General features: G+C 37.9%; 2 protein-coding genes across 2 annotated transcripts; one reads left to right on the top strand and one right to left on the bottom strand.

Moving 5' to 3' along the window:
* The first annotated feature begins 447 nt into the window (after positions 1-447).
* On the top strand, positions 448-18,587 carry atp8b3 (ATPase phospholipid transporting 8B3). The gene is made up of 28 exons (XM_067415960.1): positions 448-722; positions 2,365-2,415; positions 2,786-2,877; positions 3,058-3,171; positions 4,713-4,811; positions 4,967-5,028; positions 5,167-5,239; positions 6,612-6,682; positions 7,115-7,206; positions 7,323-7,481; positions 7,768-7,856; positions 10,444-10,637; positions 10,747-10,955; positions 11,034-11,056; positions 11,155-11,311; positions 12,267-12,455; positions 13,148-13,260; positions 13,351-13,515; positions 13,622-13,733; positions 13,814-13,889; positions 14,275-14,395; positions 15,645-15,831; positions 15,951-16,174; positions 16,354-16,437; positions 16,534-16,758; positions 16,862-17,000; positions 18,028-18,158; positions 18,243-18,587. Exons 2-28 carry the CDS (start codon positions 2,391-2,393, stop codon positions 18,474-18,476), a joined length of 3,459 nt encoding a protein of 1,152 aa, XP_067272061.1. The 5' UTR covers positions 448-722; positions 2,365-2,390; the 3' UTR covers positions 18,477-18,587.
* A 3,935-nt stretch (positions 18,588-22,522) lies between these two features.
* Positions 22,523-39,281, bottom strand: onecut3a (one cut homeobox 3a). The gene is made up of 2 exons (XM_067414831.1): positions 38,009-39,281; positions 22,523-25,315 (listed from the first exon to the last, which is right to left on the bottom strand). Exons 1-2 carry the CDS (start codon positions 39,069-39,071, stop codon positions 25,011-25,013), a joined length of 1,368 nt encoding a protein of 455 aa, XP_067270932.1. The 5' UTR covers positions 39,072-39,281; the 3' UTR covers positions 22,523-25,010.
* Between the last annotated feature and the right edge of the window lie 19,289 nt (positions 39,282-58,570).

Raw genomic sequence — 58,570 nt, 5'->3', positions numbered from 1 at the left:
CATAAGTTTAAAATATACAAAAATATATATTTGAAAGTAATGTTTAAATAAGTAGCCTACACTTTACAAAAGTACACTGAACTTTCATTAAAAGTATATTTTCTAAAATATATATTTTTAGAAAATATACTAAAATACAATTATTTTAAAGTGTGTTAAAAGTTGTATTGTGAAAATATGATGCTATATATTTTTTAAATATTTAGATGTGGTAGCCTACAATTTATCGGAAAAGAGAATATATTTGAAATACAATTAATTATAGGCTACTTTTTTCACCAGGGAATGCTTAGATCATTCCCTTTTTAGTCATTTTATGTGGCATTATTCCCGTTTTTTTCTCTCCGCTTGCGTTCCCACCTGTGTTGCTGCATATCGAGTTCCTGCCCCCTCCTTTACCTGCTGGAGCGCATTTGCACAAATTCCCTAGTCGTGCATTTGAAAGGGAGGAGATAGGGAGAGGGAGGAGATAGAGCTGGAGAGAATGAGGCTTGAGAGGAGTTTATTCCTAAATACAACATTAGAGATAAACAGAAGAGCGAAAAAGACATGATTCAACAAATGCGCTAACATATAGGCCGACTACCTAAGACTCGGGGGTTTGTTGGCTCGAGGAACACCTGAAACTGTGATTTAGGCAACCTGGATGAGCGCTGGGGAGAAGAGCACGGAAAGCGAGCCCTTTGGGATCTTTGATCAAGGAACAACAGTAGCCTAAGCAGGTGAGGTGTTTTGTGGGTGAAACTCCCCAGTGTTCACAGTTTAGCACTTAGCTTTATTAATCAGACATCACTGAGTGTTACCGTGTCTCTATTTCTGGGTGGAATGTTAGTTTCCAAAGACAGGAATGGGACAGCTGATGCTTATTTAGATATTCCTCAATGTTCACATTATTCTGTTCATATTTCAGCATGTGTGCATTTATCATATAATCCAGGAAGAAGTTTTGTGGTATTAATTTTATGCAAGTAGCCTACAGTTGGCCTACCTGTCAGATGCTCTTAATTATTGATTCATTATTATTTGATAAAAAATGCAGAAAAACTGTAATATTGTGAAATATTACAATTTAATATAATGGATTTCTATTTTAATATATTTTAACAGAATTTTTTCTGTGACACAAAGCTGAATTTTCTTACAGTCTTCAGTGTCAACATGATCCTTCAGAAATCATTCTAATATGCTGATTTGATGCTCAGTTATCAATGTTGGAAACAGATATTTTTGGAACCTTTTTTCAGGATTCACTGATGAATAAAAAGTGTGAATGTGTGTGTGTGTGTGTGTGTGTGTATATATATATATACACACACACAACATTTATTTAAAATAAATTATAATTTACAATAATAATCTTTAATATCACTTTTCAATTTAACATCCTTGCTGAATAAAAGTATTATTTTTTTAGTTTTTTTTAAAAAGAAAAAAAATTACATTACCCTACCCTTTTAAACAGTACTGAATTACTTTTAAACAGAAAATTCAGCTTTGCATCACAGAAATCAATTCTATTTTAAAGTATTTTAAAATAGAAAATCATTACTTTTAAATTGTAATAACATTTCGCAATATTACAGTTTCTTTCTGTATTTTTGATCACCTAAATGCAGGCTTGATGAGCGACCTCCTTCAAAGAGCATAAACATTAGTAATGTTTCCAAACTTTTGACTGTACAATAAAGTAGGCTATATTACGCATTTCTTTAATTTATTCAATGAATGTAGTGTCATTTGTTTATTTATATAATACATTTTAAATATTTGTATTAATTTATATTCATAAAATACTGTTTTATTAATATTTATATATGTATTATACTTAATTTTTCAAATTACAAATAAATTCTACACTGTAAAATAAAAAAATAAAAAAAATTGCGCCAATTGAACATTTTCTAGTGACAGATCACATCTAAATTTTTCAGTTGGCCTGAATTGATATTCTGTGAATTGATGCAATTTAATTCCAACTGAAAAATTTAGATTTCACTAGAAAATGTTCAGTTGGAGACCAACAATTTTTTTATAGTGTATATTATAGCATTAACAATACATATAAATGTATTCCATAATTTATTTATTAAATCACTATTATAATTATATAATATATAACTATAAATATTTTATTAATTAATAAACTATATATTTTATTAAACAAAATGTACACTTAAAAAAAATACAGCTGAAGTATATTATAACATATAATATATGACATGTTAGTTTTTTGTTGACTCTTAATGTCTATTTGTCCCAGGTGAGCATGGAGACAGTCTAATGAATAACAGATTTCATGTATGTGTCTGGCCACTGTCAACTGACCTCTGTTAATATGGGTTTCATCCTTCTTTTCCACAACAGTCTCTGTCTATGAGTATTACGCCATCATGGCCGGTAGCAAGACTGAGAGAGGTTTGTTATTACTGATATTCTTTAATCTTTCAAACAGCTTTTATAATTATTCAGTTCAGTACTTTAACAAGCCTTAAAGGGTTAGTTCACCCAAAGATGAAAATTCTGTCATTAATTCCTCACCTTCATGTCATTCCAAACCCATAAGACCTTTGTACATCTTTGGAACACAAAGGAAGATATTTTTGATGAAATATAGGCCTGTGAGAGCTAGATGAACTAGATCTGGGTGAAAAAGCACACACTTAAAGCAATGTGTCTTGAAATATCTGAAAAGAAGTGGCCCAGAATTTGCATGCTTGCAGATCGATTCCTTTGTAACACGTTTTGGATGATGTGATGTTCAATTAACTTTACTTGAACCCCTCAGGAGTCAGTTGGGAGGTGCGGGCCAACGGCCATCATTTTCATCAGTCCTGTTGCCGCAAAACTTTCCTATGTTTCCGCTGGGGGCGCTACGCTGTACGTGAGAAACCGTTTTGATTCATATTGGCTAGGGAGGAGTAGTTATGGAAGCATTAAACAAACATTAGATACCTCTGGGCTGCCTTCTGCTTCATATGTTGATGTTTCCAGTTGTTTAAAAGCAAGTACCCAGTTTTATTCATTGTTTGACATGTTCCTAATGGGTTTTGTTGCCAGGACAATGTGGTGCGGAGCTACAAATACACCCCACTGACCTTTTTGCCTCTTAATCTGTATGAACAGTTCCAACGAGCGGCAAATCTTTTCTTCCTACTTATTGTGGTATTGCAGGTTTGTGGAGTTTTTTTTTTTAACCCATCTCTGTGATACATAAACCCATGAGGAATATTTGACTTGCACATTTCCCCCTATGAATACTGAGTTCATGGTGGCCGCTCGAGTTCATGATGAATGACATGCTCTTTTGCAAATAGTGAGTCGAAAACACCTGCTGTTTGAAAATGAGTATTACATAGTCATGGCTTAATATCATCCTTTTTCTACAATAAATTAGACAAATGAAAAATCATAAAAAGATCACTTAATTCGTATAGAGTAAATATTTGAGTTTCAACTCATAAATCTTGGCGTACTTGACAATTGTTATATTGGCTAATATTGTAATAATGATATCTTTTATTATTTCCCCTATTCTGTATTGAAAATATGAGTCTGTATTGGAAATGATGAATTAGCTCCATATTTCACAATATCTGACGTTTTACCCTGCTTAATCTGGCCAAAATATGTAAATCTCATATTTTTGTGTAAAAATATGAACATGCCGGTAAGAGTATATTTAATGAACATTTTTGTAAGCCATGTGTTCCTGTATATATGTATACACTCGTTTGAATTCAGCTTTGCATCACAGGAATAAATTACATATAACAAAATATAACAAATTTATAATGTTTCACAATATTACAGTTTTTTTGTATTTTTAATAACTTAAATGCAGCACTGGTGAGCAGAAGTCTTCTTCAAAAACATAAAGAAATCTTTCCGTTCTCAGACTTTTGACTCGATCAGGCATAACATTATGACCCAACATTGTGTTGTTCCCACTTTTGATGCCAAAACAGTCCTGACCCATCGAGACAGACTCCTCTAGACCCCTGAAGATGTGCTGTGGTATCTGGCACCAAGATGTTAGCAGCGGATCCTTAAAATCCTGTAAGTTGCGAGGTGGGGCCTCCATGGATCGGACTTGTTTGTTCCGCACATCCCACAGATGCTCGATTGGATTGAGATCTGGGGAATTTGGAGGCTAAGTCAAAACCTCAAACTCGTTGTTGTGCTCCTCAAACCATTCCAGAACCATTTTTGGCTTTGTGGCAGGGCTCTTTATCCTGCTGTAAGAGGCCACAGCCACCAGGTAATACGGTTTCCATGAAAGGGTGTGCATGGTCTGCAACAATGCTTAGGTAGGTGGTACGTGTCAAAGGAACATCCACATGGGATGGCAGGACTCAAGGTTTCCCAACAGAACATTGCCCAAAGCATCACACTGCCTCCGCCAGCTTGCATTTTTCCCATAGTGCATCCTGGTGCCATGTGTTCCCCAGGTAAGCGACGCACACGTACCCGGTGACCCAGTCGTCTTGACCATTTTTCCTGCTTCTAACACATTTTTTTTTTTTTTTCACTTGCTGCCTAATATATCCTACCAAATATTATGTGTCGTGATGAAGAAATGATCAGTGTTATTCACTTCATAATGTTTTGCCTGATCGATGGTTATTATATTATATTATATTATATTATATTATATTATATTATATTATATGAAAAATTTTAGCTGTTTTGTACATCTTTGGTTTCATTTACAGTGTGTTCCTATAATTGCGACCATCCCTTGGTACAGTACAATGCTTCCTTTGCTGCTTGTTTTGCTTGTGCGTGGATTTAAAGATCTCGCTACTGACGTGGTAAGTCTATCATTCTTTTCATTCTCTCAACTAATACTTTTAAACTACTTTTACATATATAGAAGTATGAAGACCAGTAGTATATCAGTTTGTAGCCATTTCCCCATCACTCCCACATATATGTATCATTCTCTCATTGTCTCTATGTCTCTCAGGGCCGGCGACGCAGTGATGCGCAAATTAACCAACGCCCATGTGACATTCTCACTCCTGAGGGGTGAGTAATACTGGCCTGGAGATAGTTGAGACCAAAGCTCAGAAGCAAAACAAACACATCATAATCATCATCCGAGTTTAGATGTACAGAGAATATTTGACTTAAAAAGTCTTCCTCTCTTGAATATCACCTTTGCAGCTTCAAAACTGTTAAGTGGAAAGATGTACATGTTGGTGAAATTCTCCGGATTCATAAGGATCAGATTATACCTGTGAGTATGTGTGTGTCTGTGTTTCTAACCCAGCTACAGCGGCCCAGTAAAGTATCTGGACACTTCAGTCACACTTGAATATACATTTTCTGTGTGCCAGATAGAAATACCAAACCATTTTTGGCCTTAAAGGGGGGGTGAAACATTCAGTTTCAGTCAATCTCATGTCAATCTTGAGTACCTATAGAGTAGTATTGCATCCTTCATATCTCCGAAAAGTCTTTAGTTTTATTATATTTATAAAAGAAATATGGGCTGTACCGAGTCTTTCCGGAAAAAAACGAGCAACTGGAGGCGTATAGTGTGGGCGGAGCTAAAGAATGACGAATGCGCAAAGCGGTGACGTCCTCAAGCGTGGAGAAACCCATCACTATCTCAGCTAATAGATATGATCCAGAATCATTCGGAGGCTGAAATAGAAACAGCAACAGCAGGACGTCCGTCTCTGTGGTATGTACTGTATTTAGTGGCCTGTCAAGATTTGTGTGTCTTTACTCGCAGTTTATGAGGACATGATTCGGTTTATGGACTATTGTATGCGACTAAACCTTAGAAGTAGCAAGCAAAACGGTTTTGCACGTCAGACTAGTGTAACGTTATACATAAAACAACAATGGAGTCCGTTAGCACATTTGAATGACGAAACACGCGATCGTGTCTTTTACTGATGTTTACTCACGCGACGATAGCCAACAGCAGAGACATTTGAAGCAGTTTTACTCACCGGCTGCTTCCAAAGCACAGCAGGACCGAACCTTTATCGCTGGGACCGCTGCGTCAAAAACACACTTCTTGGAGTGTGGAGATCCACTTTGCGACGCGACTGAAGCGATGTTGTGAAGCTTCCCGTCATTTCTGCGTTCAAATCGGTTCAAATGCAGCGCTGCCTTCCCGGAATGCTGTGCTGAAGCGTTGAAGTCGCTTAATGTCAAAGTGGAGGAATGAAGTGGAGCGCGGCGCGGACTATAACCGACATAAGTGTACACGGACGACTGGATCTGCAGCTTGAGAGCAGTGTTTATGGGCGTGCATTTCCTGTCTCGCTCTACCGGGAGAAGAGCCCGTACGGCCCATACAAGGACCTTCCGGTCTATCGAAGTCAAGCCGAGCCATACTCGAAAAAAACTCTCCGAAACTTGTGAGAAACCGGAAGGAGTATTTTTAACACAGAAATACTCCATCAAACGTCCAACATTAGTTTTTGAAACTTTGTCTATGTTTAGGATGGGAATCCAAGTCTTTAACAGTGTAAAAAGCTCAGTATGCATGAAACAGCATTTCACCCCCCCTTTAAAGGTATTTTTGACAGATGGTGGACAGATATGTTTAGCTACATTTGACAACTATAGCTACATTTTCTCCTTTATCCCAGGCAGATCTGCTACTCTTGTGCAGCACTGAGCCACACAGTCTTTGCTATGTAGAAACGGCAGATATTGATGGGTAAGAAGCGCATCTCAACCTTGACAGCTGTTTGGGTTAAACTGCTCAAAATCACACACAAAAAAATAGAAATAAATGGTCACTGTGAAATTCAAAGCAGTTCTAAACAGTTGTTTCTTATGAACTTGTATAATATGGTAAAGAACCATCAATATATAAGCCATAAATATACCCTCAAAAATATAATATTGTGGAAAATGAGCTCTAATGCTAATGTAGAACAGTTTCACTATAGTATTCGTCAGTTAGGGCTAAACTACTCAGAATGACATCAAGCACAAAAATGATAAATAAATGTTAACTATGATATTCAAAACAGTTCAATAAAAAAAATGTATGAACTTGTATTACCCCCCCCTCCCCCCAATATACCATGTAGTGGAAAATTAGCTCTAATGTAGCATGTTTTCACTATTATTCGACTGTTTGCAGAGAAACCAACTTGAAGTTTCGCCAAGCTCTGAGTGTAACCCACGCTGAGCTAAATTGTGATTCAGCTAAGCAAAACCTGGCGTCTTTTGATGGTTTGTATGGACTCTTTGGGCACACATTGGAGTCATTCATTCGTAGTGACTAAAGATAAGCTTTCTATTCATTTCTTTTACCTTTGGAGCTTTAGCTCTCTCTCTTTTTACCTTAGGTATTGTGTGGTGTGAGGAACCAAATGGTAACCTGCATTCTTTTAAAGGCGAGTTGCATTGGAAAGGAGAGCGCCACCTTCTGGACACAGACCACCTGCTCCTCAGAGGAACTGTACTGCGAAACACAGACACAGCCTATGGACTAGCTATATACACAGGTAAATCAAATCAAAGACAGCTGGCGGAAATGTACAGAGAAAAAAAAACTGGAGAAGGAAAAATGTGTTATTATGTCAATGCTTTTTTAAATTCTTGCCAATATTTTGCATAGCCCTGAGTAATTATTTCTCGCAAAACTTTTTAGTTCTTTGCGAACTCAGGGGAACGCAACCTTGGTGAGAGAATACAAAAGCATTGAAATATCATCAGCATGTCCCTTAAGGGGTTCAGTAGAAATGGACTGAGACAAATTAAAAATTAAATGGATTTCTTTTACCTCAACAGGCTCGGATAGTAAAATTCTGCAAAACTGTGGCCGTCTGACACTGAAGAAAACTCGGGTGGAAATATTACTTAACAAAACAGTGTTGGTGGTAAGAGATAGGAAAAAACTTTAGAACTCATAGTTGATATAGAAACCATTTCAATGAATATCTAATATTGACCGAGCATGAACAATAGCTTGCTTTAACTGCATCGAATGTGTGTAATCACCCCTTGATCTTCTTGACTATATAGAACAAATAAAATCATATGTAAACATCATATTTTTTCATATGTTCATTTGTTACTCATTCTGGACTATACACTCGCCTAAAGGATTATTAGGAACACCATACTAATACTGTGTTTGACCCCCTTTCGCCTTCAGAACTGCCTTAATTCTACGTGGCATTGATTTAACAAGGTGCTGAAAGCATTCTTCAGAAATGTTGGCCCATATTGATATGATAGCATCTTGCAGTTGATGGAGATTTGTGGGATGCACATCCAGGGCAAGAAGCTCCCGTTCCACCACATCCCAAAGATGCTCTATTGGGTTGAGATCTGGTGACTGTGGGGGCTATTTTAGTACAGTGAACTCATTGTCATGGTCAAGAAACCAATTTAAAATGATTCGAGCTTTGTGACATGGTGCATTATCCTGCTGGAAGTAGCCATCAGAGGATGGGTACATGGTGGTCATAAAGGGATGGACATGGTCAGAAACAATGCTCAGGTAGGCCGTGATTTAAATTAGGCATTTAAATGATGCCCAATTGATACTAAGGGGCCTAAAGTGTGCCAAGAAAACATCCCCCGCACCATTACACCACCATCACCAGCCTGCACAGTGGTAACAAGGCATGATGGATCCATGTTCTCATTCTGTTTACACCAAATTCTGACTCTACTATCTGAATGTCTCAACAGAAATCGAGACTAATCAGACCAGGCAACATTTTTCCAATCTTCAACTGTCCAATTTTGGTGAGCTTGTCTAAATTGTAGCCTCTTTTTCCTATTTGTAGAGGAGATGAGTGGTACCCGGTGGGGTCTTCTGCTGTTGTAGCCCATCCGCCTCAAGGTTGTGCATGTTGTGGCTTCACAAATGCTTTGCTGCATACCTTGGTTTTAACAAGTGTTTTTTTTCAGTCATGAAATAGGGTTTAGCATGAAAATCCCAGTAACTGAGCAGATTGTGAAATACTCAGACCGGCCCGTCTGGCACCAACAACCATGCCACGATCAAAATTGCTTAAATCATCTTTCTTTCCCATTCTGACATTCAATTTGGAGTTCAGGAGATTGTCTTGACCAGGACCACACCCCTAAATGCATTGAAGCAACTGCCATGTGATTGGTTGATTAGATAACTGCATTAATGAAACATTTAACAGGTGTTCCTAATAATCCTTTAGGTGAGTGCATACACCGATCAGGCATAACATTATGAGGTAAAGTGAATAACACTGATTATTTCATCACAGCACCGGTTAGTGGGACATAATAAGCAGCAAGATTTTGTCCTCAGAGTTAATGTGGTAGAAGCAGGAAAAATGGGGAAGTGTAAGTATTTTAATGAGTTTGACAAGGGCCAAATTGTTATGGCTAGACGACTGCGGCAGAGCATCTCCAAAACTGCAGCTCTTGTGGGGTGTTCCCGGTCTGCAGTGGTCAGTATTTATCAAAAGGTGTTCAAGGAAGGAACAGTAGTAAACCAGTGACAGGGTCATGGGCGGCCAAGACCCATTGATGCACGTGGGGAGTGAAGGCTACCCCATGTGGTCCAATCAAACAGACAAGCTACCTTAGCTCAGATTGCTCAAAAAGTCAGGGTGCCCATGCTGACCCCTGTCCACCGCCGAAAGTGCCAACAGTGGGCATGTGAGTATCAGAATTGGACAATGGAGCAATGAAAGATGGTGGCCTGGTTTGATGAATTGCGCTTTCTTTTTCATCATATGGATGCCACATATGGGCGTGTGTCACTTATCTGGGGAACACATGGCACCATGAAACCTTGGGTCCTGCAATCCATGTTATGGATGTTACTTTGACACGTACCCCCTACCTAAGCATTGTTGCAGACCATGTATACCCTTTCATGGAAACGGTATTCCCTGGTGGCTGTGGCCTCTTTCAGCAAAATAATGTGCCCTACAATAAAGCCAAAATGGTTCAGGAATGGTTTGAATGTGTTTGAGGTTTTGACTTGGCCTCCAAATTCCCCAGATCTCAATCCAATCGAGCATCTGTAGGTTGTGCTGAACAAATAAGTCCGATCCATGAAGGTACCACCTCGCTACTTACAGGACTTAAAGGACTTGCTGCTAACATCTTGTTGCCTGAAACCCCAGCACACCTTCAGGGGTCTAGTGGAGTCCATGTCACGATGGGTCAGGGCTGTTTTGGCAGCAAAAGGGGTTAGGAAGTAAAATATTTAGGAAGGTGGTCATAATGTCATGACTGAATGGTGTAAAGTATAAATATGAAATATTTATTTCTAGAAAGCAATGAAAAACACAAGGGGTTACACACATCTTGATAAGAATGCAAATATATATATATATATATATATATATATATATATATATAGGATTACAAAACAATATTATATTATTTATAACTTATAAATGTTTCTTATTGTGGATTTGTCTCAATGTTCCCTGTGTAAATCACTATTTATCATGTTTTTAGATGCTGCTCTTCATGCTGACAGCTGCTCTCCTCCTCGCTGTTGGCACGGGTTTTTTTGAGTTTATGGTTACCCCTCAGTACGACGTTGTCTCTGTCTTGCAGCGTGACTCCTCTCCTGCTTACCTGGGCTTCCTCACCTTCTGGGGCTACATCATTTTGCTTAGTCCTTCTATGCCCATGTCTCTCTATATAACGTAACAGCGGCTTTCTATATTTTCCATATTATGATGCCTTGCTTTGAGATGTAGATCCTTTTTAGATCATTTAGATCCCGAATCTCACTGATTCATTCTCCCAACCAAGATTTGAAGTGATCCACATGGTGCACTGTCTCCTGATTGGCTGGGATGTTGAGATGTATTGGGAGGATAATAACAGTCCCGCTCAGGCCCGTACAACCACCCTGAATGAGGAATTGGGTCAGGTGGGTCACCTGCTCAGCGACAAGACCGGCACTCTCACGCAAAACCGTCTGCTTTTTCGTCAGTGCTTCATCGCCGGACACATTTACGGTCTGTCAATTTCTTTGACAGTCTTTTCAGCCTTCTGTGTTTTAAAATGTCAGTAATTACATCTGTCTGTTTGTTCAGGTGACATGGGAGGGGAATTCAAGGTAGGGTTTAAGAGATAAATGTATTCCTGTTTTAATCTACTAACCCAGCCTAAAAAAAATCACACTTTTAACTAAAGCTAATTTATTTCTACATCAAGCCACTAGACTTAAGCTGGAACCGGTTTTCCTGTGGCGGACTGAAGTTTTCTGACCAGCGATTGGTGGACAAGCTGCGTGAACGAAGGAGCCCTGAGTGCCAAGAGTTCTTCACTGCTCTGGCCCTTTGCCATACTGTCATGAGCGAGTGGAGGGATGGTTGGTAGAAATGCAATTTATTCTGCCATTTATCACCATTTATCACAACATTGTATTTGCTAGAGATAAGGAAGGTGAAATGATGAAAATATAGCTGCAAGATGTAATTACAGGGGCAGCAATAAAATAGATTTTATTAGAATATACAATTTTTGGCCACCAGGGGGCCCAAAGTTTACATTGATCATAAGGACGTTGGTCCCAATGCAAAAGCATCACACATACAGCTTAATTTCCTGTTTGGTTTAAATAATTGGTTATTGACCATGCAGATTTAGAAGATATCAGCAAAAACATAATCACTGTTCGAAAGTTTGCGGTACCATTTCTTAAATGTTTTTAAAGGAAGTCTTATAAGATGGGTCTTATACCCATCAGGACTGCATTAAAAATACAGTAAAATTGTGCAATATTATTACAATTTAAAATAACTATTTGAATATACTTTAAAATTTAATTTATTCCTGTGATGCGAAGCTGAATTTTCAGTCATTACTCCAGTCTTCAGTGTCAAGTTTAATATTTCTGTGGAAACCGTGATGCAGTTTTTCCCCAGGATTCTTTGATGAATAGAATAGAATATAAAATGTACATCTTTTGTAACATTAAAAATGTATTTACTGTCAGTTTTAATCAACTTAATGTGTCCTTGTTGAATAAAAGTATTAATTTCTTCAAAAAGAAATCTTACTAACCCCAAACTTTTGTAAACTTTTGCAAATTTTGCAAAGCAAGCATTTTTGCAAAGCTAAGTTGTTGTGGTGATAGAAGGTTTGAGAGGCAGCAGAAGAAGAATAACATGAACAAATACAATGGGTGCATACACCTTTATGATGCTTTAACCCTAATGAACAGATGGCCAGTAGAATATTGCACTTTATATAATAATTGTAAAATGGAACAACATGACTAAAAAGTAAACTGTGTAAATTAACCCTGAATTTTCTGAATACAGGTTTACCTCATTACCAGGCTGCCTCTCCAGATGAGGAGGCTCTGGTCTGTGCATCACGGGAGCTCGGTTTGGTGTTTCTGTCCCGCACGCGTGAGACTCTCACCATCAGCGAGATGGGCCTCACGCGAAACTATCAGCTCCTGGCCCTCCTGGACTTCACCAGTAAGAGGAGACGCATGTCAGTGCTGGGTGAGTTTCAACAACTGCTCTTAAATTTAGGCTTTTATTCACAGATAAACATTAGCAAACATAAACAAGCTCAACTGAACCTGCTTGATGTGCAAAAACAAACCTCACTGGTTTTTGAGGAAGCTCAAATGTGTATTGTAACACGAGAATTAACCTAAATGGTTCTTGCGGAAGCTCAAACGTGCTGCGTAACATGAGAATGAACCTCATTGGTTCTTGTGGAATCTCAAACGTGCTGCGTAACATGAGAATGAACCTCATTGGTTCTTGTGGAATCTCAAACGTGCTGCGTAACACGAGAATGAACCTCATTGGTTCTTGTGGAATCTCAAACGTGCTGCGTAACATGAGAATGAACCTCATTGGTTCTTGTGGAATCTCAAACGTGCTGCGTAACACGAGAATGAACCTCATTGGTTCTTGAGGAATCTCAAACGTGTTTTATTAAGTTCCACCCCTAAACCAAACTGTCAGTGGGGTGTTAGCCGAACATACCAATGAGATTGTAATGTAATGGTTACTAATTGCCATGAGAGTGTGTGGGACAAACTAATTAGCTACAAAAAAAATACTATCCGCACTTACTATGTGCATTAAAAAATCATTATCAGCACTGTACACATACCCTAGTAAACGCATAAAAATCTAAGTATACTTTGGGCTTAACTATATGGGTGTGTGTGGGTGTGTAGTGCGGGACCCTGGAGGACAGTTGAAGCTGTACTGTAAAGGTGCAGATATGGTCATTTTGGAGAGGCTTCAGAGGGACTGTTCACTTCAGGAGAGTACCGAGAGAGCTCTAGAGGTGAGGCAACTTTAAGAGGAAACATGGCAGAGTAAGAGCTGATCTACGACGCTGTTGTTCATGTGTTTGGATGTGTGTGCGATTTGGCAGCTGTTTGCTCAGAGCTGTCTTAGGACTCTGTGTGTGGCGGTGCGCTCTGTTCCTGAAGCCCTGTGGACGGAGTGGAGCCGCGCCCTCAGTCAGGCGGGCACAGCGGGGGGTAACCAGGAGACTGCGCTCGAAGCCATATATGATCAAATGGAAAAAGACTTAACGGTACTCAAAGGGAGTTATTATGAAACTGATCTATCTCTGGAGTCAGCTTAAGGCAAATTATCAAATGCATGTAGCATTCTGTTATAAAACAATCCTGTTTGTGTAGCTGTTGGGTGTGACTGCCATTGAGGATCGACTCCAGGAAGGTGTACCCGAGACCATCGCCACCCTGCGGAAGGCGGGGGTGAAGGTGTGGGTGCTGACGGGAGACAAAACAGGTGCCGTTTCAGCATATAAGTTAGTTTGAAGAAGCGAAATGAAAAGAAATTTAAGTGGTCTGCTATTTTTTCCCAAACAGAAACGGCTGTGAATGTAGGATATGCGTGCAAACTGATGGATCCAGACACGACCCTGATTCAAGGGGAGGAGCTTAGGTCAGAAAATAGTCATATCATTAACGTTTCTATTATGCTAATCTGATCTTTGTATTAATCAACTTTGACTGTGACAAGCAGTATGCAAACTAGCTGTACTAAATGGAAAGGTAAATTAATATATGTTTGGCCTACTTTATATTTTTTTGAAACATTTTAGTCGCATCACATTAAATAGCCACACACAGTGACATTTATTTGATCCACAATGCTGCCAGTATAGCTGTCTATTAAGCGTTGAATATGTTTTGATTGGCTGTGATTTTGTGAGGACAGAAAAATTATGGAATTTGGGAATTTGTGTCATTCCACCTGGTTAAAACATGCCCAAAGAAACACATACACATGCAATACAACACAACATAACTGTTTTCAAAATCTCCAGGCAGCTTCTAGAGTCTCCTTCTCCAGATGTTCGAGTCATGTCTAAAGAGACAGAGGTTTGGATCACAGACAGGAGAGCAGTGAAGAGCAAAGCTGTGCTAGTCATCTCAGGTCCTGAACTGGTGAGTGTTTACAGCCAAAGGTTTAGGCTTTTGGAGCTGAACATCTAAAGGCAAATGTTTAGATTTTATAAATAATTCTCTACCATTTAAAAGTTTAGAGTCAGAGAGATAAAAAAAAAGGGTTGCACCCTTGAATAAAAAAGCTAATTGTGACTTTTTATCTCATAATTCTGCCTTTTTTTCCCCGTCAGAATGGTAAGATCTTGTATAAATTCACAATTCTGACTTTTCAGACTTCTGAAAATGTAATGGTGAGTTTAAATACAAATTCTGACTTTATGGGCCCTGTTATACAGACGGCGCAACACAAGTGTTTCGGTCCAACACATTTATCACTCTCCCGTAAAGCACCACGTTTAAATAGCAAATGCACTCGCCCATCTGTTCACCCATAGATGTGCTGGTCTGAAAACGAGGTGTGTTCAGGCGCGTCGCTATTTTGAGGCAACTAAAAACGACTGCGCCATTGACTTAAGACCAGGATTTTGTTGGTCAATGGCTCAGTCGTTTTAAGTTGCCGCAATATTTTTTTTGTTTTTAAAAAGCTCGTTAGTAATGCCCCCCTATTGGCAAGCACACAATACGTGTACACTCTTACACACACAGGGACGGGCAGCAGCAGCACAAACATTTTTTAATATTACAAAAAAAAGATACCTCTCTGGAGAAGCGTTCAGTCCTTCCGCTCGCAAATTCCACCATGGTGCAAGTGCAACTGGCTTTTAAAGGGAATGGGAGATGATGAGATGTGGTTTGTGTTTATTGCACATTACGTCCAATACACACCCATTATTCATTAAGAGAATATAAACAACCCTTATAGACGGCACACCTGGCTCGGCGGCCATTTTTCCCGTCGTTAAACTAGCAAAAGTGGATTTGGCGCCCTATAAATAGGGCCCTATAACTTTCAATTTCGAATTTATATCACTGCAATTTCGAATTTATATCACGTTACTCAGAAAAAATCAGAATTGTGAGATTAAAAAATCTGTGGAGGAAACGTCCATATTAAATTGATCCTAAGTGACAAAAAAGACTGTAGTAGATTTCTATTCATCAAAGAATCCAAATATGAAATGTTTCTTGATCAGCATATTAGAATGAGGATCATGTGACACTGAAGACTGGAGTAATGATGCTGCAAGTTCAGCTTTGACATCGCAGGGATAAATTACATTTTTTAATATATTACCATAAAAAAATATAAATAATAATAATATCTCACATCATGTCTTACTATCTACAGGTTGAATTGACCAAAACTCCAGAATGGGGGGCGAGATTTGTTGCTCTCTCCGATCAGTGCCAATCTGTGCTGTGCTGCCGTGTGACACCGGCACAGAAGGCAGAAATAGTCGAGATGGTCAGGAAGCATTCGGCTTCAATTACAATGGCAATAGGAGATGGTGCCAACGACGTAAACATGATCAAGAGTGAGAAATTTGCTGTTTGATCAAAAAAAGAACTATTTTAATACATTATTTGTCAGTTCACAGCTAAATGAATCAAATTTGCACATCACTAATGAATAAAAATCTGCGATATTCACCAGCGGCACATATTGGCGTGGGTCTTTGCGGCGTGGAGGGAAGTCAGGCGGTGCAGAATGCAGATTTCTCTCTGGCACAGTTCAGCTTTCTCCGCAGGCTGCTGCTGGTGCACGGGCACTGGTCCTACTACCGCATCTGCACCCTTCTGCGCTATTTCCTCTACAAAACCACTGCTTTTGCTCTGGTGCACATCTGGTACAGTTTCTACAATGGTTTCAGCGCACAGGTATAGAGCAACTAGGTCACTTGATCCACTTTACACCCACCTACCCCAACCGCTCTGCGGAAATGTCTGCTATTACAGTCAAACTGAGATCTGCTTGAGATTAAATCAACATGCAAAATTCTCTAATTGTAAATAACACGAGTAGCTAATTTTAGTGCATTTTCTGCTCTCTTTTCCAGCCCATGTATGAGAGCTGGTTTATTAGCCTCTACTCAACACTGTACACGTCTCTGCCTATACAGTGCATGGGTTTTTTTGAACAGGTGAGCCAAATACAACGAATTTTGACCAATCTCAACACCTCCAAAAGCTGATTGGTTCATCTGTCAGTCTATCCATTAACATTGTCTTTGGGATAGGACGTGAGTGCCAAGAGCTGTCTGTGCTGGCCGGAAATCTACTCGATTGGACAGAAGCAGCAGCTTTTCAATCCTTTTGTTCTGGCCGTCACGCTCCTCTACTCCTTCTACACCTCCATCATCCTTTTCTTCATACCTATGGGAATTTTGCAGTACTCTGCTCTCGATTATCAGACCTTAGCCATTACGGTGGAAACGTCTGCAGTGCTCACCACCACTGTCGAGGTAACTAGACAGCATAAAAAAGGCTGCAATATTTAAATGACAACAGAAGAAAACACCTGTGATGGGGATAACTGTGTTATCTTGTTTGTGTCTGTTGTTTTAGGTTATTCTATATACAAAATTCTGGACCAAGTGGAACATCGCAGCTGTCATCTTTAGTTTAGTAGCATTCTTTCTGTCCACACTGGCTCTCCATAGCGCTCGCCTCTTCACTGCATCACCTAAAGACTACTTTTTCCTGGGTATTCTGAATATTAATCATTATTCATATAAATTGCATATCTCTAGATGAACTTTCTATACATCACCTTATCAGGCTCTTTTTTTTTTTTTTAAACAGTGCTTGCGAAGAGCAATTTTAGCTGATATTTTTATATCATTATAATCTTTTTTTTTAAATGTATTTTATACCTAGATATTAGAATAATAGAAATATATGTTTTTTTTTCTTGCCATGACTTATTCAGTGGCTGGAAAGTTTTTTTAAAAAGTAATATATATTTTAAAAATAACATTTACTGAATTAATATCATACAAATTTACATAAACAAATATTTTAAAAAAATTATACATACTTGTATAAATGTAATTATTAACTTAATTATGTCACACAATACATATATATATATGTACTCTCTCTCTCTCTCTCTCTCTCTCTATATATATATATATATATATATGTGTACTCTATATATGTGTGTGTGTGTGTGTGTGTATATATATATATATATATATAAAAAATCTCGCACTTTAAACTGATTTAAAAAAAATCTTTATTAACTGATAATTAATATTAGAAACAAATTAAAAAATATATTTTAAATTTGAATAAATTTTGAAATTATTGGATATTATATTTTATATATATATATATATATATATATATATATATATATATATATATATATATATATTTTATATATCTTTAAATGTTTTTAACTGATTAAATATTTAATTAATATGAATAAATTATTAATATTCAAAAAAATTATATTAACCTTAATTGTAAAAAAATATAAATTTTACAACGGGAATCACAATTTTGAAAATCTGGGATATTTCCATGTTTTCTATGACTGTGAACCCTTCCTTATATTTTTTAAAATCAAGAATCATGCAAAAATCTATTCATGTAGGCCACCAGGGGGCAGTGTTAACAGATTCTTTAGCTGTAAAATATAATGATAAATAAGAGGTCTTTATGAATTTCAGCCAGAGAAATCGTTTAATGTTGAACCCCTACTGAATATGTGAATCTTGAATTTTCAGGAGCATCACCAAACGCTTACAGTACCCCTGAGGTTTGGCTGACCATATTTGTGACCATCTGTGTTGCTGTACTCCCCTCAATAGCCATACGAGCTCTAGGTGTTGTTCTGACAAACCCCAACAAACATAAGGTTGACCCTTACTTTGTCTAATTAGCATATCTCACATGTTGTGCAACTGATTATGCTAACATATTTTCCTTTTTCTATATGTAGGTACACAGTTCAAAGAATGAGTCTGTTGAGCTGCGGTGGTTTCGGAGAGGTACCGTTCAGCGTCGTTCATCCTATGCGATGTCCCAAGGGAAAGGTTTTGGAAAGTTAATCACCACAGGAGTTGGGCTTCCCTCTGCAGCGACCCCAAAGGACGGGAGAGTTACAGCAGACGGTCTGAAGACAGAATCTCCACAGGGTCCACATATAGAAGTGAATGGTGATGTATCATGCTAGCATTTTCAGTGTGTTTTCTCATGCACTAAAAATGTGACACAAATGTGAGTACACTCTTAGAAGAAAAGGTTCTATCGGCGCTACGTATTTGAAACTCTTAAAAGGTTATATATAGAATAGAAGTATAGTTGAGTATACTCCAAAGACCCTTTTATGCTAAAAGGGTCCTATAATGACAAGAAAATGCACTTAAAAAGGGTTCTATATAGAACACTGCAAAAAAAAAAAAATGCATTTCTTATCAGAATAAGACAATTACTTTTGCTTGTCTAGTAAATACTTGTTGTTTTAAGAATGTTTAGATGTTTGGACTGGAAATAAGACAAAAATACTAAGTAAGAAAAGCATTTTTTTTTTTTTTTTTTTTTTTTTTTTTTGCAGTGAACCTTTTAGGGGTTCCAGCTACGTAGCGCCGATAGAACCTTTTAAGGTTCTATATAGAACCTTTTCTTCTAAGAGTGTAGCAAATATTGTAACCAACAGTTAGTTGTCATCAAACCCAGGATTTTTGGTGCATTTCCAAAATGGAGGCCCAGCATACACTTAATCAATATGATAGCGACCATTTTACCAATATTACAATACTTTTGCACATTTTGAGTTGGGTTTGTACATTTTAAAATGCAAAAAAGTTGTAAAGTGTCCTTTTGTCTTAGTACTGTAAGCATAAATAGGGACAAAAGGTTGTTTGGGTAAATCCCATGATCTTCAGTTTTGTAATATTTGGTCTTTTAAATATTCTAGTATTTTTTGCATACAAATATTTTACAAATAAATATATTTCATTGAAAATGTATTCATTTCTGATTATTGCTGCAAACAAATCTATGCTCGATATATAAACAGACAATAGCGTGAAAGTGTTCAACAATGGTTTAATTTTATTTCAAAACACGCAATTTACCCATATTACCTTTTTTAGGTTTTTTTTTTTTTTTCCTGTAACAGTTATTACTCCAATTTGTCTCCTGTCCACTTGCACTAAATAAGTGCTCCACAGGCTCTCTGGCTCCCCCTGTAGGACAGGAGGAGGAATGAGGCTCTCCATGATGAGCTGCCCTTTAACCTTTAACAGCTGCCTGAGAACAAGTTTGTGTGTGCATATGAAGCTTCAATGGGATATTAAAACTGGGAAGTCCTTTTACAGAAGATTTTTAACAGGGACAGGTCAATATCTTCGATTCTAGGTGTTTGCATTGACCTAGACCTGTCATAAATTATTGTCTGTCAGGGCAATGCGACAGCTTCAGAAACACACACTGATTGTTTTTTTCTTTTGGATTGTCTTTACCCTTGGGATAAGTCTTTGGCTTGGGTAGATGTGCTCTAAAGAGAGTTTGTGTGAGTGTAATTATTTCTTTTTATAGCTATTTACTTTGCACACACTCTTCCCTAAATGGTGAATTTGCTACACTGGTAAATTCCTTGTAATAAAAATAAAACACTTAAATCTGCTCAAGGTGGTTTGCTGTCTTAGGTTATCTAATCAGCGAGTTGGACTCCCAGCCTGCCAAGCACCCAAATCACCTATAAAAACAACAAACTTGATGGACTAATTCTAGCAAGCCAGTTTATGATGGTTTGTTTAGCAGGTACATTCCAAGTTTTCTACTGCAGGTAACTTCATCCTGGTGAATGAAGTGGAAAAGAGCCTGAACCAGCAACATTGATTAAGATTGAGGTAAAGGCTTTTCTTTTTGTTGTATTTTTGCATAGTTCTTAGTGCAAAGATAACCAGCCTCAGCTGCTCTTTATTGACTGACTTGTGATTATTTGAGAGCATTGTTAGCACAAACGTTAGCACTTGACTGTGCTTGGTCTTTTCAATTGGTCCAACAATGTGGGAGTAGTTAGGTGAGATAAAAATGTAGCTAGATGCTAAAGTGAATGTTAGTGTTAGCATCACAATTAGCACAACTTATATTTATTGTCCATTTTCGTGTGGAAGTTAAAGCTATCTCTTAAAAACATGTTTCCTATGCTTTACTATATAAATCTACAGGGAAGAGCTGTTGCAAAGTTAGCTAATATTGCACATCATAAGCAACACAGCAAGCTAAATAGGGCAGTAGTCACCTACTTGTGACAAGTGAGCCTCTTTCCTCCTTCCTTTCTCCTCTTCTCCTCCTCCTCCTCCTCTCAGCCTGTCTTCTCTCTACCATTTTTTTCTCCTTGTTTTGAAACTGATTGTCTTCTACCATCACAAAGACACTTGGTTCTGATTGATTGACAGGTAACAGAAGAGGAAGAGCACAGTGTGACTGGGGGGTTGGATCTGCAGACAGACCCGGAGAGAAACATGATGTACGTGATGCTGTTTTACAGTCGATGAGAGACCATTTCTGGTTGGAGGGGTCTGTTGCAAAAAAAAAAAAACCTGGCTGGTAGCATTCCAGTTTTGCATGAAATGGTGTGCAACCCAAATCGAGAAACACGCCACATGTAAACATATGCACACAAGATTACATTTAAGAAAAGGAGACGTGTGTACATTAGGTCCATGACCAAGTTCAGTTGCCCAGGATAAACGGTCATGCCCCACTAAAGAGTTATATACATTAAAAGAAATACAAGGAGGGCAGAGAGGGCTGCAACAATACATGCACACAACCAGTGAAAAACAACAGTGACAGAAAACTCTACAAAAACAAAGACCCCTCCAACACCTTTACCACCCTTCCCACCCATCTCCAACCTCCCCGGGGTCTATTCGTCCTAGTTGTTCCCACCAAAGTCCAGGTTGATCCAGCTTTACTCTATACAGTATACAATAGTCATGCAGAAAAAAAAGTGTCCCCACCTCTTTAAATGGGAGGAGTTTTTTTTTTTCATTATCTTTTAAATTAATGCTAGGAGCACTTAACACAATCAAGTTAGCTTTAAATAAAAATAAATTAACAGTTAAAGTTTGAAACTGAAATCATTAGAAAAAAACGATGCATATATTGGAAATTCAGCGTACTGTGATTTTGCTCTTTTCTGTCATCTTTCAATGTTTCTGTTTTTTTTCTTTCACACTCAAATCCTTTTCCTTTTGCGTCATGTCTTTCATTATAAACATTCAAATGTCTTTCTTTTATAAAGAATTATGTACCATCATCGATCAAAATAATAATAATAATAATAAACAAGAAATTGGCAAATGAGTGAACCAAACAACAACACCAACAAAAACACAATTTAACAGTATAAAGCTTCAAGTCACAAGTTCAAAAACTAACTATTATTAGTCTTAGCAGTGTTAGTGTACTCATTGTAATTAGCATTAGTTTAATCTAAATTACATAAACTTTACACAAAACATTTGAGGTATTTCAGAATCAATTGTCAACACCTTCCTGCCAAGTCCATGTGGTTTCCAATGGGAGAAATATAAGAGGGAAATGGTTTAATGTGTCTTCTAAAATGGCCTCATCTCCTGAATCACTTACAGCTTTTTAAATCTTTGATAACCAAACTGTCAGAAACAAACCTAAATCAATGTAAAATGTTAATTTTAGCAAACTATGTTAAAGTCCAGTATGGTAGACTATGTTAGAAGTTTATGATGTATGTTTATGATTTAAATTAGTGCTTATGAAAATAGGCCACATGTGGGTACAGTAGCCTACTGAGGCATTTTGAGTGAAATCATTGTGTAGCCTATGACATCAGAAATACAATGCTAACATTTACATATATTTTGCGAATATCTGACAGTGCAAATTACAAGAATAATGTAAAAGAAAGCTGGGCATTTTCACAGGGCTTTTAACCCAAATAATGATAAATTAAATTAAATTATAAATTAAATAAATACATTTGGCATTATTAAAGTGCTTAAACACCAGTGTATGTCAAACTCTGTGTATGCCCAAGTAGTGTACATTTAAATGTTCGAGTAATTGTGCAAGGTGCTGTTCACACAATAAGTAGGCCTACAAAAAGTATTCTTAAAACGCTTTTGGAAACGAGTTTTAATTTTTTTTTCAACTCGACTTGGCGCCTTTAAATCACGGCGGCGCGAGAGACTGAAAGGCCGCGAAAACGTGGATCGACGGTAGGTTTACACATAAAAACAAAGTAAAAAACAGCGAAAAATAACTTTTAAAAACGCGTTGTGTGTGTGAACTGACCCTAAGGTGTGTGCGCGTATGCTTCTGTGTGTATGTGTGCGTGTTCCAGAGCAGTCCCACCCGTTGTTGAAGGAAAAAGGCACTCAACTCAATCTGCATAGCAGCCGCATCCCTCAGTGTGGTGCTATGCAGTCTGACTGCACTGTAAGAATATGTATATTATGTATCTTATGTGTGAAACTCAATTTTTTTTCTGTTTGTTTGCACCTGTAACAGCTTTGGTAATGCTATTGGGGTTTTGGTATTTGTGTGTATTCCTCCCTTTGGCAGCACAGGATTGGCAGGTCAAAGAATCTTTGGTATCAGTGGCTGTTTCACAAACCACCCAGCTCAGTGAGGTAGCCACACTGGTTCTCACTACAAACAAAAGGTCAGTTTTATCAGCTAATGTACATATAGATGCCCGCTGATTTGTGTAGCACAAATCTGCTCTCTCTTAATGCTCATAACCAGGCCCACATGGAATCGGCATACATAATTCCGTGGAAAGATTTCTGCAGTTTTCCATAGAATTTGAATGCCAGTCATGCACAAAATTTTGCCATTCCTTGATTATTTGTTTATTAAATATTCTGGCTAATTTGATTATGCTTTTAGCTACACATTGCACCATGTTTAAATTAATTCTGCAGAATTCCACTGATTTTTCCACCATAGTTACGCAAATTCCATCCGGGCCTGCTTATAGCTCCAATGCTCAGAGCATTTTTGCATTATCAGTGCCGACATTTATCTGTTCAGCAAGTCCTGCAACATTTCCAGAAATGCTACTGTTGCATTCAAAGACACTAAAAAAAACTCCTCTTCGATTTTAAACATCTCCCCACGGAGGTAAGGTTGTGCCCTTGTTTCGCACCCATTTTGGCAGGGTTTTACGGAGGAATTTCGGGTGGAATTCTCGTTTTGTTTTGTTTACTCTTCAACAGAGCAGAGAGAGAGCAGTGTCTCTTTCATGGTCAGTGAAAGTTCCTTCCGTTGTGACCTGTGGTAGTTCACATGCAATGCAGAGATGTCCAGCTGCAGTCCTCCCAAGTTTGGTTATTCTTTTAGAAAGTCTTTTTTTCTTTTTCTTTTTTTTTCTTTTTCCAAATGACCGATGCCTTACGTATGCATGGATCACAAGTTTGATAAGAAATAGAAATATTTTGTACCAATTACCCGCTTTTATATTATGAAGAGAAAGTAAATGGGAGACAGATAAAGAGAAAAAAGGGGATTAGGGGTTTAAGAAGTTTCTGTTGAATTGCTGTAAAGCTATTTCCACCTTCTCAGTTGGTTATATCACAGACCAGATGTACTGAATGATTAATTATTTTCAGATTTTTTTTGTTTTTAAAAAAGACTCTGATTCTTTTTAAAAGATGATTGTTGGTTGCTATGGCACATAATGCCGGCTTGGGTGTGGACTCTGGCTGAGGGTATATGTGAACTTTTATATTAAGGCAAACATTATTGGCACTAGATTTTATGTAACTTTTGGACAGTGTTTACCCCTTGTCCACTTTGCAGGATAAACATAACGTTTGATTTGTCAGTAAGATTTCAGTTGTGTGTGAATGTACCATTTTGTAACAAATATTTCCATACGCGTTTAAAATGTGCCTCTCGTTGTGTTTGGCTGTACTTGTCTTGACCTTTGGCCTATCGTGTATCTATACAGAATGAAAAATATTCTATTCATAGTTGAAATGTCATAGGTCGCAGTTTTTTGAGATCAGAAAGGGTGCACCATTGCTGAAAATGGTCCAGTGTTTTGTCTCCAGACTTGATGACAGTTCTCAACTGATTTGACAGTTTGAGTTTGAGTATGTGAACATGCTTTTAACCACAAGTGCAGTGAAACGTCGCAGCTCAGGCAGCCCTCCATTTTCATCTGTGCAAAATAAACCGTATGGAGAGCCGTGCTGGGTGGACGCGCGAGTCCTTGTAGCAAGAGCTTGTTCCATTTCACCTTCAGTAGAGGTCGGCGTCCTTCGCTTTTCTGTCTGTATCGATTAGTCTCTCAATTCATTAGCTTAGCATATGATCTGAGAGCCTCAGAGAAACAACTGGCCATTAGGGAATTGTGCCGCCGTGGGCCAGAGAGTGATGATGCAGGTGGTGGCTTTCTTTGACAACCTCGCTTGAGTAACAAGCCGTCTGTGCTGTGAGCTTTGAAAGTGCTCGTTTGTCCTCTACTGCACTAACAGATCACTTCCGCTCACTTTTTTGTGATTTATTTGAATATGATGTGGTGCTTTTCCATTTGCAGATGTTTGGCTTGATTTTATAACAGTCCTGAAGAAGTAAAAGGTTGCATTTATGTGAAACGTCGCCATTTTTTTTGGCAGCAGTGGGATTGATTGGCACGCAACGGGTGACTATGTGAGGTTGGAATGAAAATCCAGTCTTAGCCGCCCAGGGGGAAAGGGGTTTAGATTTAAGCCTTGGAGAAGGTGGTGGCGGAGGTGCCCGGCTGTCCGGGGCTGGCTACATGGCCGTGATGGTGTTCTTCATGCCAGCGATCGACGCAGCGGCGACGCGCGTTCATGAAGAAGTTGCTGACAGTGCTGAGTTCCAGGCCCAGCTGCTGCGAGATGGTCATCTGCATTTCCTTCGAGGGCCGCTTGTTCTCCTTGAAAATGGCGATGAGCGTGCGCCGCTGCAGATCGGTGAAGACCAAGCGTTGCTTCTTGGGTGCCATATTGCGTTCCTTGTGCTGCTCTTGTTCTTTGCGCTTGCAGGCTGTGGGGATCAGGGGGGTGAATAAGAAAAGTTCAGGATAAGGTAAGTAGACAAAGAAAAAAATTATTCATTAGCCTCATGTTTGCTCTACATACGGAAATGCCCTATTTCAGAGCAAATTCCACAGATGAACGGCTTTGCAGGGAGTCGAAATTTTCAGACTCTCCTGTTTGGCTGTGGATTAATAGTGATTTAAGACAAATCCATTCTATCTCCCCGGAGGTCAAAAATCATCCCTTTAAAGAGAGCAGACAGAGCAGGCCAGCGGTGAGCACCTCAGCCTGGTCGTTGGAGACACTGCTGTTTGATTCAATATTAATGCAGTTTGGACTCACAGTAGGAGAGCGAGTGACTGGTATACAAAAGTAAGGGTCTTTGTGTGAAAGAAAGAAAGAAAGAAAGAAAGAAAGAAAGAAAGAAAGAAAGAAAGAAAGAAAGAAAGAAAGAAAGACGAAATTAAAAAACAAAAAGAAAGACGCATGGGGGATATTGACTCATCCTATTTTAGTGTGTATGTGTCTGTTTTTGGAGGTGGGGTCGTCCACAGAGACTTCGGTCTGAACGCCCCTCCAGCAGGTCTGTAGTCTGCGACTTCAAACAGAGGCCACTGGAGGGCACAGACCTAAGAGAGGCAGGGTATTTTCAAACTGCCTTTAACTCGCACCTCCCTGTATGTTTCTGTCCTGGCAACGCACAGAGAGAGATTCTGGCTGCCTACTTGAGGGCAGTAAACACTATGAGTGTTGCACCAAAGTGTTAGGAAACATGAGTACGCCAAGAAATGTTTTAGTTCCTTTACAGCTTGCTAATACACATTTTATTAAATGAAAAGATAACTAGCAGTTTTGACTTAACATACCTAATGGCAATGATATGTCACATTTAATTACATAGTAAAGAGGCGTAAATGTAAAATGAAAAGCGTGTAAAATATATTAAACCTAATATTTTGTTTTCAAATGCACTCACAGACCTTTTACTTCTCTCAGCGTTATTTGTGAATGGATCATTCAGTTCATACCTCCGTCACCTGTAAAAAGCAGCAGCTCTTTGCGTCTTACTCGGATTTTATCTGTGTGCGTTTGTGAAGTGACTGGAGCCAAACTGTGGTGCCATGTATCTAATTACACTGAGCTGAGGCCCATTGATCACGTCACCTCTCGCAGTCAAATCTGTTTACTACCGGCGTCTAACTGCCTGGACCGCATCCATCATATTCAGATTCTATATCAGCCACTCTGCGTTTACATGCGCTCGCGCACTCGCACGCCATTAAATGCATTGTACACTTGGAAGTGTACCGTTTAAATGTTGACCGTTCTAACGTGCCTATAATATTTGTTTTCGCATAACATTACTCCTATCGCATAAAGGTGTCTCGAAGCGCCGAGTCTAAAGTGAATGATGAAGCTTTAAAGCCTTTTAAAATGTTATTAGTCGTCTGTGGTGCTCGACTAAAATAACTACGCCCGCAAAAGCAGACCTCAGCGTATCTGACTGACGTAGACGACCTTTCAGCAAGATTTACTGGAGCCTTTTCTTTTTGAAAGTCATTTGCCTTTTGACAGTGGTTCTCAGTTCTTCAACACCACACGTTTAATATACAAACCTAGAAGGCTGTGTTTGGTGTTATAACCCGAGTCAACCAGCAGGTGTCGCTGCTGCTATTCCCTGGTGTAAACGGTTTACAGGCGTAAGATTTTGCAATCAATATTGATCGATCGGTTGGGAAGGGGGCCCTGATTACTGAACCAAGCGCGGCGTAGAAAAGGAAAAAAATCGATAGCTGCAGACTTTAGAGCTACAGTGAGCAGAGTGTGGGACAGAACCACAAATATATTGTACAGAAAAAATAAGCATGAGTGACAAAGAGTGAACTGAAGCATTCGGAGGGGATTTTTGACACTCTCGCTTAGCCCGTTTGATAAATTTTACAAATTCTAAACAAAACCACACTGTAGTTTTCTTTCTTTCTTTCTTTCTTTCTTTCTTTCTTTCTTTCTTTCTTTCTTTCTTTCTTTCTTTCTTTCTTTCTTTCTTTCTTTCTTTCTTTCTTTCTTTCTTTCTTTCTTTCTTTCTTTCTTTCTTTCTTTCTTTCAGTTGGTGCATTTATGACCAAGACCAGCAACCTTGTTCCTTATGAATATAGCCTATAATTGTAAACTTAATTTTTACAGTAGTTATTTTAGTTAATTTCGCATTACAAAACATGAAAAGGGTTTTCACATGATACTTCTTGGAGGCACAGCATAAGTGAAACGGCCGTTTCACAAAAAATGGGTGAAGTTTGATTGTTAATTCTGTCCTAGAGGCTACAAAGTTGTCGTTGTGCCATCAAGTTAAATGTGAAAATATGTTGCGGAAAAAGGTTGACATGTTTGTTTATATGTAAGCATGTGTGTGTGTGTGTGTGTGTGTGTGTGTGTGTGTGTGTGTGTGTGTGTGTGTGTATATATATATATATATATATATATATATATATATATATATATATATATATATATATATATATATATATATATATATATAATGCAGTATAACCTTAGTTAACTCTAGGCTACAATAAGATTAGTTGACTAGCCTATGCATTATTTTATTTTATTTTTCATGAAAAGCGCCCTTTTCGTGAAATGGCCCGTAAGATGTTCATGTAGCCTACACATTTCCACGACTGTGTTCTAGCACTTTCTCACTTGTATGCCTTGCAACACACCAATGATAGCGGGGTAGGCCTGTGGTGTTCAATACCGATCGATAAATCCGTGAATAATTCGTTTTTGGAATTCATTTCATTTAATTAATTAGAGTTCCATGAAAATTGTTCTGGTAATGATCCAGAAACTACGATATGCCTGCCTTGTGCCAATGGGGAGCTGAGTCTAAATTCGAAATAATACCAATTTAATAGCACTGCGTGCTGTGTAGTGTAGGGAATGACAAACGAGGACACACTGCAGTATGATTCAGAATAATGACTAAAGAAACCACAGCTGCAAGCGTCCATTTATGTATGGCCTATGATAGTGTTAATTAGTCTCGATGTGGGACATTAGCCAATCGCGGGAAGGCCTAGTCCTACGTCTTTAAATTACTCCGTATTCACCGCAAACGTTGCCTGTTTATTTTTTTAATAAATGAGGCAAGCTATTCGATTGCGTTTTGTAATGAGAGTAGGCCTACTTATATTAACCATTCTTAATCTTTCTTTTATCTTTTGTGTGCCTGTATAGCCCAAAAAGACTTTGAAAACTTTTATATAGACTGCACAGTCAGTCTAAAATAGGCTTATCTGAATTTTGAGGGGGGTAATTTAGACCACAGTTATGGAAGATTAGAATTAGAAAATTGAGTAGCCTAGCCTATGCTTCCGTTTCTTTTCTTCTTTTTTGTCTGCTAGTTTTGTGTTAATTGGTAAGGTCTTCTTGTAAACAAGATTGTGCTCAAGGCTCAATTTAAATACTCGACTAAATTTAGTGTAATGCAATAAGGAAAGATCAGTATGCTAATATTCAGGTAATTTGAAATAACAGCTCAACCTGTTAAAGTTGTTTAATTATTGAAGCCGTGACATGATAGCAAATCAAATTTTCTGGGCGCACTCTTTGGAAGTTCCGGTAAACTGATTTTAATATTTATATAGGCTATTTAAAACAAAACATGCTATGTTCATTTGTGCTTATGTAAATATAAAACGTTATCATGACAGAAACTTGAGAATGAAAGCATCCGATTAGCGTTCTGTTGCTATGGCAACCTGTGTAGTGAACTTTTTACTCTTCTTCTTTTTTGAAACTTGATTGAAAGGTATTCACATTTTTCCTGACGAGTTTTCGAATATGGGAGTCTCTTCCGGTGTGGGGAAGTTACACTTAAAAATAATCATTTAAATTAAAAGGTTGCTCTACAAATAATCCTTGTCAGTTTGACTGAATGAACTGTAAAATGTCCTTCATGTTCTCGTGCTCAGACTTAAAGAGAATAACAATATGCTTAGAATTTATATTTGACATGGTTTGACAAGAATATCTATAGCTCTTATCAGTCGCATCATTCTTTTCCTCCTGATTATTAGATTTTTTTCCTTTGTATTTTGATGTAACCATATGAAAAAGACAACATATAGGCCTACTGCATATTTGTGGTCTGCTCACCCGTTTTAATTTACAATAGGGTATCCCAATAATAATTTACTGGGATCCACTAAAAATCTCTTGTTTTTCTCCCAAAATCCTTATGTCTCTTTCCAGGTTTGTTTTCACACAAATGTAAATGTAATAGCCTTTTCACTTAATCCCCTTAAAGATAAAGATACAGATAAAGGCCTATTAACTATAGTGATATTTATTGCTGTGGAGCTAATAAGGGGTTATTCATGGTCTGCAGTAATTTGTTAAAGCTTTTACACTTTTAAATGTAATTTTAATGTTCGATGGTTGAAGGGTGAGTAGAATGTCATCTCATGTACACAGATTTTCGCTGATTGTTTACAGTTTAATGGAAGTTACTCCCATAATTCGAGCAAAGCGCCATGGGGCATAAAAATGAAGCTATACATCACACTGCGTTGCATTCTGGGGCAGTGCTTCCATATCCTAGACCTAGACCAAGAAGATGCAAAAGGGTTTGCCCTCTGCTATTGATACCGATACCTGCACCTTTTATTGCATTACATAATAATTGTATGTTTTCACAGTAGTTTTGTAACATTTTATACACAGTGTATCTGGTTAACATGTGGTGCTTAATGCAGAGCCAAATGATATCCAGCTTTACCTCTACGGATCTTATAGTTGGAGGGATAGAGTTATGAGTAAGGTCAGAGTGTGGTTGGACCTTCTAGCTCCACCAATTATGCCCAAATTACATCTAGAGAGGGGGAGCTGGACTTCCCACTCCACCACCCATGATTCTGTGGTGAGCAGCCTCTCCTGCTGCTTTAGCCGTCACATGATAGAAATGTCAAAATAAAAACATGCTGTTTTTAAATATATGTTTTAACACAAGACAGCCAAAATCCAATCCCTTGAAGCTTGCAATCAGTTTTGTTGTGGCTCTGTGCAAGTTCTGCTAATTTACAAGCCAACAAAATGCGAGTCATGCTCGCAAAGGTAATGTTACACCAAACCAAACCAAAAAAATACAAAACTTTCAAACACTGCTATGTGATTATTTTATTGAGTGATTAAGCGGAGGTTTAAATCTGACATTACTGACATTTCAAACCTGTAAGATTTTCGTTCATCTTCGGAACACAAATTAAGATATTTTGACGAAATCCGAGAGCTCTCTGAACCAGCCATCTGCAGCAATGTCATTGCAACTTTCAAGGCCCAGAAAGGTAGCAAAGATATCGTTAATTAAGTCCATGTGACTCCAGTGGTTCATCCTTATTTTTATGAAACGATGAGAATACTTTTTGTGTGCGTAAAAGACAATAAAAATAAAATAAAACAACTTTATTTAATAACTTCTCCTACGCTGTTGACATAGTAAATACAGTGCAGCGCTTCCAAGTGAGGACGTTGTGTATGGCTGGTTCAGAGAGCTCTCGGATTTCATCAAAACTATTTTAATTTGTGTTCCGAAGATGAATGTCTTACGTGTTTGAAATGACATGAGGGTGAGTAAACAGTGAACTAACCCTTTAATTGATTTGCTATCCGGCGTCTTCTCGTCACCTCAACCTGTTTTAGATGTAAAAGATGAATAAAGTGTTACATTGTCCAGTTTTCCCCCTGAACGATGATGTGAGTTATGGCAATTCTCAATGCAGCGCGAAGGACCTACATAAAATCAAAACACTGCCTTAAACTCACTAGCAGAAAGGCAGCACGATCCATCTAATATGGCATCTAAACAAGACTATAGCTCCGCCCCTTTTCAGCACTCGTTGTGTTTTGTCTTCCGGTTTGTATTTCCATAGCAAAAAGGTAATATCTTACAGATTCATGAATGAACTTCTCGTCTTAAAATCTTCCCAGTTTTCTCTTTTTTGTTTTTGACATCAGCTTTAAACATTACAATGCTCATGATAACGTTTGTTAACTCTACAATAAGTAAGTCCACTTAACCAGCCAATTAGGATAGGCCTACTCTTCAACAGTGATGCATAGAAAAATACAGAGCTACCGACAAAACGGAAGTTTAAACACAAAAAGGCTGCACGCTTGTTTCTCTGGCACATAAGCTTTATAAACTGTAGCAGTATATATTGACTAAACCAGCAGTCTATGTTCAGTGTTTCAGATGGTTTAGATTTTCAAAGCTTATGATGTGAATTGTTGATAAATTATTCATATTATTGCAGAATACAGTGTGTGCCTTTGAAGGTACAGTGAAATGTATGGGGCGAACTTTGACTACTCAAAGGCAGTATATAGGACTACATAGCTACATAGACCCATGGCAGGTTCTTGTCTTTGACGGTTAAACTTGGTTTCATCATGATCAGCTAATTGAAACTATAATAACCAAACTCCAGGGATTCAGTCCAAGGGTTCTTGACTTCACAATGTCTAAATAAATAAATAAATGGTGTCGTTTGAAAGCTGGAGGTGTGTGCGTGCTCTCTTGGATTTCAAGTGGGAGGACTGAGGGAGTGCAGGGATCGATGACTGGCCGCGCCGCTCAGCCGACCAGTCTGCCTAGAATCGATGCATAGAGTGCGGCTGAGCTGAAATTGGGAGCGGAGTGGCTCCCATAGAGGCCTATCCAACGGTGTTTAAAAAGTCAGTGTGTCATGAAATTGCCCTTGTATGAACATGAATTCTTATCATCAGCAACAATTCCGCTGTAGATAAGCAGGGATGTGTTTTGCATGAGTATGCCTATGTGCTGTGTAAATATATTTAACACCAGTGAGTGGAAATCAGAATTCATAATGGATAATCTGTTGGGGGCCTGGGTTTGGACTAATGTAAACAGCTGATATGTGGGGTTAGTATGCTGTGAGTGAGGCTTGTTGTAAAACATTACTAATTAGGTTACACCTTTTTCCAGTTGCTCTCTCTATCAGGTGGTCTGACTAAACAAGCACATGACTTTTAAAAGTCTCTCACCCTTTAAACAACTCACTGGTAGGTTACCATCCCTTTAGGACTTATCATGGATTGATTTTATCTTGTTCTCTTATTTGACTTATTGGATGTCTGCCGTTTTTATCAGTGAGACTTGGTGCTAATCGTCTCAAAGGTCGATGTTTTGACAGGGGGCGATTCTGCTGAGTTAGACATGTAGGAGGGTCGTGGGCGAGGTAAAGGGCCAAACCTGTGGTTTAAGGTACTGCATTTCTTTTCAGAAATGAGCATTGCTTATTAATGCTGACGCCATCATAACGCATGACTATTGTGGTGAGATCAATAATTGAACAGTCTAATAAAACTGTTCTTTAACTCAAACATCCGTTCTATTGACACACTGGAACGTGTTTGGTTGTAAAGACTGCTTGACCTACAATTACAGCGAAGTGAGTTTAAGAGGTCTGAAGGGTTGAGGGACCAAACACCCTGCACAAAGTCTCGAAAGAACATTTAAAACCTCTGAAAATACCACAGGATTAATCAATAGCTTTCATTTCTTGTGTGGGCTCAAGCTGTCATTGAACACGTACAACTGCACTCTCTTTATAAAGAGATTTCTGTCAAAAACAAAAAAAAGAGTTTTATAGCCTGATGCTAGAATAACATTTTCTAGCTTTTTTCTTTGTACTGCAATGGTGATCTGATCTGGAAAAGCGACATAACGTCAGGAACATAATCTTTTAATCACCAAAGAAACATGCACATCAAAAATATTATTGAAGATGGTCCTCTTTTTCTTTATTTGACTGTAACTTCACTGAATTTTTCAAAATGTTGACAAACTAAAGCTCTCTACAGCGTTGGAAGCACTTAACATTGTTGGGCTCTGGGTTTCACACACAGCGCTTTACAAGATGGTTTGATTGACTAATTTAGCAGGTTGTGGGCTCAATGTGTCTGTAAATGATGTAAACGCACACCATTAGAGTCACTGCTCTGTTAAATGGCCCCAGTCTCTCAGCCTCTGGAGGGTACATGTGGTTTTGAATCTGACCACACTGGCTAGTGTGAATGTTTACATTTTGTTTTGCTAATAAAAAGCTGTTCATCCATTGTATGTAAAATGCACTTAAATATTAATAATTTTAAAAAAATTAAGCGTCAAATACCCATTGGAATTAAATTCTTATAGCCTATATTTTACATTAGCAATTAGCCTATGCAAATTGTGAATGCAAATTTATTGTATCACTCACAATACAATTAATATATACAAATATATTTACAAAATTATGCTAAATTAATAATTTAATAAAAAATATAAAAAGTAGGAAAAGTGCATTTGTGCATACAGCCGAACTAGGTTTCAGGTCAGTGCTTCAGAAAATGCAGAAAGGGAAGTATATTTACTTACATGCCCAAGTGCTTTGTGCCGTGACTCAAACGATTTGGAGGCGTTGTTCTGTAATATCAGCTATGATAAAATTATGAAATCCCCCCTTGGTAAAATTTAGTGGTGACGCAATGCAATTTAACCCTTTGATGCTCTCCTCCTAGGCGGCACGGTCTCTTAGCAATTTGATTTAAAGGTCACTCTCTCCTATCGATCCATTTTGGCGGGCGAGCACAGAGATTGATCATGAAAATCTAAGCTCGCGGAGACAGTACTGCACGCATTATAGAGCAACACTGTTAGCCTATGGTGGCGCATCTGTAACTCCCTCAGTTATTTTACAGAACAGGTGTAAGGAGCTGTTTTTTTATGTAAGAGCGTAAAATTTACTTTGTATGTATATTTTACGCTCCTACATAAGAAAGCATAGGTTGTCTGACATATTGGCCATTACAGAAAAAAAAACAGGTTGTATTGTAATATCACGGTGCAAAGCAGAATAATATGTGGACAAATCACGCGCATATTCACGTTGTATCTAAATAGAAAAAACAAACTTATGTATGTAGTCTATTATTTCATATTGAAGTACGAATAGCGTAAATGTTTGAAACGCGTAACCCCCAAAAAAGTATTAAAATAAGGCGAAATACACAAAATTGAAATAGAATTCGCGTACGGAGGTTACCATAGCAACAGTGAGTTCGCTACTCGAGCTCAACGTAATCCAGTATGGCTACAACTTCAAACCAGCAGTGGGCAGTCCTAGTGTCATTATTTATCCTTTTATTTTCTGATATTTACAGTAGGCCATTATTTATCCTTTTATTTTCTGATATCAGGTTGATTAGCCTACCTATCGCTAAAAACGTTAGTGTTTAAGATTTAGGTTTTACGTCTTTATGTTGACATTTAGCTCGTATTAGAAAACTAATTGAGTAGCCTACCTCAACAGGACATTAGACATGATACATTTGAATCCATGAAAGTTATTACATAATCTGCACAATTCAGAAACACGCTAATATAGTAGGCCAAGGGGGAGGGGACGAAAGTGAATTTTCTCCAATTTAGTTTAGCTTAAGCTATTGAAAGAGCAAAACTGAAATCAATACAAATGCACTGCTTGTTATAGCAATAGACCCTACCTATGACGCAAGACTGTTTTAAGTCACATAGGCTATAGGACAAATCGTGAACGGTCATGGAATTTGAGAGGTAAACGATTAGGCTATCTTCGAATAGCCTACCTTTGAATAATCATTTAAAAACGTATTCCATGCATTTGTTTACCAAACAGGTGACCGTTTCTTCATTTTTCACTTCTAGCTCTATAAATTATTAAGGTCAGCATCGATCATTTTCTTGGCCTGCCAAAACCCGTCTCCCCTGAAAATGCCTCGATTCGCTAATCCTAAATCAATTGCGTCCATCCTCGTGGGCTGGGAACTGGAGGCGAGACTGGAAGTCATTTGATGAGGAGGAGGATGATGATGTTGAGTGAAAAGCAAACACTCTACTTAAAAAGTGTGTGTGTGTGCTTATATATATATATATATATATATATATATATATATATATATATATATATATATATATATATATATATATAATATAACAAATGTGTGTGTGTGTGTGTGTGTGTGTGTGTGTGTGTGTGTGTGTGTGTGTGTGTGTGTGTGTGTGTGTGTGTGTGTGTGCTATATAAGCACACACACACACTTTTTAAGTGGAGTGTTTGCTTTTCACTCAACATCATCCTCCTCCTCCTCATCAAATGACTTCCAGTCTCGCCTCCAGTATAAATATATAATATATAAAATATATAAAGTAGGCTAGGCTATTAATCCTAAATTGATTGATTAGCCTACGCTATAGTTTAACAGAGGTCAAGTGAAATGAATAAATAAAAAGATGGGCACGGTGGTGGGTAGCCTATAATTCTCATATTAGCAAGAGATTTGTTAAGATGTATTAAATCACATTTGGTTTAAATATATAGGAAGCGCCCCCCCCCCCCCCCCAAAAAAAAAACAACTCGTCGTGATGCATCGCGTATAAATAAAGATTAACTTCAATATTGTTTTATTCTTTCCTCCGTGCACTCATATGACTAGAGACTGCATATGATACACAGTCAAATCTACATCCTTCCTTCTAACGAAACAGTAGGTAAATCCAGAGTCCAGTGGGAGAGAGTGCTGAGCCGGTATAATTGATAGATGTACTGGCTATCTTTATTGATCGCTGTATTGATTGGGCCAAATACATTGAGATGGAGTGTGGAATACGGCACAGATGCTGAGACGAATAGTTTTTCATCGTTAATGCAATCTTTAACCATTGCGCATTGCGTATTATTTGAGGTTTGCACTTTTTCTGTCAGAATTAAGCGCTACCATATCTGATTTGCCTTAGGCTATATATGCTGCTTATATTTTTCGTTTTTATTACATATATTAAAATATTATTATTGTTTGTTTTCTATCACGAATCCATACTGTCAAAAAAGAAAAGAAAACGCTTCAGCGCCCCAGAAGAACAATACCAAATGATCCAGACACGGGCATTTTCACATTAGCCAAGCAGTGCCACGACATTGATTTTTGTGACTGTGATGAATTTGGAATAGTAATTTGAATTTATTGATTGATGTAGTGAACGAGTATTCCCAGACTCTGAAACACAACCCCCCAACTTCTACATGGGCGCTGAGCATAATGGCTCATTTAAATTGCACTTGCCTTTGTTATTTGCATAGCATAGTAATTCCTCGTTGAGCTAAATGTAGCCTACTATAGTTCCGGAACGTGCAAGTGCTTTATTTTATAAAACGTATTAATTATCCCAGGAATGACGGGGTTTGTCAATTTACAGTTTTTCAGCAAGTTATAGCACAATAAAATAGACCACAGTGAATGAACTAAAAGTCTCTTTTAAGCAGGCTAAATCATTTATATAAATATATTTATATACATATATAATATATTAAATGGTATTTTAAGGGTCAGACTTTACAGTGTTCGTGTAATTTATTAAAGTGTCATGGATTGTTTGTAATGTGGACGCATTTTAAAGTATAAGGCCAGTGGAACTGAAGAAAAAGGCTAAGTTTAGCCGACAGGCAATTAGTTACCATATCTAAGTTACTACCTGTAGCAAAGTTCGTCTTCCTATGGTAAATCCTTTTTAATAGGGTGTGGAAGAAGAAAAAAATCTCAATGCCCAATTAGCTTTAACAGCAACGGCACTTAAGAGGACAATTGAATAGCGTTTAAATCTTTATTTACCAGAACAACTTTAAATGCGCAAAGGAACAATTTACATTCCATTAAGTGCTTTTCAACGGGGCATTGACTGGAACTAAAATATGCCACTATATCCTGGTTAATTGAACCCACAACTGAAATACGACGTGAGGCGATAGGTTTTGACGGGTCAGCGGGCTCTATTCCAACCGTTATCAAAGGTATGTTCAGTAGCCTACACACACTGTTTGTTTTTTGTTTTTATTTAATTTTCTACATTTTATGTGGGCACATTTAAAGGTCAAGGTTACCAATTTGTTTTAGTTTGTAGTACACACTGTTTTAGTTTGAAGCTAAATGAAAATTTATGAAAAGAAATTAAACTGAGGAGGAACCAATGTTGGTGCAAAACTAATGCTTGTTAATGTCTTGAAGTCATTGGAACCACATTGTTTTGAAGAAATCTTTATTTTAAAAAAGTCAATTTTTTTACTTGCAATGTTGACCTGCAATGGTCTTTTCACAAGCCTTGAACACCTGCAACAGGCCGCTGATGGAGTGGTGTACTCGTATGTAAACACACTGATTTCCTTGCTCCAATCTTAAACACATTCTAACAATTTTAAATTATGTATAGCTATATTTGCTCAGGTTATTAGCAAATATATTAAATGGAATAGTTTTAGATGCTTGTAAAATAGCCTACTTGTTCTAGTTTTTTAAGGATTCACTGCTTTTGTTTAATGTATTATTCATATAGCCTAGTCTGTTTTTATTATTATTATTATTATTATTTATTATTATTATTATTATTATTATTATTATATTTCTGGATAGGCATAGATACCTTCAAATGAACCGTGAGAAATCAAGCACAAATATTAGAACAAATAATTTTAGGTCCATGCACAGTGTATTGATCACATTATTTAAGATAGGCCTAATGCAAGGAGATAAAATAATTTGTATGACTTTTTAATTTTTTTTTTGTTTTTGTTTTTTGCACGAGCAGACTTCAGTGACCCTCACTCACCTGCAAGCCTAAGGGCTGACATGCGTTGGAACTCTGGTTCTTGCAGCCACTTCCACATCCGTCTGAACGTCTCTCGACCTGACTTGAGTTTACTCCAGGGTTTGGGATTCCGCAAGAGGTCCGAGAGAGTACCTTGCGAGCGACACAAGATCCTCTGGGCAAAGATGGCCTGTGGGATGCTGTACCTCTTTAACTCCGCCGTTATTCGCTGAGCCACCTCCTTGGTGTTGATCTCCTCCACCTGCCCTGACCCACTGCCCTGTCCGCCGCCTCCCGCTGCTTGCCTGTCCCGCTCCGAGAGCACCGACCCATTCGCCTGAGAATGCGAGTGACTGTGATGGTGGTGGTGGTGGTGGTGGTTGATGCCGTTGAGAGAAGACATGATGCCCGCTCCATGCCCGCCTAAACCTCGCGCCAGGTGCTCTTCGCCCCGGCCGAGCATCGCAGCGTGGGACTCGAAGCCTCCCGTGGAGATCATCTTGTCGTTCCCCAGGTGAGCACTCGGACCGTACGCGCCCAGAGTCTGTTGAGAGTTGTGCAAAGACCCAAGGCCATTGGAAAGAGGCGATAAAGGTTGTCCCATCCCGGACAAGTCTTTGGAGTAGTGGCCGTATAGGTTGCTCATGGACGCGAGGCCCCGGTCATCCCGCATCAGTGTGAAGCTGCCGCTGACATTCCCGGCGGTGAGACGCTGGTGCGCGGGATGGTGATGAGCGTGAGGGTGCGGGTGATGGTGAAATTTCTCTGAGACGTTGGATATGGGAGGCAAATGGTGCTGCAGCGGCGTCAGGGTGGTGTAAGTGCTGCTCAGACTCATGCTCGAATCGCACGACATGGTCATCGCTGGATGGAGTGGACCGGACAGCGAATGGTCCGTGCGATACTCCCCGGCCCCGTCCAGTATTGAGGCCATGCTGGACACCATCGCTGACCTCCCGTGCGATGACACCAAGTTCCTATGGGTCGTCGACTGTCGCGCATGAGGAGAGTTCATCAAGTCCCCCGTTTGATGGGAGTGTGACACGCCGTGCAGATTCCCAATGTTTTCCATTGTAAGTTCCATTGTTGAAAGACACTGTTTCCCCCCTCTCTCTCTTTCCTTTCTCTCTCACACTCTCCCTTCCAATAAATTTTAAACGATCTCAAAGCCGCGCGCCATTGATCCCCGAGATCTTCAGTGTTAGTCAATCCAGCATTTCAGCACGCACATGTAAGTACGCCTGGTGTCTAAACGCTTGTATCTATCGCCGTGGCGCGCGTCTTACTACTGACAGTCGAAGCTGACCGAGTGAGAGTGTCTGTCTCGTGACCGCGCAATATATTAAGATGTGTGTGCACGGGCGCGCGCACCCCACAAAATAAAGGTTCTTCGGTGATTCTTGGATTCAGCAAAAAACATATATTTTCTACCCAGAACTAGGCTATTTCTTGTATGTAGGGATCTTTAGTTATTTTTTATGTTTCATTATTCAGTATCTTCAGTCTATTGGTTTCTGGTTTGTTTGAAGCACCATCAGGATGTATGCGTTTTCTAAAGGTGTTTTCTTAATAACATTATTATTATTTTACATATTATTTTCTTTACATTTACACAATATTTTAAACTTATTCAAGATGCAAAAGCCTTTTAACGGTTGTACACTGACACAGTTAGGACTAGGGCTGATCACCAATATTATCTGTTGCAGATGATTCGCTTCTCTCACAATTCGTCCCTCAGCTGTTTTAAAATATGAGACTGAAATCGAGTGTTTTTACTTAGGTTATATGTGGTGCATCCTTACACTTTTGACACCAGTGTTGTTGTGAATTATTGGGGATTCCTTTATGGACATGATTCATCTGTTTCTCCTGATAAAGTTGCTCAACTTGGCGCCAGTGCGCGACATCTTAATGGTTAAATATTAATGGGTTTCCCAAACCCCAAGTAGCCTAGATAAGATAGTCAAATTCCTTTTGAATGACATGAGATCACATGATTAATCATATCATATTTGTGTTAATTGCTTGAAAGTTCGAAGAAATGTAATTATCAACCAAAAGGGCTATTTGCTGTTTTATAAGGCTGTATTGTGGCAGAAACTGACGTGATGTAATTAACGTCATGCTTTGAACAAACAGGGGGAAAAAAGATTAAAAAAACGGGGAAACAAAACCATTAAAACAAAGAAAGGAGAGCCAAACAAATAAACGCAAGGATAATACGTATAGGCCTACTTCATATTCATTCTTTTTGGCCATTATACTCACTTTCATTAGACAAAGTTAAATGTGTATTTTTCTGTTGTGTACCTATTGCGCATGGAAAACCTGCAAATGTATCATTCATTTTTTTACTTTGTTGTTCCATTCAGGCCTGCCATTTGTAATTCAATAGCCTAGACTTGAGCATATTGGCATGTAGGCTATTTAGTTTACTGTTAGAGATTTATATTTCACTGTATTTTATATTGCGTTTTATTTCAACTTTAGAAAACAATAATAAAAAAAGATAGCATAACAGCTCACACTGCTAAAATTAATTTTATGGCATAAATACGACAATGCATAGTGTCCCCCCCCCCCCCCCCCCTCAGATGATCACTTCCGGTTCACGCCTATTAAAGCCTCAGTCGCTGATCAATAAATTGATCATTCAGAGTGGGATGGGCAATAAATGTAATATATTTGTTTTCTCTGGGCTTGCTAAGGGGAAATTCCCATTGTCACCGCACTATCATAAGCCCACTCATTTATTTGCAGTCAATAAATAAAAAGGAGGAAAAACATCGATATATTTATATAGCCTACCAAAAAAGACCCTTTCTTTTTGGTCGAATTTCCTTGGATCTTAATCGCTGGAAGAGCCACAAATAGCTTATGTGCATAACAGGCCCAGAGCAACAACATGCACAAGCACAACATGAAACTTCACCATTCAGCTTCACTGCAAATATTCAGACAGGAAAATAAAATTATATTAGGATATAATTGTGAATAGGACGTTAGAAAAAGCATCCTTGTCCGTTGGGATTGCTGTTTCTTTATTGATCTCTGCAATCAGTGTTATTGAAAATAAATTAAGACGCTACAAATCTTTGCTGCAGCTTTGCAGAATTGTATTCACGGTCCTTTCACTACTTAGGCCTATACTCTAATAAAGTGTAACTAGGCTATATATTTTAAGTTAGGGAACGGTTTATTTGATCATATGCAACTTAAGCTTTATTATAGGGTAGCCTATATTAATTGAGAACATCTAAATTAACTATAGGGGTTAGTGATATGATAATGTTATGAGTCGGCCACGACAAAAAAGGTTTCAGATATTTCTGGCTCGTATATCTGGACACAACCACAATTGATTATTGCATTGATTTGGTCCTTGCTATTTACAAAATCATGCTCTGCTATGACAGGATAATTGAAAGCGGTTTAATGTAGAGATGCACAGTAACAGCTGATGCGTTTTCTTTTGAGAAGATCGCCAGTTAGTTTTGATAATTGTTTTTACATATCGCCATTTATGATATTGCAACCCAGTCTCAAGGCAGTTCGTGACATAGTCACGAATTTTGATCTATTGATTGGATATTGGCACCGTATATTGCAGTGCCTTTACCGCCTGTCGATTTATGTATTTATTATTTTGTACATATTATATTTGCTTAAGTTTAACATAAGATAAACGGGTGACAATTATCAATTTTTGTAGATAATATCAATGGTTTATCAGATTAAATGAATAAACGTGCCATATAGGCCTAAATGAATACTTTAGATAATTTAATTTCAACTCCAAAAAAAAAGTAGAGAGATTTCATGAAGTGCATGGCCTAAACTGTAAAATGATCTGATCAAATGCTGCACCATGAAACACAGTTGTCTTTGTTTTAAAAGGACATATTAATGCTGTTTTTTCTAATTGTAATTATTTGCGTGGGCCTGTGTGGGTTGAGAGGTTGCTTATATTGCATATTTAATCTACCCAACAGAATTTGAATTCGTTAGAGGGTAAGGTTTTGTAGTATTCTCTAATATTAGTGTTTTTATCCTCTGAATAATTTCTTGGAGCTTATATCTAGTGTAACATTGTATCTGCTGCATAAATTATTAGAGAGCAGACCCTGCTTTAATTTTCGCTCGAATATTCAAATGAGCTAGACGTACCCTGTGGCTCACATAGTATGAAATATTAAAGCTGTCGATATCCAAATAGAGACTAGGAAAGCCATATAGAGACTCAATATTTTATTTTGCATTTCTTATGGTGTAAGTCTACAAGCACATCGCTTAAGAAATGTGTCTACCGGTTGCATTATATTTAATATCATACACAATAATTTACACATTATATTTTTACACATGCAATTTAAGATTTACTCTTAAAATTTAGCTGCCCCTGTCATAATGACAGACGACTGAGATTTAATTTTAAATGTGCAATTAGTCATTTCAATAATCAGTATTTGTCAATATTTGTCTGGAAACCAATTATCCTGAAATATTTATTTTTAGTGCACCATTAACAGTAAAGTCAAACAAAGAAACAAACAAACATTGAACTGTTATTTTACTAAACTTCAAACCACTCAACTCATTTAAACTTTTTCATTGTTTTTCTTTCTCATTTATTAATATATATTTACTAATTTAATATATTTTGTTGTTTCACCTGTCACTCGGATATGCGAGGCTGATTTAATTAGTGCTGTATGCAGTGTGCTTTAAAGGTCCAGATAATCTTTCTGTGGGTTTGATTAGTTTCTATCACATAGTGTGACAAAGATAGACTCAAATATGCTTGACTGCATTAGTAGTATCACTCGGCTGATCGATCACACCCTAAAGTAAATTTACTTGAATCGGTTTATTGGCAGAAGTCAAGCAGTCCTGTTGAACTGACCATTGCAGCAGAGTTAGCCGAGACTTTGAAATTTATTTTCTCTTCACACAATAAAGTCTAGGATTCGGCTCTGTAACAACTTAAAATTTTGATACTTATTTGATACTCCTTAAATAAAATTATCTAAACTTCCTCACATTTTGATAGGAACATTAAGCACACACATCATCTTTATGCTTACATTAAAACGTGGAGCACAACAAATATTGGATTGTCCGTGACAAAATACTGTTTAACTTTGGAAAACAAGTTCTTTGGAAAGTCATTTTTCTTGTAGTAATTAAGAAAGTTGTTTAAACGATAATAATCATTTCTGTTCTTTAGTGATTATTTAAACACGTGCAGGCTATATATATATATATATATATATACAGTGTCCTTCTTACATTAGTAGGCTATAACTCGTGCATAATTACATGCTATTTACCTTACCCACAGCCTAATTGTAACTCCATATATGTAGTTAATTTTAGGTACTCAGTATACTTAAATGTATAATTGCACTGTAACACTGACACCTTAAAATAAAGTGTAGCCTAACCTGATTATTGTTTTTATAAACGAACGTTAAATATATGCATTCGACTTTAACAACAGTCTGCATAGCCCCATCCTTGTAGGTTATTAAACAACAAATCTCTATTGCTTTATTAATAAAACAATCACACTTTTTTCAGTTCTGTTGCAGGTGGAACCGTATTTTCAGTGTCTCTGTATTTAGAGACCTGTGTGTTTGACAATGCCGTGCGAAAGAGAGCATGTGATCTATGGCTCTGGTCGCGGATCGATATATCCGCATTCTGATCGATTGGTATAAAGCTTTTCATCAGAAAATGCTCCGTCTTAGCCAAACGCGGTATTTAAAAGATTTAAAACTTTTGAAAATGTCGTTTTAGTTTTAGCATTGCTAGAAATGTTCGTTCTTTAACTTAACTTCTTTTTGTAGGATAATTTTATTAAGTAGTCTAATATTAAATATCAAATATTTTCGAGTTTTTTAGACCAATTTCTCGTATAATCACACGGTTTGTCATCGACATATTTGTCAAGAGTTTCATAAATATTACAGTCAAAAATCATGTTTAGGGCCTAATGCTCAACATAAGATAACTATTATTAGACTTCTATAGTAGCCTAGTGATTGTCGTTTACAATTCAAAATATATGCTATTTATTATTGTCTTTATATCGCGTTCTTTCCCCACTATCGTAACGATATTCTGATATCTAATAGGCTTTCCTTATATACTTTTTTCTTTTCTTTATGTAGCCTACATACACAGTGAATGATTTTAAAACACCGGGGAAGTATTTGCCTTCTCTGTCGGATAGCCAGCATCATCATTTACATATGATCGATTACATCGATTATAGCCTGTTTCAAAGATGTCATAGGCTATACTTTCATTTTTTATATGACCTCAAATTTTTTGAAGGAAACGAGGTTTACTTTTCTGTGAGTCTGGAAGTAAAACGGTGCAAAAACAAGATTCGCTAATCATGCAACAAGTCTCTTTGGCAAGTATTATATTCTCTACAATATTTACCCTAATATTTTATTTCCAGTCATTTCTTTAAATACCTTATTTTTGTAGGCTACTTTTGCCACCCACAGTAAGGTGCTTAAAGCTAAGGTAAGTTATCCATTTGCATATGCTCAAGCCATGAAAGGGAAATATCTTCTTCATATGGAAATTAAAATCTAGTTTAAATGTCAACATGTCATAACACCACATAATTGTGTCAGACACCTCAGCTCATTGGCTTTTCTCTTAGTATCGTTGAAATGATAACGAAAACGTCTATAAAAATATATGCTGAAATTAATATTAGTATATTAGTGAACATAGTTCAGTTAATTGAAACCACTGATAACATATGTGACCTAATAACATCCCTTACTAAAGATTTAAAAATATTTAATATTTAAAAGATTTAAATATGAATATAGGCGCGTGTTTCTGTTAGAACTTCAGAAACTTTGGAACTTTTATAGTAAAAAAAGAGGCCAAAATACAGATTTTAAATCGGTTTACTTTAATGATCAGAAACAGTATTTGTAAAAAAAAAAAAAAAAAAAAAAAAAAAAATTACATGAAGATAATTTTGAGGTCATAAAATAATCATATTCAGCATTTGTAGTTATGCAAAGTCAACATAGGCTACTGTATATGTTGCAACTTGTTTTCATTTATAGTATGTAATAACTCCTGGTAGAGCAGTGAATTTAGAGTCATCAATATCTGTGTACGTGTGTGTATGTGCGCACCTTCAGCTTTCAATACAAGGCTTCAGACTGAGAGAGGGGGAAAACGTTCCCAGCCTCCACGGCCGAGAAAGCACCGGTTGCTAGGCGACAGGCGAAGGAGAGATGGATTGAAAAGGCATACTCGATCAATTCCGGTGAGAGTGAGGGGGAAAAGGAGAGAGTGACCCAGGGAAAGAGAGGGAGAATGCTATTGCGGCCAAAACCATACTGCCATCTTTAAGCTCGGTTAAAAAGCATCGTTCTGTAGTAGGCTAGCTGTCTCTCCGCGCGCATGCCTCCGCTCGGCACATTTACCGCCGCCATTTTCTAATTGTAACCTCAAAATTGTTCGTCCGCCTGCTTCGAATAGGTACGTCCCAAAAGACGGAGGATGATTTTTTAAAATTCTACAATTCACAGGCCGATTCGACAGATCCGAACAGATGCCCTCCACCCCCACTGCAAGCCACACATTGGCGCGCGCGCGCTCACCCCGCAGTGTGTGTCTGCACAGAGCAGTGTTGAGTGTATCGACTGTGTATCGATCCTTCCACTCACCTCCCTGCAGTCAGCTCTTGTCCTACATAGCAAGGCCTGTCTGATTCCTCCATTAATGGCCCTTATCCAGCGCCAATCTTTATTTAAACTGAAAAGTAGGAATCAGCACCCCCCCCCCCACACACACACACATAGGCCTACACCCGCTGGTCTTTCTTTCTTTCTTTCTTTCTTTCTTTCTTTCTTTCTTTCTTTCTTTCTTTCTTTCTTTCTTTCTTTCTTTCTTTGAGTAGAAAATGCTACATGTTGCTCTTGTGGTAGGCTAACATCAAAATCGCTAAGCATTTTAATCAGACCGAAGAGGTTTGAGTTGAATTTTTGGGCTGGATTTAAATTTGGCTGTGGAAAGCGATGGGGGATCCTTATCTTCGCCATGCAGAAACAAGCCATAAGCAATAAGACATTGGTTTCTATCTGTGCTGGCACACACAATAGGGATTAATTGATCCCCTAATACCACAGATAAATCAATGTTGACCCCACCCCCCTCCGTATATTTGGCCAATCAGAGCAGGTGTCGTTGGATATACGGCTGTCTTTAGCCAATAAGAATTGGACTGAGCGCGGATTGACAGTGCTCAACATTGGATGGAGTCAATCAAATTGGCATTGGCTAGGGAGCTGGACTTAGCAGCCAAAATACTATTCCCTGCCACAAGCTATGATAAGACAAAAATGTAGACTACAAAATATAGTGAAGTACAACAATGAAATCAAAAGAATGTAAAGAATTTACCTGGTGAAGTTTTTTATTTTATTTGTGTAGATGCCATATTTGATGTTAAGTGAAGGATCTATGACCTTTCCTTTCCTTTTCTTTCCCTTGTGTTTAAGTAGCCTACATAAAAGTAGAAATGTCATAGGCGTATGTTTTCAAACTGTATATTCATTTACTGTGTCATCCTTATGTCTTATATGCATATTTAATATAAATCTAATATAAATTTCCCTAATACTATTATGACCCTAGCCTGTTTGATATGTTAAGGTTTTTCATTACCCATTACATTTTTTTGCACCACTGGAATTTTCTTGGAAATATGGATTTTTCAGCACTTCGTTTTGCGTCGTTTTCATTGACATCAAATTAAATAGGCCGTCAACCCTGGCTAGCATCTGTACATCTACATATCGTACATAATAAAGCTGTGTCCTGCATAATGTCCTACTGACCCTCAGTTTTGACCTGCCAAAATCTCTATTTTTATTCTAGAGATCTCCTTGAGTCTCTGTCTCTTTGTTTTACATCCTTTATTTTTTTTTCACAAATTCCCTTCGTTTACCACAGTCATGATTTATCCAAACATTTTGTATCAAACACTGCTAAAAATATTCCCTTTCTTTCTCGAAATATTGATTTTGCCTGTAGCATTGTCTATGGTGTGTGTGTGTGTGTGTGTGTGTGTGTGTGTGTGTGTGTGTGTGTGTGTGTGTGTGTGTGTGTGTGTGTGTGTGTGTGTGTGTGAGAGAGAGTGAGTGAGTCTTTGGATGTGTTTTATGGGGTAAGAAAGGGGGGTGCTGACATTAAAGCAGAAAATGGGTTCAAATACTATGTGTTTTCCACTTTTAATAAAATCCTTGAATCGCCAGACACCACACAATCATCTTCATCAGCTTTGCTCCTCAACACGTCCTCAATTCCTTGAAGTGATTTGACATGCTTAACTTTTACCAGACAATCCCATTCAAGTACACTATGAATTTTGCAAGTTAGTCATTTGCAAAATGGATGAAAAGCATATAATTTTGCTGCAACAATCGCAGGCTCTTTTGTCGTCGGGGCATAATGGAAATGGAGGGAACTGATCAATAGGTTATTGATTTTCATTGGATGGAGTTGGGGGAATTGAGAGAAAGCGAACGAGGAAGAAAGAGAGAGGGCGGTGGGGGCTGACTGTGAAATGCAGGTTTTTGAAATCTTCTGTTTAGAAGATGAATGCTTCTACTGGAAGCAGGTGATCTTGTTTGTCTCCTCACACTTGCCTGTTTTGAAACAGTTCTTGTGCATTGTGGGATTGGCTGACTCACGGGGCATAGTTCACCTCCTTAAACCGTGTTGCCAAAATTATGTGAACTTTAATCTGTGTCTGTTGGATCACAGTGTCGAAAGTCTACCAGTAGGAAGTCATTTTTGCAAAGAAATCCTAAACTTGGATGTGTGTTTTGTTTTTTTTGTTTTTTACTCTTTCTGGACCATTAAATGGACAGTTTACCCAAAAATGAAGATTCATTTATTCACTCTCGTACTGTTCCAAACATGTTTGACTTTATTTCTTTTGTGGAACACAAAATATATTCGGAAAAATAGCTATGTGTCTTCTTCTTTTTTCAATATAGTAGGTGCAAAGTAGTCCAGTGTTGTTTTGGACACCGCTTGCTTTCATTATGCAGACAAAAACAGTTCTTCAAAATAGCCTTTTTTGTGTTCCACAGAAGAAAGTTGGTCCTACAGGGTTTAAACAACATGAGGTTGAGCAAATTACTTTTTTGGGTTTAATATTTGGGTGAACTATCCCTACGTTCTTTGAGTCTGACTCAAAATGAGTCCACTTTACCAATGAAATCTACAAAAATCTCAGAAAAGACCAAATTACAGTCATTATCATGCCTTTATCTCCACATTTGATGGGGAGTTCCAATTGATCAGTCCTTGAGGGCAATTGGCCTGCACTTTGCAGTGTTTGGGGTGCAGGCTATGTTATCTGGGCCGGTATCGCAGACGGATGTGTGGTGATACGTGTCTATGGCGTGTTAATGCGTGAAGCTGGACTTGCATTGATCTCTGCGCAGGATGTCAAACATTTTAGCGGCGATCACGTCCTTGTTATTGCTCTCCACCGCCGGGCTGTTAATGCATAAAAAATCGTTTGTCCCCATGTTTTCCTCCCCATCTCAATTGGACGCCCAGAGCAACAGAAGAATACCACGTTGTTTTACTCCACGAGCACTCCTCCCCCTCCCTTATTTCTGTTCTCCTCGTCCCTCATCCTTCCATTTTTGTGTCCATCTATCTTTACGACACCTGGTTACATCTCCTTAATGTTTCCGGACTTGACAGTCTCCCTGGTCAAAAATTCTTAATTAAGCCTGCTGTGTGTATTTGCAGTTAGCCAAATTGCAACCTGACAGGGCTAATAAAAACATTTTCGAGAGAGGGAAAGCGAAGGAACCGAGCGAAGGTGTGGAGAACCGTCATCCACACCCCAACAACCCTATCTGTTCCTTCCTCTCTTTATCACTGTCAGCCATTCCCTGCATCCTCGCATTTTCTACATCACAGCCCAGAGGAAGAAGGATTGATAAATATTGCGGGTCTACTTTTGCAGGTCTTTAATCTCTCTCCTTTTTTGTTTTGGCCTGCGGGACTCATCGATTAGAACATTAAATCAAAAATTCTGGAGATGTAGATATGAAAGTTTTGTTTGCTAGCTTTTTTCTTCTCCTCCATGGTTGGTACAATTGTGTTTATAATTATTGGCACCCCTGGTAAATATGATCAAAGATAAGAAAAGAAAATAAATCTGCATGGTTTATTCTTTTGATCTTTTATTCAGAAAATTCACAAAAATCAATTGAAGGTGGGGGTTAAATCACATTATGAAATAAATGGTTTTCTCCAAAACACACTGGCCTTAATTATTAGCACCCTTTTATTAAATACTATTTGAAACCTCTTCTCCTAAAATGTTTGCAGAACACCTGACAAGAGATCAGAGACCATTCCTTACAAAATCTCTCCAGATCCTTTAGATTTCCAGATCCATGCTGCTTCTCTTCAGTTTACCTCACTCATTTTCTATAGGGTTCAGGTCAGGGGACTGGGACGACCGTGGCAGAAGCTTCATTTTGTGCTCAGACACATTTTTGTGTTGATGTTTGTTTTGGATCATTGTCTTGATGGAAGATCCAGCCACGGCCCATTATAAGATTTCTAGTATAGACTTCTTTTGTTGGTTGTAGAATCCATAATGCCATGTATTTGAACAAGATGTCCAGGACCTCCAGCAAAAAGATATATCCACAACATTAAAGATCCAGAGGTATATTTAACCGTGGGCATGGGTTAAGAATCTGGTCCCTTTTGAACTCCCATTCGTATCTGGACATGTTTTTTTTTAAACGTTTTTTTTAATAGTCTTTCGGACCCCAAGACTCAACTAATCTCTGCAATTCTCCAGCTGTGATCCTTGGAGAGTCTTTGTCCACTCAAACTCTCCTCCTTTCTGTGCATAGACTCTTCCAGGCAGATTTTTAACATCTTTAGTTGTTTAGAACAGCTTATTGCCCTGATGGTGGGAATGGGAATCGGCTCAACAATCTTGCTGCACATCAGAACTATATATTCTTTGGTTTTACTCATTGTGATGAATGATTAAAGGAATTTAGCCTTTGTTTCCCCTCATGTTGTGTGAAACAAGAAGTAATAGCTAGGCTATTTTCTTTTATGTTACTAGCCTCCCTGGTGTCCTAAAAATGTAATTTTTAACATGTTTTGGAAAAAACATTTCCAGAATATATTTCATAATGTTACCCCATAACACCCCCCCCCCCCCTCCAACACACACACACACACACACACACACACACACACACACACACACACACACACGGTGGTCTATGTGGTTTACAGGGACTCTCCATAGGCGTAATGGTTTTTATACTGTACAAACCGTATTTTCTATCCCCTTACACTGCCCCTACCCCTAAACCTACCCATCACAGGAAACATTCTGCATTTTTACTTTCTCAAAAAAACATCATTTAGTTTGTTTTTAAGGCCATTTGAATTATGAGGACATTTGATATGTCCTCATAAACCACATTTATAGTGTAATACCAGTGTAATACCCATGTAGTTATACAAATTTGTGTCCTCATAAACCACATAAACAGGCTCACACACACACACACACACACACACACACACACACACACACACACACACACACACACACACACACACACACACAATAATTCTGAGCACAACTGTCTTAACCCAGCTTAGTTTGAGGAACTATGTTTTTTCAAATAGACATCCAGGATAACCATTAGCTGAAATAATTGCTAAAATAAGTTGGTACCAGTATATCCATTGGGCTCCAGCTACTGACATGGAAAGGCCATAGATGTTGACCTTTCGGAATAATTAGCTGGATCAGTGAAGGCCATATAATCTCCAATTATGTTTCAAATGTTGATTACTTGTATTGTTTTAGGGTTTTCAATGCTTTTCCATTTATCAGAACCTTGAAAGAATCCACACTACAATCCCAAAATCTGTCTTTTCTGTAAAAAAAAATTCAAATACACGATCATTCATCTTGTTTTTCTTTAACTGTAGTGTTCAAAAAGTGCAATAAATTTATCACTGTTTTTGCAACTTTTGCCAGTCCATAATTTTACTCTTTTTATTTTATTTTATACAATTGTAAATATAATTACTTAATTTGCATAAAAAGCAGCAATAAAATCGTTGTTTTAGTCTTATTTAAAAAATCATACGTATGTCATCACGAAAATGCGTATAAATAGTACGAGTGTGCAATCTCGTGGAATACGCAAAAATGAGTTTTGCCGTGCATATGGTACACGTTTTTTTGCGTGCATATGATACGCACTTTATGGCGTATTATACGCACCAACCCCCCAACTCACCACCCTAATCCTACCTAAGACGTGTCATATACACGCCATAAAGTGCGCATCATATGCACGTGAAAAACTGCGTAGCATTTGCACACCAAAAGTCATTCTACGAGATTTCACACTCTTACTATTGATACACATTACCATGAGATCGTGTTGTGTAAAACACAGCTGTACATGAGCTGACACCTTATTGTCCATATGCCCATCACTTATCTGAAGTGTGAGAAATCCATTTCTGAAGTCTCAGGCCTTCCTATGCGAGACCACTGGGCTCCTCGCACCTCTGGTAATAGTGTATGAGATCCATACCTTCAGCTGTATTGCTTGCTCATGTGAGAGAGTAGACATCGGCTGTTATGTTCGCAGCTTTTCTCATGAGAGCAAGAATAGGAACAAGAGGTGTCACAGCTTTGTATCACAACTTGTGGGGCTCTTGTGTGCCTCAACATGTTGTATTGTCATTGTGTGTGATTGCATGAACCTCTTTAGTGGAGGACACTACAGCTAATCAGCCAAGAGGTCCTGTAGGGTGTTAGTCCTAGTGTTGGAGAGTCCTTCTTTCCTCTCCAAGAGTCTCGACATCTCTTAACCTCAGTCAATTGTAATGGTGTCACTTCAGTGTTTCCTCTCATACCGCACAAAGCCAAACAGCTCCTTGCAGACTTGCCTTATGCAGCTGTGCAGGGAGACGTAGATTTTAATATAGGCCTACTGTAAAAATGTAATACATTTATGTATAGCCTACATGTTATGTGAGTGATTGTCCCAAATAAGAAAAGTATTGTGTACTTTTAAACAGTTATAAAAAACGTTGTGTTCAGTTCCGAGTCAATTTATTACAAAAAATACTTCCTGATCAAGTTGGCATTCCTTTTAATGAAGTTAATGATTTTAACTTCATTAAAAATGTTGAATCTAATGAAAGGAACGCAATGCTCTTGACTTCAGGCCTTCGGATGGAGTTTGAAATATTATACGTTTACTATTTCCGACTTTTCAGAGCACATTAACGACCAAACAACCTCGTATTTACATGTGAGGAACTCAATTTTAAATTGTGACTTGTGAAAACAAACTTGCTTCAAGCTAAATAAATATTTGGTACCCTCTATCATGTAATTGATATAAATCACAACGATCTGAAAAATAAATGTAAAATATTATGTGGCCGACAACAAACAAAATTATGTTTTTATGACGTGCCATGTCATGACTCAGTTTGGAAGCAGAATCTTCGCCGGTGCTCTTGAAGGCAGCATCTATACACATTCACTTTTAGCAAAGACAACTGAAAGGTGTGTGAATTAAACTAAGACGTTCAGGGCAGACATTTTCTGTCGGATTTCCGATGAAGAAGGTTCCTTTTGCGTAACAAAATAGTGTTTTGCCCTCCACTCAGCACAGCATCGGCCATCTTAAAAGAATAGTTAAAGTTTGTAAGATTTTATTTGTGCTATTTACATCGTTTTATATAGCCTAATAGTCCCATTCTGTAGAAACCAAAGCATTTACTTAATGCATGGCTGGAAACTCACTTCTAACTATGTAAAAAATTCTCTTTTTTCTGTGTAAAAAGAAAATATGTGTATTCACAAACATTTAAATTATTAAAAATAAACAAACAAATTATGATAATCGACAACCACCTAATAATAACATTTGCTAAATTAGAGAAGCCGTAAAGATAGCAGTTTTAATGAGATGGAGAGGATGAACAGGAAGAAGGGACTAAAGTGATGTCGCTGGTGTCTGTAAGTGGGATCAGGAGCTTGGAAGGTGAAAGGTCACTGCTCCTATTAAAATACCTTTCAAGAGTCCTTCAGAGAACTTATGTAATAGCTTGACCAGAGGTTGTTAACCTGTATATAAGGGGTGCTTCCTTTAAATATATTTTTTGACCTATAGGTGAATGAGAATGTGGAAACGTTGGTCAAGTTAATACATTTTCCTCTGTGATCAAGGTATTTTGTGTATAGAAAATCACCTGCAAAAGGTTCTCAGTTATTAAACTGTAAAAATGTTTTATTAATTTACTTATACACATATTTACAGCAATGTGATAACATCTTATTTTCAAGTAAAAATAAAGATTTTTAGATCTAGCTGTTTGTTTCTTTTGACCTTAAAGGGTTAGTTCACCCAAAAAAAGAAATTGATGTCATTAAAGACTCACCCTAATGTCGTTCCACACCCGTAAGACCTCCGTTCATCTTCAGAACACAGTTTAAGTCCGAGAGCGTATCCAAGTATATTCACTGTCCATGTCCAGAAAGGGAATAAAAACATCATCAAAGTAGTCCATATGTGACATCAGTTAGTTAATTAAAATCTCCTGAAGCATCGAAAATACATTTTGGTCCAAAAATAACAAAAACTACGACTTTATTCAGCATTGTCTTCTCTTCATTGTTTGTGTTCAGACCTCAAATAAAGATTCAAACAGGAGTGAATCAGTGGAATGATTCATGATTCGGATCGCGTGTCAAACTACTAAAATCGTGTGACATTGACGATCTGAATCATGAATCAATACGCTGATTCATTACCGTTTGAATCTTTATTTTTAGGTTTGAAAACAAATGCGGAAGAGAAGACAATGCTGAATAAAGTCGTAGTTTTTGTTATTTTTGGACCAAAATGTATTTTCGATGCTTCAAGAGATTCTAATGAACCAACTGATGTCACATATGGACTACTTTGATGATGTTTTTATTCCCTTTCTGGACATGGACAGTATAGTGTGCATACATTTAGATACGCTCTCAGACTAAATATAAAATATCTTAAACTGTGTTCTGAAGATGAACGGAGGTCTTACGGGTGTGGAATGACATTAGGGTGAGTCATTAATGACATCAATTTCATTTTTGGGTGAACTAACCCTTTAAATGTGACGATATTAAATTAATTTGTTAATAATAAACCTATTTAGTTTAAAAAAGAACAGATATAAGCAATACCAATCGACAACATGTAATTTGCTCTTGTCATTGCTTTTACACCAGTAATAGATGCAACAACGAAGGACACTGTAATGCAAAGTATTACAGAATATTCTTTAATACCTGTAACACCATCTCTCAGAAACCTGCTGTCTTTGTTAGGGATACTCCATCCTTTTCTTCCTTCTCCAGTTCTACAACCACTCTGCGTCCACCTTCACCTTTGCACCCCCTTTATCCTCCTCTATCTCTCACTCTCCATCTTTTCTTAACTCATCTCCCTCCCCCCCATCCTACCCTTCTATCAGTCCATGACCATTACGCTCATAAATCAATATTGACGACCCATCATCCAAAGGATGAATTACGAGACTGTGGATGGCTATAGTCATGTGACCACCAGGTTTTACATTATGTTTCAGCTATTTAGTTGACGCCATTATGCACACGGATTTTAAATGAAGTCCTTTCAGTGCAAGGCAGAGGAAGGAGACACATTACCGTCTTTAAAAGCACTTCATTGCCGTTTCTCTTCAACTGATAAAGAACGAGGTGTGAAAGAAATGAATAGGGCTCTTGGTGATGCAAAGCAGATACCGTAGCTCTTAACAAGAAGTTTCATACAAACACACTCCCACACATTCATGCAAGGGGAATATGATCGATGCTACGTTTTCTGTTTTCACAAGAGTGTTCTGATGCATTTCTACACCTCAGCTAGTGTGTAATCAAATGCTCACGACGTGAACTTATTGCAAGGTGTCCGTGTACTGTATTTGTAGGGATCTACGGTCTTCTAGTTGGTTTATTTGCAGAATTGAGAATCGAGGCCTGTGCTTAAGCCTCAAAATGAAAATATGTGGGCTGGTAAGAGAGCCAATCACAGAAGTGCTTTCATTGCCCTCTGGTCACTTCTGACCTCTTGACCCTGGCCATGACCCCTCAGGCCAAAGGTTACCCTCAGGGGTCAGAAAGGATCACTGGCAGGCAGGTCCAAGAGTTGTCACCATGGAAACCACTGGAGATAGATAAAGATATGGAGGTAGAGGGGAAATCATGATGCTTTCCAAGATCCTCTTTGTTTCATTGTCCAGTGATTTTGTGGGTTTAGGATCCCCCCTGCTGGACAAAACCAGCCAGTTTAAGGTTGAATCAGGGGATCATTGGTTGCTTTTTTTCTGCTAAACACTTATTATATATTATAAATATTAGCATATTCTGTCATGTTCTTTTCTTTGAGTGATTTTATTTATTTTCTGCAGGTTCAGATAGCACAGCAAAAAAGCTATGGCACATATATGGCCAAACATTTTCCCTTAGTTTAACACTTAAATACAGTGAGGAGAACTAGTTTTGAAATCAAAAACTCAACAACATATAAGTTTGGTTCATGTGTCCATGTGAACTGACCACATATATATATGTATGTAAATGTATGTCCCTGTTGCGCTTTTTCCTGGTTAATAAATATTAGCCTACATAAAGATCATACAATTCGGTTTTGTATTTTTACACTATGTAATGTTATTTATTAAAACCAAATATACAAATCTAAAATCTAAAATAACTAAAAAGTTAATGTTTTAAGCAGTTTTTCATTTATTCCACACAAAAAATTAAACAGTATATATTAATTGTGAACTAATGTTCATCTTTTCTTTTTAATAGTCAACAGTTAAAGCTACACTCTGTAACTTTATTAGTTTATTCTTAGCTAAAAACACTTAGTTCTTTCAAAAATATGTGTGCTCATTAATGTATATTTACTTCTTTCAAGTAATAAAATATTCTCATAAGTTTATAATATGCCATTGAAAATACATACGGGTGAGGGGTTCGAATTCCGGTCGCCATGTTGCTCCTCCATCTTGAAAGTACATTAGCAAAAAAGAGGGACATACCCGTAAATTCAAGCTTCACCATTCGCATACCTCTAACTCTCCCTCGCACCTCCGTCACATCAACTGATCTCTGCTCACGGAGAAAATGATATAGCTTACAAATTATAATCGTTTTCTAAAGTATCCTCATCACTTGAAGGAACACTCATGGACGAGGTCGAACTGGAAGCCATGTTAATCTTGGATTAAATCGGCCACCGTATGAGTTAAAACGAAATCGGAATTGAGAGGAACATAAACCAATATTCACTGGATTATCATATACCTTTTCACCGCTAAATGGGGGAAAATATCACACAGTGTAGCTTTAATAGTTCAAAGTTAATGGGCTCAGGGGAGGCAAGCCTCCCATTGTAGCTTTACCTGCTGGTGTCATTGTTGGACAGTGTTACTTTATAAAAACGAGTGACTTACACTTTTTAATGTCACATTTAGTCATAATTATGTTGTTTTATTTTAATATATTGTTTTCTCAGCCATTTTTTTTTTCAGGAGACGCTGCCTCTCCTGCCTCCTCGGAGGAAACGCTCCTGATCTTATTCACAGCAGTGCAATCATTGATTTTTAACAGGAATGAAAGCGTGGCTGTGAGGTATAGGCTAGACATATATCTCTTCAGTAGGTTGTACTGTTATTTAATCGTTATGCTGATGAAACATTGCAAAAATATCTTTCCAATACATTTTAGTAAACAAACATGCTATGGGAAATTATAAGTGATCTAGGAGCTTATACAGCTTTTTACAGTGGATGTCATTGATAACCGGATGCATATTTAATGTGAATGTGCGAGATTTACAATTTATTAGCCACTATATGCAAATAATTAGAATAACAGTAAAAATATTTTGTGTTGCATATAATCTGTTAACAAATACCCGTTTGTAACATCAAGCAGCATAGCTGACTGTTTTTATACAGATAAAATAAATAGAAGAGGCTGACACCGAAAGTCACGCACATTCAAGTTAAAGCACTTTCTTTAAAGGAACACTCCACCGTTTTTAGAAATAGGGCTTATTCAACTTCTAATTCCTACATTTAGATATGTGGGCAAATACATTTTTTGTCTCAGTGCATGCATTATTTTAGATTGGCAGGGTCACCGCTAGCTTAGCTTAGCATAATGAATGATGTTGCCAGCTAGCATGTCCAGAGTAAAAGTGAAAAAAAACCCCACTTAATTACTTCTTGTGGCCTGCGTATTCACACAGCAAGTACAAATAGCGATGCAGATTCAATTTCTTAGGCAGATATTGGCTTGGGACTATATTATGGGGAAGCACAGGCGAAGAACTGCTACTTAGGAGCAGAGATATCACGGCTCTCATCCTCACGTCCTCCGGCTGTTGAGTGATCGCAATGTGTTCAAGTAGCAGTTCAATATCTGTCAATTGACTATACCAAGTCAATATCTGCCTAGGAAATCGCCTAGTCTTAATCTGCATCGCTATTTCTACTCACTGTGAATACGCAGGACACAAGAAGTAATTAGGTGGGTGGGTTTTTTTTTGGATCACTTTTACTCGGGACATGCTAGCTGGCAACATAGGATTCCATTCATTATGCTAAGCTAAGCTAGCGGTGACCCTGCCAAACTAAAACAATGCATGCACTGAGACAAAAAAAAAATGCATTTATGCCCACATGCCCACATATCTAAATGTAGGAAAGAAGTTGAATAAGCCCCATTTCTAAAAACAGTGGAGTGTTTCTTTAAAAATATATTGAATAAAAGGTGAGTACAATGAGCATATTGTGCCACCTAGTGGTTAAATTGTGAATAGATTGCTAAGAAAACATTTTTTTCTGTCTTTCTGTATTAAAGCAAGCTGAAGATAATGATACTTTCACCCAAATGGCCATTTTGATTGCAATTAGTCAAGCTAGATTTTTTTAAGAACAACACCCTTGTTGTAATAAGTCAGGAAAAGAAAATAAATAATAAAATGCCCTCACTCTTTGTGCCTAAGAATCCAAATCTGTACTGTTAGGCAGCCTCAAATGTCTAATGATCTGGGGTAAGTCTGTCTTAACCAAACTGTGCGGATGCTGCGTCGCTGCACAGTTAATCACCCAGTAGCGGAAAGCTTTGGCGCCGTGAAGGCGTTTGATCAAATCAGCTTTGGAATGCTGAATAGGACTAAAACCGGGGCCAGAATGTTTTGATCGGTCTTTGCCCCACGACTCATCTCTTCTTACCCCACTGTCCGTTAATCAGGCCCATGTCTCCGGCGTTAATCTCCGCCCCCTCCCATGTACCTAATTAGATTAAGGGGATCAACACACCAAGCACTGTTCCACAGCCTAATGGGGTTGAGGGGACAGGCCTTTGATTAGAATGAGAAAATGAACAGAAGTCAGTAACACGCTTGTGTG

The sequence above is a fragment of the Pseudorasbora parva genome, chromosome 14, assembly GCF_024679245.1.
Source record: "Pseudorasbora parva isolate DD20220531a chromosome 14, ASM2467924v1, whole genome shotgun sequence".
Taxonomy (NCBI): domain Eukaryota; kingdom Metazoa; phylum Chordata; class Actinopteri; order Cypriniformes; family Gobionidae; genus Pseudorasbora; species Pseudorasbora parva.
This window is presented reverse-complemented; position numbering and strand designations above follow the sequence as displayed.

What these genes read in the sequence shown, in the direction of transcription:
- atp8b3 (XM_067415960.1), top strand. Translation starts at nt 2,391, where the DNA reads ATGGCCGGTAGCAAGACTGAGAGAG. An exon ending in GACATTCTCACTCCTGAGGG is followed by an intron (nt 5,029 to 5,166) that starts GTGAGTAATACT and finishes TCACCTTTGCAG; the next exon opens with CTTCAAAACTGTTAAGTGGA. An exon ending in TGGACTAGCTATATACACAG is followed by an intron (nt 7,482 to 7,767) that starts GTAAATCAAATC and finishes TTACCTCAACAG; the next exon opens with GCTCGGATAGTAAAATTCTG.
- onecut3a (XM_067414831.1), bottom strand. Translation starts at nt 39,071, where the DNA reads ATGGAACTTACAATGGAAAACATTGGGAATCTGCACGGCGTGTCACAC. An exon ending in GTCAGCCCTTAGGCTTGCAG is followed by an intron (nt 25,316 to 38,008) that starts GTGAGTGAGGGT and finishes TGATCCCCACAG; the next exon opens with CCTGCAAGCGCAAAGAACAA.